Source organism: Adiantum capillus-veneris, chromosome 17 (assembly GCF_014529385.1).
Source record: "Adiantum capillus-veneris isolate H3 chromosome 17, ASM1452938v2, whole genome shotgun sequence".
Classification (NCBI taxonomy): domain Eukaryota; kingdom Viridiplantae; phylum Streptophyta; class Polypodiopsida; order Polypodiales; family Pteridaceae; genus Adiantum; species Adiantum capillus-veneris.
Window position 1 is genome coordinate 118,094,350 of NC_140947.1, and position 72,089 is coordinate 118,166,438.

Sequence of the window (72,089 nt, forward strand, 5' to 3'; positions counted from 1 at the left end):
AAGTTGTCGACGAAGCATTCTCCATGGTCGAGGGCAAGCATAGAGTCATGCTTCAAGATTGTTGCATTTGGATAAATGCAACGAATAGATAGACAATAACGCTCAATTTTAGAGAATCCTCCTTCTTCAAACACAATGCAAGGATGTTGTTGACCCTCCCAATTGTTGGCAGTTCCAATAACGGAAGGTACTTCTAAAGGTCTAGAGATTTGAGCATTTGTAGAACAGTTTTCAATATGCATAGCCATTGCATCTATTTGTTGACCGCCATGGCTTAAATGCATCTATTTTTTGACCTCCATGGCTTAAATGCATGATATTAAAACAATCTCCTAGAATACCCAACGGGATCCGATGCAAAGATCATTGAGCCCTAGACCGTGTTGTTTCTCACCTAGCTTTTCGAGAAATGTTGCACAATCTAGCTCGACATGTGTGTCCTGGGACAAAACCCGTGTTCCAGACACCATCTGTGTTAAATACAAAATTTTAAAAGTAGTCACTTAGGGTGACCGGTTTAACACCAACCAAAAGGTTGTCAATAGATTTGTGTCTTTTGGATAGGATGATTTTCATCTATCCAATATGAGCTAGCAATCTACTTGTCCCAGACCATTTGTGTCACATAAGTTTGACATGAATTTTTTCATTCCATATCTCCTTTCCTCCCCCTCTGGCTACCTCTACCTTTGTCTTTCTTCCTTTCCCTATATCTTTTTATGTTTTCCTTCTTGTTTATTCCCTATATCTTTTACCCCTAAAACCTTCTTCCCTCCTCTCTCTCTCTCTCTCTCTCTCTCTCTCTCTCTCTCACACACACACACACACACACACACACACACACACACACACACACACACACACACACACACACACACACACACACACACACACACACACATGAACACATGCATGAAAAGTTGTGTGTGTGTGTGTGTGTGTGTGTGTGAGTGAGTGAGAGAGAGAGAGAGAGAGAGAGAGAGAGAGAGAGAGTTACTACAATGATAAATTGAAGTTTTGCTACATTACACATACACACACACATAGAGCTTTTCATGCATGTGTTCATGTGTGTGTGTGTGGGGGGGGTGGGGGGGGGGGAGGGAGAGAGAGAGAGAGAGAGAGAGAGTTTGTACAATTTTCAATGATAATTTGAATTTTTGTTACATCATTAGTTAAAGAAACATTACATTTTAGGATAGGATGCAGTATCACCCCCTGTGCGTTAGGCATGACAGCACGACTAAGTCTCCCATCAATGGCATTCAAGCCATTAATTGCAATTTTTAAGGTGTTCATCTCAGACCCTAAATCTGCTACATGCGCTTTCAGAGCTTCAACTTGCTCCTTATGTTCTTTAAAGTTCCTAATCTCAAACCCCAAACCTATTACATGTGCTTTCAAGGCTTCAACTTGGCCCTTCTGTTCTTTGAAGGACAAAGACAATTGTTGCACAACCTCATGCTGAAAATTTTCCATGAATGTGTAGAGTTCATGCTGATTGATTTATAAACGTGCAGTTTCATCCTTGATACCCTGCAATGCCAAAATCACCTCCTCTTGAAGGGTGATGTGGTCTTCTTCACCTTGAACTTGTTTGCAAACCTTTTGTAAGAAGTTTCTGCACTTTTGTTGGATAGCTTCGTTGCGTTCACAAAGTCCATGAATTATTTGTAAACGCTTTAAAGGACCCTCACAATTCAATTTCCCCCCTGATCTGGCCAATTGCTTTGCGGCTCGCACACTATTGCACTCTAGAGGTGTAGGCATGATGACTTCATTTACATCATGATCTCCATGAGAAACGTTCCCAGAGTCAGAAGAAGGGCTATCCATCACTGCAAGAGAATAGATGCATCAATTAATTGCAAGTGATCTTGAAAATGTATGTTAGTAACAACATCTATATTACCATATTATGGAAAGGACTTTTCAGGCTTTCCAGGTGGCAACAACTAGCAGCTGGGGAGCGAGGTGTTTTGAGACCCTAGGGAGGGACTATGAGACCCCTCCCTGCCACGTCTCTCAAGATACAACCTTTCGACAAGTGTTTCAAACTTCTGTGTGTTGTCTACATTGTAATTGTTTCCCCCGCTCCCAACTAATCGAGTAGTGTGCATTGTGTAGTGTTCACTGTACACGGAACCATTTTCAGCTTGAACTTCCCAAGTTTCCAAGGACTTGACGCAATCGCCAGTGTCCTATCTGTCCCTTTTTGCCTGCGGCAAGAGGGACGTGGAGTGAGGATCTTTGCTTGCAGCTTGCGAAGACATGCACCAGAGCATAGTAGGCTTGGAAGACTGCTCGTGACTATAAGTCCTTCCAAAGGAGGGGGCTTATCAACATAATTATAACGAGATGGAGATCCATCGGTGTGAGTCTCTCTCTCTCTCTCTCTCTCTCTCTCTCTCTCTCTCTCTCTCTCTCTCTACACTAGAGCCTTGCACACGCCTCCTGATTGAGGTGCACGTCTGTCTTTAATTGAGAGAGCTCTCTTCGTTGGAGTAGACGTCTGCACCTGTACTCTTGGGGTTGTCTCCTCAGATGTTTATAAAAGTCTCTCTCTCTCTCTCTCTCTCTCTCTCTCTCTCTCTCTCTCTCTCTCTGCTTGCGTGTGTGTCTTCCAATAGCTTGCCTTTAGTAGTCATATATCTTCTTTGTGTGTGTTGATGAGAGAGAGAGAGAGTGTGTGTGTGTGTGTGTGTGCGCGTGTTACGTACCTCTGTTTCGTTTAATCTAGCCCCCATGTGTGCAATGCGAGTAGGTGTATTGTGTGTGTGTTTGTGTGTGTGTGTGTGTGTGTGTGTGTGTGTGTGAGAGAGAGAGAGAGAGAGAGAGAGAGAGAGAGAGAGAGAGAGAGAGAGAAGATGCTCGACATTGTGTGTGTGTGTGTGTGAGAGAGAGAGACAAAATTTTTCAAGTGCATGTAGAGAGAGAGAGAGAGAGAGAGAGAGAGAGAGAACATTTTTCAAGTGCATGTAGAGAGAGAGAGAGAGAGAGAGAGATTAATTTACCTAGCTGGTGAGAGTCTAAAAGTTTGGCAAAGCATAGAACACGGTTACATATATATTAGTCAAGATAGCATAACAATCTAAAAGAAATATTATTCAAGGTGAATAGCAATGCTTCCATACGTATCATATTAAGAAAAGGATCACAAAGGGGATGTTATTGCCAGCCAAATAACCTACTTTGTAGAGTGTTTTTCTGTTTCAAGTTTTAGCCTGTCTTTGTTCATTCATCACTAAGATTTTATTTGAAGAAGACTCTTGGTGTGGTGAATTCCATTCATTTCCTTTGTCATGCTTCAACATGGATATTGAGCCGCAAGAGCTACTATACGTTGTTGCTAAATGTAGTGTATCTATTTGATCCAATAATGGGGAAGGCAATTCAGGCATGCCAAATGGCATAGAAAGAGAACTCGGGGGTGTTCGGAGGATGCCGCATGGCAGGTGAATAGCCTTATTCAAATGCCAATGGGAGACGAATAGACTGTGAGAGAGAGAGAGAGAGAGAGCGCAACATTAATTGTAGGCTCGACCGCAAGGAGACCTAGGACCACTCCGATTGCAAAACATTCAGAATCCTTGAGTGATCGACATGCAAATTCTATTCAAAGGACTGGAGGAGCTACATAAATTCTGGCACATTCAAAGCAACGGCATCATATTTGGTCCGAGTATATCATGGGGCAAGGTGGGGCGAGAGGGCATGGTACAACCTTTGAAATTGGGGATGGTAGGTGAATCAAATTTTCTTAAGAAGTTTTACATAATCAGATCGAGTCCTGAATGGTGGATTTGGATTTTACGTATGATGTCTTGGCTCGGTTTGAGAACGACTCTCTTTGTAAATTTTTTGAATCATTAATTTATATCACACACATGTCAAAAAAAAAAAGTTTTACATAAGCCTAAGTGCACATAACTCCCAATAGAATGGAACATCATGCTCATGAAAAGCATGTCTACATAACAAATGAATGGCACTCACCTCATTCTTGAGAGTGGTAAGGATAATTCAAAGCAAGTGCTTCGTGAGTAATTTTGCAAGTAATATTAGTAATCTTATATATTATATTATATCTATTCTACCCTATTAAGGAATTAAGGAGCACAAAATTCAGGTTGTCATGGGGCTTCACAAGGCTATTCAGGCATGCATAGGGTGGTGGTGGAAAAGAGAAGCTCAAGAGCCGTTGGTTGGGGCTATTGGTAACTAAACAAGATGCACAACGCACGTGCACACACAAGGAGAGAGAAAGAAGAAGAAAAAGAAGAAGAACACCTCAAAGATCTATCCGATGAGAGTTGAACCATATTCCTATAGGGTCCACTCAAGAGATATTGAAGCGTGGGGATGAGCAGGCTGACCAACTCTCTCTCTCTCTCTCTCTCTCTCTCTCTCTCTATGTGTTTGTGTGTTGCTTACTGCAATGCTGCTAGACAGAGGGCTTTGTTGGGAGAGGGGAGTGAGGTGTTGGGGGGTTTTTGAGTTATGAGCGAAGGAGCCATGACAAGGCGAAGGAGGATATGGGAAGGAGCTCATCAATGTCGGTGGGATAAGGGAGATGGGGTGCATAGAGGGAGGTACCACAGCAGAGGTGAACGAGAGGGAGCTGATGTAGAGAAAAGGGGCAGGAGAGGCGGGGGGGGGGGGGGGAGTGGTGCTAATGTGTTTGTTTTATATTACACAAAATACTACTCTTTCAAGAGCACACCTCAATAGAAATTTCTTTGACTGGAACAGTTGATTGACAACAGGTTGAGCAGCAAAATGGGATGCGCAGGCTAAGCAGGTGCAAAGGTTGAATTGATGCATCGATAGAGTAGATGCCAAGGATGCTAGCCCGACGCGAGCGAGAAAGCAGAGGGAAAGGGTTTGGGTTTTGTTGACAAGCTAGGCTTTCATGCAGAAAATTCTTCCTGCCCTCCCTCTCTCTCTATGGTGAGTTTGACTGGAGTAAACCATTTGATGAGACGAGTATCAGGAGGCTTCTAGCCTACATGGCCCCCACCTACTGCAAGAGCTGTGGCTACATTCTTTTGAAATTGTCGTGTCTGATTCCTTTCGTGTCACCCGGCTCCGGAGTCCACACTACCACTTTCTATGATGATTTCAATGGAAAAATTATTCCATTGCTTAAGCTCTTCCTGAGTAGGGGTGGAGCTCTGTGTGTTGGAGTTTCTATCTGCGCGTGCAAAGACATGTTGATCTAGCTGTTTAGATACATGTGAATATAAGGGATCTCTTTTTAAAACTACACTCCACACTTTAGCATATGATTGATCTTGTGCACACTTGCCACGTAATGACTCCAAAAATCCACTCTTTAGTTCCGTGAAAGCGAGTGAATTAATATGAGGCATCTAACTTAGTGCATCCGCTACTACATTATATCGTCCCTTGCGATATCATAGCTTACAATCATAATCTTGAAGGATTTTTGTCCATCTTGCTTTACGGCCCTTCAAATCTGTTTGAGTAGTAAACCATTTGATACTCTCATGATCAAAAATTACTTCAAACTCGGCACCATATAAATAGTGTCGCCACTTTCGTAAAGCGTGAATTATGGCATAGAGCTCTCTTTCATAGACATAATAATTCTGTTGAGCTCTATCTAACTCTTTACTTTCAAAGGCTATAGGCCTTCCCTCTTGGAGAAGTACCGCACCAATGGCTTTATCACTAGCATCAATCTCTACCACAAACAGCTTAAGTGGGTCGACGATTGCTAGGATGGGAGTAGTGGCTATAGCTACCTTGAGCTGTTCGAAACTGCGTTTTTGGGCTTCTTCCCAAGAAAAGGTCTTACCTTTTGCTTTAAGTTGATTCGTCATTGGAACAATGATTTTGGCATAGTCACGGATATACTATCGATAAAATCCAGCCATGCCTAAAAATATTTGAAGCTCCTCAACCGTGTTGGGATGTGACCATCGAAGAATGGTAGCGACCTTGTGAGTGTCCATCTTGATGCCAGAATAAGAGATCACATGACCGAGGTAATGTATCTCTATTTTAAAGAAATCCCACTTGCTTTGCTTAGCATACAGTCGTGAGCTCGTAGCTGTTCAAACACTAATCGTAAGTGTTCTATGCGTTCATCTTCAGTCTTACTGTAAATGAGAATTTCATCAAGGAAAACCACAAAAAAAATTCCAAGATAGGGACGTAAGACACTATCCATGAGTGTCATAAATGTAGCTAGAGCATTGGTTAGACCAAAAGGCATAACCAAAAATTCAAAATGCTCGAACCGTGTTCTAAAGACAGTTTTGGAGATATCTTGCAGTAGGATATGTACCTGGTGGTATCCTGAACGAAGATCTATCTTTGTATAGTATCTTGCCTCGTGGAGTTGATTAAACAACTCATCCACTCGAGGCAGAGGATACTTGTTCTTGATGGTTATCGCATTTAATCCGCGATAATCTACGCACATGCGCATAGTACCATCTTTCTTTTTTACCAATAGAATTGGTGATGCCCAAGGCAAAGTGCTAGGTGTAATGAAACCATGAGTGAGGTAGTCAGCCAACTAACTCTCAACCTCCTTGGCTTCTTTAGCATCATACGATAAGGTGGTTTAGTCACCGGTTTAGTGCTTGACAAGACATCTATGCCATGTTGCACATCACGTGTAGGGGGTAAACCCGGTGGTAAATCACTTGAGGACACATCACTATACTCCGTGCGTAAGTGAGTCAGCTTTTGCCCTGCAAAAGGACAAAGTAAACTAGAGTTATGTTGGGATGGAGAATCTTGTAATTCCTGTAATGTTTGTTTTACAACAGTTGCACGTTGCTCTATAGAATTAAAATTGAGAGCACTTTGCTCCCTAAATTTGTTAACACTTTTTTTATCAGTAGAATTCATTGCACTTTGCATATTATTAGAATTCATTGCACTTTGCATACCATTACTAGAATTCACCGTACTTTGCTCTTGAGAATTCACAAGACTTGGAGACAAGCAGTAACACAAAAAGACTTCCTCTATTAAATTTACTTTTTGCAAAATAGAAATCTTGACTGTACATATAAGAGGTACAGATGGTATATTTTTCTCACCAAGAAAAAGCACATGTTGATCATTGGCCATAAAGGATAAGGAGTTGTGTTCATAACTAGTGTGCAATGTGTTTCCTAAACCATGCAGCCACTCCCGTCCTAAAACTACGTCGGCACGGTCCATGTTCATAACTTGGAAGTCAAGGGTCATCGTATGATCTTGAACAATAAGCTCAACCCCTTGAACTATCATGTCCCATACTTTTTTATCATTCCCGTTGTCGTGCTGTGACACGTACATAGTGGGAACGCATGCTACAAGATCTATCTTGTAGTTTTTTAGATACATAATTATATTTCCTATAGTGTACATATGCATATTTAAGTATAATAATAAGCCTTCTATCTCATCCTATTATTTTTCTCAAGGGTAACATATCCTTACTTTACCATCAGAAAATACTATGGGAAAAGCATCAATAGCTCCGCCTCTTTAACTTGGGGCAAAAAGCATTGATTCTTTATTTCTACTATTTCATTATCATCTCACACCCTAGCTAGATCCTATATTTAGGGTAAACTCCAATATATATATATATATATTCTATGTATTTTTTATACTTTTCTTATATTTCTTTTTAAATAGCTACTAGGAGAGAATCAAATCCTAGTGGGACACTAGGTGGCATGATTTCAAAGATACACTTATTTTAATGCATTATTGCAAGCATGATTACAAAACATTGTCAAGGAGCAATGTCATGCTTTCATATGGCATGAGGTGTCCTTTGGAATTAAATGAAAGTCAAGGCTAAGGAGACCACATGAAGACTTTTGCTGCCATAAATGGACCCTATTTTGATGAATTTTTTACACAAGGTTCCAATCCGAATTGGAGACTGATTTTAAAATGAAAATCGTAGCTAATGAGCTGAAGTTTCTGTCCATATTTTTACTTTTTTATTTGGAGCCACGGTTGAGGAGATATGATCAAAACACTGGACCCCAGTCTGCCCACATCATGCAGGGATAGCTCATTTCCAACTTTTCCAATTCCTGTTCACACTGGCTCCTCTCTTCTTGTGTAAACCCTTGGGGGTTCCCTTCACCTATAAAAGGGGACCTCTTCTTCCTTGGAGGGAACTGAAGCATTCAAGCCATTGAGGAGAGGAATTCTTGAGGGAGTGAGTAGTAATGCCTAATTGTACTTAGCCATTAGCATAAGCCCAAGCCTACACTTTCTCCTAGAGGGAGACTAGCCATTCTTGCAACAAGCTAACCTTGGAAGATCAACTCTAATCAAAGAAGGTCTTGCACTTGATGTATCAATCAAAGTGGAATTATCCACTCTTCTTCTCTCTCCATCAATAATGGTGCCGAAAGGTTTGTCAAGTAAGATGTGTTCTACATTGATGTTTTCTTGATTTCTTGTTGTTTTTATTTTCATCTCTAATCCAATATATATATATATGTATCTAATCTCATCTCCTTAACCAAACCTATCTCTCTCACTCTTAGTAATTCATCCTCTCTACAAATTTTAGGTTCTCCTTGATACAGGTACATCTCTCCCCGCAGTATCCTTATTGCCTACGGGCAAGAATAGGGCTTGGGAGGGAAACTTCTCATCTCTTCACTTCTCTCATATCTACATTTTTCTCATATCTACATTTCTCACATATTATCCTAGATGAATAGCCCACATGATGATCATTTCTATCGCTTTCACTCTATACGATCTATTAGAATTAACGTATGGATTAGCCGTAAAATACACTTTCAACAACGTATAGTGTTTCTCTTCGGCCTTGAAAGGCTCAATGAAATACTTCTATCACCGGATCCCATCATACTACCTCTCATAGACTATAATTTTTCTTTTGATGTAAGCGTAGTTATCTTGCTATGAACCAAGAGGATTTGTACACACAATTAATCCCAATCACTAGACAAAATATATATATTATGGTAAGCACAAAACTACAATTCCAAAGAACAATTCGTAGCCTATTTGGTCAGCCAAGATTGAATGCCATTAACCCTTTCATATTACCCATGATACGATATGACCATAGCCTTGATGTTTTCATCTTCGTATTGTTTTGACATTCTCTTTTGCGTTCTTCCTTTGTGTGTGTGAATGCAAGAGAGAAAGAGTGAGTCTTCTTTGGTTGCACTTCTTTCCAAACCCTAGTCTTCATGGCGTCTATGGTTTAAATCCTTCATATAGTTTTTGTTGAGTTCTCTCACAAACTCTCACAGCCATAAGCCCGGTGCTTTCCTGGCAAGACTGCAAATTTCTCGACATATTTTTGGTGAACCCGACGCGAATCTGCTAGGTTGAGAGTTTGTGGGTAACCATGGGTGATCATGTTGAGCAACAGGGTATGCATTTTGACCCAGCAACAATGCAAATGTTTCAAGCATTTGCAATGTTCATGCAACAACAACATGCTATTGAAAGAAGGGAGATTTCAGCAACGAAGGCCATACAAGCGGTCGTCAACAGAATGGATCAGTTCAATGGCAAAGATGTAACCAAGTACTTACGCGAGTATGTGAAGGAGATGGAGCTGCATCGCGTGTCAGAAGGTGAGATGATTCAAAGCTTTGAGCTAGTTGTTGCTCTAGAAATTAGGGAGCATGTTAGGGCAATTAAAGATGGGCATGGTAGAAATTGGGAAGAACTCAAAGTAGCTTTAAAGGAGGAATATTTCATGGAGGACTCGGAGAGAGTGACCAAAAGGACATTCTTAGAATGGGTAGTCAAGCCAAAGCAAGGACTATCAATAACAGAGCTACTTAGGGAATTTGAGCGGCGCTATGCACAACTCACTAGGACAGAAAGGGCCACACTAGATGCAGAGAAGACAAATCTTTTCTTACAAGCTGCAGGTAAAGAGTTTCAAGAAAATTTGGAGCTTCTTCTTGAAGATAAAGATGTTGAGCAAGGACTAAAGACCGACTGGAATGAGGTTGAAGGTGCTGTCTCACTGCTTGCCAAACGACAAAGAAGAAGGGACAAGATGGTAGTAAACACTACAAGTCCTTCCACCTCAACTTCTGACAAAATGGTAAAACCTACTTTTATCGCTCCTAAGTTTGATGAGTCCATGCTAGATGAGCTTGTGAAGGGAATGCGTGACTTGAAGGTGAAGTTTGCAAAGCTTGAAGAAAAAGGCCAACCATCAGGGCCACTTCCTAGGCAAAGACAACAACCCAAAGAAGGGTTTGTTAATAGATGTATTTGGTGTGATAGTACAGACCATGTAAGAAGGGATTGTGATGATTTTAGTGATGCTTTGTCAAAAGATGTTGTCTTTTTTAAGGATGGTAAAATCCACTTAAGAGAGACAGTTCTACCCTTGAGAACTAACTTTGGGAAGGGGGGAATGCAAACCTTAGTTGAAGATATGGCAACCAAGCATGCCACCTCTTCAGTTGAGGCAGCTACTTATGGAGTAAAAATTGAACATTTTTGTGATGAAGAGGTGAGTGACCATCATGGTCAAATTTGGCCAAATGTCATGCAATTAGCTAAAAAGGGAAAGCTTACAAAAGAGATTCTACATGAAGCAGGTGATTGCATACGTCTAGAAACAAGATGGAATGATCCAGTGGACTCATTGTCAGTGCATGCCTACATTACAAAATGCCAACAAAATGAGGCAATTGTAGAAGAGAAGCGCAGACGTGAGAATGCTGATGAAGGACCATCAAAAAGAGCTTCTAGAAGTGGGGGAAGAAGCAACTCAATGCCTTCTCAAACACCCTCAACACAAGGAGCATCTCCACCTGAAGTACTCATGGAGGAGTCTACAACAGGAAAGAAGAAAGAGCCAATGAAAGGTAAGACAAAAAGCCCAACTTATAAACTACAATCTGATATTAAGGTTGCTACAGATTTAAAGAAAGTCCTGGAGGAAAGGATCTTGAATATCAAGATAGAGTTTACTCTGGGAGAAGTTCTTGGCATTGCAAAGCGTGAATTCCATGAGGAGATCATTGACATCATCAAGAGGAAGAGGCAAACCCTTGCTGAAGTTTCTCGTCCACAGGTTGAAGGGGAAACCTCAAAGACACAAGGGATGCAACTGCAAAATAAGGAGAATGATGGAGCTGTGGTAGGATGCTACCAATCTAGTGGGAGAGTGAAGCAAGTGTATTTCTCAAATGATGATGAAGAAGTTGAAGATATTCCTAGGAGTTACTATTCACGAAGTCATTGGGCAAGGGCTACTAAAGAAACTTTGGTCAAGGTAGGTGATCTTGAAGAGCCATTTGTTGCCTTGATTGACCATGGTTCAGAAATAAACATAATGTCAAAGAGTCTCTACAACAAGTGCAAATGGCCGATGGACACAGATCATGGCTGGATGGTAAAAGTGGCAAACAATTCATCCGGTGAATTGTATGCAGCATGTCCAGGTGTGAAGGTAATAATAGGTGATGTAAAGATTGACCAAAACTTCTTTGTACAGGATACATCTTCATATCATCTCATCCTTGGACAACCCTACATTATGGGAGTTCGAATGGAAACAAAGGTAATGGACGATGGTTCAGCATATGCTAGAATACGTAGCAAACATGGTAAACGAGCTGTCCAATTTCTCACAGTCTGTGTAAACCATGAAAGAAATCGTGACAACCTCAGAGAACATCCTCTACCAAAGGTAAGCAAAGAGTTTCATGATCATAGAGAAATGATGGGTTTTGGCCAAGTACCATTGTAAAGCGGGATTGCAATGGTACAGAAAGAAAAAGGGTCTTGCCTGATCCAAAAATAGGTGAGACTTTCTCGATGAGCTCCTTGGTAACAAGGAATGGATCAGTATGTTTTACAAAACTTGAAGATTTGAAGAGATATGAGAGGCAATATGTGCATAATGTACAAATAGGCATGAAAAAGAGTGGGTTGCTAAAGCCTACTGAAAATGTTTTGGGTTTGTGTGAACAAGTTTCTTTTGTAGATACTATGGGTGAGCTTGATGCTATAATGAGGTCTAGTGTGCATCTTGAAAATGAAGTTGTGGAAGTTTTCTCTATGGAAATGTATCAAGTAATAGAAGCCTTTAAAGAAAGCCAAACAGTTGGCCCATAAGTCCATGTTGAAACTAAATACAAGAGTGTAGCAAAGAAGGTGAAACCAGTAGCTTCACCCTTACCACCCAACAACAGGGAAAAGATTGAACAGGCTTCTTTACAACCAAGTTTGCGGAATCCTAAAAAGATCGGGCATACCTTCACAAAGGAGTCCTTTCAAGAGTTGCAGATTGGTTGCGAGGAGTTTCTAACACAGGAAGAGACAAAGTGCTTCAAAGAAATGCTTTCAAAGCATGGTAAGGCTTTTGCATTTGAGCCACATGAGATAGGATGTGTTGATCCTTATATTGTAGCTCCTATGGTAATTTTCACAATACCTCATGTGCCTTGGAATCTGCGGCCTATTCCGGTTCCAAAGGCTCATTTGCCAAAGTTAGTAGAGCTACTGAATGAGAAAATCAAAATGGGAATCTTGGAGCCTTCTTGTGCTCCATACTCAAACAGGTGGTTCACAGTTCCAAAGAAGAATGGTTCTCTACGCTTCATCCAAGATATGCAACCAGTGAACAAGGTGACAATTAGAAATGTAGGAACAGGTCCAATTGTGGATGAATTTGCAGAGGCGTTTGCAAGGAGGGCAATCTACTCAATGGGGGATCTCTACTCAGGGTATGATCAATTTCAGCTTGCAATCGAAAGCACAGACTTGACAACCATGAGGACACCTTTGGGTTTGGTAAGGATGTGTACCTTGCCACAGGGAGCAACCAACTCGGTTGCACATATGATGAATGGGATAAATAAGGTCTTACGTGACTTTATTCCTCAAATCACAATGCCTTTCATTGATGATTTGCCTATCAAAGGATGTGAAGAAAGTGACAAAGATGAAGCTTTGGATCTCAAGGGATGCCGCAGGTTTGTGGTAAATCACATAAATGATTGTGATAAAAAAATTTCTAGGTTGGAAGAAGTGAATCTTACATTGTCAGGGAAAAAGTCTATGTTTGGTGTCAAAGAAGTGCTCATTGTGGGGCACATGTGGGGGCCATATGGTAGGAAACCTTGTCCATCAAAGGTAGATGCTATCCAAAGAATGAAAGAAACATGCACTAGCATCACTGAGGTTAGAAGGTTTCTGGGAGCATGTGTCTTCTATGTTATTTGGATTCCACATTATGCACATGTAGCTGATCCTCTTTATCAGCTGCTTAGAAAGAATCAAAAGTTTAAATGGACAGAAGCACATGTAAAATCCATGAAAAAGCTAAAGGAGTTACTCCAGTCAGCAACGACTTTGAGAAAGGTAGACTATGAGTGTCAAAGGCCAGTGATTGTGACAATAGATACCACTCCTACAGGGATTGGATGGGCAATAGGGCAAGATGACAAAGAAGGACACAGGTATGTGGTAAGATTTGGAGCAAAGGTACTAAGTGCTCGCCAAAGAAACTATCCACAGATAAAGAGAGAGTTATGGGGTATGGTTACAGCCTTGAAAAGTGGGAAAGAGTACCTAATTGGTGCATGCGTGGTTGTAGAAACAGATTGTCTACCACTTCTTGGGATGATTACAAGCTGCTCAACACCAGACATTGCTATGTTGCGGTGGATTTCCTACATTAAGTCCTTAAATCCCGAGTTTAAGCACATTGCAGGTAAAGACAATACAGTGGCAGATATGCTATCAAGGGCAAGGTATGAAGATGAGTCACAAATGATTGATGAGGGAGATGATGTAGGCACAAAATTCTATTCTATCTCTCATGTCAAAGGTAACAATGTCTGCATGACTAATTCACTTGAATTGTTCTTGAAAGATCTTTATGAAGATGATTGGCTTTCTATTGGAAGGTACTTGAGTACTCTAACAAAACAGGATGATTGGTCTGAACAAGAATTCAAGAGGATATGCAGGAAAGCATATGGGTACTTTTTAAGGGATGGTTACTTGTGAAAGCATCCTAAACAAAAGGGTGCTACAACACAACGGGTTATATGTAAAAAAAGAGATTCAAGTAAAGCTCATGCAAGAGTTTCATGAGAGTCTATGGGCTGGACACAGGGGTGTGTGGGCAACCTTCTCCAAGTTGAAAGAAAAATACTGGTGGAAGGGTATGTATAAAGATGTATCTCAGTTTGTAGAGTCATGTGTAACTTGTCAAATGTATTCAAATGTTCGACATCGTTGTGGATCTAGTCACGATGCCTTTAGGACTCTGGCAGATGAGATACTTGGTTCTTGCACGAGAGGACCTAACTAACCAGGTTGAAGGAAGAGCATTAAGAGCTAAGACCACAGAAGCTGTGTGCAAATTCCTTCTTGATGAGGTGATTTGCCGTTATGGTTGTGTGGGAAAAATCACTGCAGATCGAGGTGAACTGGATGCCAAAGAAGCAAGGGAGTTCTTTTCTAGATTAGGGATCAAGCTTTCTCTTACTACAGCTTACAACCCTGAAGGCAATGGAAAGAGTGAAAGAGGGAATCCTCCTATCATCAAAGCTTTGGCCAAGGCTTGCGAAGGAAGAGTTGGTGAGTGGCCAAAACTGTTACCATATGCTTTATGGGCTGATCGTACAACACATAGCTCAGTAACTGGCTACATGCCTATGGAGCTAATGTATGGTCAAAAGCCAGTGATGCCGATTGAAGATACAATTCCTACATGGAATGTACTACCTTGGCAAGAGGGGCTTAGTAGGGAAGATCTCCTTGCACTGCGTATAAGGCAGCTAGAGCGAAGACCTGGAGACATTGAAGCTGCAAAAGAACGACTCAAAAATACAAGGTTGAAAAACAAGGACTATTTTGATAAGCGACATCGACTCAGGAGCAAAGCAATTGACAAAGGTGACTGGGTTTTAGTGTATGATAGTAGCCTTGATAACCAGCATACAGTCATGCGTAAGTTCTCAAAAAGATGGTTTGGACCGTATGTTGTAAAGCATGTGCATGAAAATGCTACTTACAGCTTGTCTGAACTAGATGGTACAGAAGTAAAGATTCCCATTGCAGGAAAAAGGATTAAAATGTTTAAGAGAAGAGGAGACAATGATCTAGAAGATATGGATGAGGAAGAAGAGAAAAACACAGGTGAAGATCAAAGTGAACATGAAGCTCTGGAATCATCCAGTGAAGAAGAAGACAAGGAAGATATACAAGAGGTCTAATCTTACAAAGAGACAATGTGGCACATACTGGAGGATGTGCAGGTTTAGAGGGGGTGGATGTCATACTGTGACACGTACATAGTGGGAACGCATGCTACAAGATCTATCTTGTATTTTTTTAGATACATAATTATATTTCCTATAGTGTACATATGCATATTTAAGTATAATAATAAGCCTTCTATCTCATCCTATTATTTTTCTCAAGGGTAACATATCCTTACTTTACCATCAGAAAATACTATGGGAAAAGCATCAATAGCTCCGCCTCTTTAACTTGGGGCAAAAAGCATTGATTCTTTATTTCTACTATTTCATTATCATCTCACACCCTAGCTAGATCCTATATCTAGGGTAAACTCCAATATATATATATATTCTATGTATTTTTTATACTTTTCTTATATTTCTTTTTAAATAGCTACTAGGAGAGAATCAAATCCTAGTGGGACACTAGGTGGCATGATTTCAAAGATACACTTATTTTAATGCATTATTGCAAGCATGATTACAAAACTTTGTCAAGGAGCAATGTCATGCTTTTATATGGCATGAGGTGTCCTTTGGAATTAAATGAAAGTCAAGGCTAAGGAGACCACATGAAGACTTTTGTTGCCATAAATGGACCCTATTTTGATGAATTTTTTACACAAGGTTCCAATCCGAATTGGAGAATGATTTTAAAATGAAAATCGTAGCTAATGAGCTGAAGTTTCTGTCCATATTTTTACTTTTTTATTTGGAGCCACGGTTGAGGAGATATGATCAAAATACTGGACCCCAGTCTGCCCACATCATGCAGGGACAGCTCATTTCCAACTTTTCCAATTCCTGTTCACATTGGCTCCTCTCTTCTTGTGTAAACCCTTGGGGGTTCCCTTCACCTATAAAAGGGGACCTCTTCTTCCTTGGAGGGAACTGAAGCATTCAAGCCATTGAGGAGAGGAATTCTTGAGGGAGTGAGTAGTAATGCCTAATTGTACTTAGCCATTAACATAAGCCCAAGCCTACACTTTCTCCTAGAGGGAGACTAGCCATTCTTGCAACAAGCTAACCTTGGAAGATCAACTCTAATCAAAGAAGGTCTTGCACTTGATGTATCAATCAAAGTGGAATTATCCACTCTTCTTCTCTCTCCATCAATAATGGTGCCGAAGGGTTTGTCAAGTAAGATGTGTTCTACATTGATGTTTTCTTGATTTCTTGTTGTTTTTATTTTCATCTCTAATCCAAAAAAAAAATATCTATGTATCTAATCTCATCTCCTTAACCAAACCTATCTCTCTCACTCTTAGTAATTCATCCTCTCTACAAATTTTAGGTTCTCCTTGCTACAGGTACATCTCTCCCCGCAGTATCCTTATTGCCTACGGGCAAGAATAGGGCTTGGGAGGGAAACTTCTCATCTCTTCACTTCTCTCATATCTACATTTCTCACATATTATCCTAGATGAATAACCCACATGATGATCATTTCTATCGCTTTCACTCTGTACGATCTATTAGAATTAACGTATGGATTAGCCATAAAATACACTTTCAACAACGTATAGTGTTTCTCTTCGGCCCTGAAAGGCTCAATGAAATACTTCTATCACCGGATCCCATCATACTACCTCTCATAGACTATAATTTTTCTTTTTATGTAAGCGTAGTTATCTTGCTATGAACCAAGAGGATTTGTACACACAATTAATCCCAATCACTAGACAAAATATATATATTATGGTAAGCACAAAACTACAATTCCAAAGAACAATTCGTAGCCTATTTGGTCAGCCAAGATTGAATGCCATTAACTCATCCATTAACCCTTTCATATTACCCATGATACGATATGACCATAGCCTTGATGTTTTCATCTTCGTATTGTTTTGACATTCTCTTTTGCGTTCTTCCTTTGTGTGTGTGAATGCAAGAGAGAAAGAGTGAGTCTTCTTTGGTTGCACTTCTTTCCAAACCCTAGTCTTCATGGCATCTATGGTTTAACTCCTTCATATAGTTTTTGTTGAGTTCTCTCACAAACTCTCACAGCCATAAGCCCGGTGCTTTCCTGGCAAGACCGCAAATTTCTCGACACCGTACATCTGCTCCACCACATGCTTGTGAGAGCAGGGAGTCTCTGTAAGCTTAAATTTCTTGATTAGCTTATAATTCAAGAATTTATGAGCTGCACCATCATCCACTAAAATACGAACACGTTGTAGTGCCAATGCATGCGAATCAAATCATGGGGGCCAAAGGTGGGCTGCCACATTGAAGCAGGCACACAACACTTGTGCTTTTTTTCCATATGAAGAACCTCTATAGCACAATATTTAGGAGATGAATCTTATGTGAGGTGCTGCACCGTGTGTATGGCCTTTTCTTTGCCTTGCAAAAGAGACAATCTTTCTTGTTATGTTGGTCCGAAAGACATCTAAAACACAAATTGTGTTTCTTTGCATGCTTAAAATCAGCAGTGCAGAGAGACCCACGTGGAGTGTCTCGTGATTGCTTAGGCTTCTTAGCCTCTTGTGGGCGTGGAGAGGTAGATTGTCTCCTATTGCTCTTGGAACGTGTGAAAGATCTACCTCGCCATTGGCTCTTAGCCACATTGCTCTTAGCAAAATTATTCTTAGAGTAGGAAACATTTCCTTTCCTCTCTTGGTCATCATCTCATATCTTTGCGCATGACTGATGGCTTCTTCCAAAGTTTTTGGATGTTGGGTCTTGACATGAAGACGATAGTTTTTGTCAAGACCCCTATTAAAATCCCGTATCTTTTGGAATTCATCTAGACCTTCTAGTTTTAATATGATTTCCCGATACTTCGAAAGGTATTGTGTGAGAGAGAGGCTAGACATGAGGCGTGCATCCCATGCTAACCAATTCTTATCTTCTTCATTGGAGTCCAAAAACTCTTTGGAGAAAGAAGCTTAAAACGTAGCCCAAGACGGAGGACGAGCATCTATTGGAAATGTCATCCACCACTTATAGGACTTGCCTTTAAGAGATAGAATTGTTTCCACAGTTGTCTTTATATCCGGGGTGTGTTTCAATCTATGAATATCACTCCATGTGTGTAAGAACGTATTGACCGCATCCTTGTTGCAATCACACTGTTCCTCGTGAAACTCAGGAATGGTGATATTCTTAAGTAATGCATTGTTACCTTCTGCATCTTCTAAAGCACTTGTCTCTTGGACTCCTTGAGGCGTGCGAGCTTGGTTCCCTTGAACCGTGCCAATTGCAGCTCCTTGAGTCATCTGTGAATTCATAAATTTCACAAGTAACTCCGTAAGATTGGTAACATTTGCATTGAGTGCAGAGAGGTTTCTTTCAAGTACGCTTTGGTGATGTTCCAAAGTCTTGAAAGAAGCCATATCTACAAGCCCCATTATCTCCTAGATCATCATCATCATGCATATTAGTGTTAGTCGCACCCATGGTGCCCTGATTTTGATCTACGTGCTCAAAATCAAACGTGTATATAGGTGGGATATCCTCACTGGCCATGGTAAACACACACTAATACAAAGAGAGAGAAAAAAATGACAACTTGTACCTTGAGAAATTGAAGTCTTTGTGTTTTGTATGCTCCACGATTTGCGTTGCATGCGAACCTTGCCTTGTGGGAATTTGAGCACTTCACTTGTCGTTCGTTGTAAGAAAACCTTTGATGATTCTTCACAAAAACTCGTCATTTTTGTGAAGGCTTTTCTTCACTTTGAAGCTACCTCCTTGAGAAAAAAAAGAATTTTTGGAGGAAAACTTGCCTTCCTCCAAGAAGTGAAAAGGAAGGGTGAAGCTACTTCCTTGAAATATGAAGCTTTTCCTTTCCTTCTAGTTTTCCTTTCAACACAAGTAGACTGTCTTTCCTTGTTATACACAACAAGGGCCAATAGCTTGATGGTAAAGTGTTGGTCTCTTACCCTCATGGGGTGGTTTCAACCCTCCTTCATGCAAGGGTTAAACGGGCCTGCCTACGTTCGTGGCCAGCCAACGAAAGCCTTTGAAGCCTTGATGTTGTCAAGTTGCCGGTCGAGTTTGCCTTGGTTGTCTGCTGCGGAGGATGTAGATGAGGCGAAGTAGATGAGGCGAACACGGTCGGCTGTCGCTGTCTGCCCACGCGTTGCTCATACAGAAAATTGTGTCTGCCTTCTTTTAGCTGCACAATGGAGACGTCGCTGTCTGCAAAACATGGGAGAGAAACAGAGTGTCGCACGCACATGTAAGCTTCTTTTAGCCTCCTCCCAAAAATAGCTTGAATACGAGTGAAAGGACAGTGGTAATGCGTGTGCTAGTCTCCACCCAACCGTGCTATCTTATAGCCTCCTTCTAGCGTACACGCTGTTCGGCCGTGCCGGTGGCCTTGCTCATAGGACCCATGTCCTTATACGTATACATTTACTTATTATTATAATTTAGTCATGCAAAGTATCAAAGAGGCTTACCATCTACCTTATACCTTATTGGGGTTTAGGACAAGAGGCAAACATACCTGCTCAAAGACACTTTGAATCTAAAGTTCTATCTATCAGAGGAGAAAGTACAGTTCAATATATATACCATATGATTTGGATAATTATGTCATTAATCCTTTACTGCTTACTTGATAAAGTAAATGTGTTTATACTAAAAAACATATCTATCAGGTCGACCAACCCAAGTTCGCAGGACTAGGTGAGCGATGCTCTTTCAGATCATATTAGGCCTATAGGACTGCGGCCCAAAATTCTATTTTTATTCACTAACTGCTGTGTTATTTACAGGTTCAAAAAAGGCTTCATGAATCCTTAACACCGCATGCTATGCAGATCTGTTCTATGCAGACCAGTATGATACAAAGGCATCAATATGTATTCAAATATGTGTGCGTATCCGTGTGGTTACGAAAGCACAATTTCAACATTATAAGTGTGAAAAGCTTGTAGACAATGCTTGAAATTGACAAAGTGGAGTGTATTTTCAACACAATGCACATAGCATGTAATTTCAAGAGCAAACCATACCAAGATTTGCCGTGGTTCTTGGAGTATGATGAGGGGTACTTCCCTCCCAACGAAGAAAGGGCACACAATGACGTCTTAAATGATAGGGAAGAAAGAGCGCGTGGAGGTAACAAATGTCCACAACAGTAGAGTCTAGTGTGAAAATGCCTCGGGGAGAGGGGTTTGCTACAACATCCCAGGTAGCAAAGTTGTTAGTTTCACTATGACCTTTTTCTTGTACCTTCAAGCGAGTTAATTTTTTATAACCATTTTGATATTGTTGTGTAGATGGAACATTCCGGGGAAGCTTCAGGCTCACTTTTTTATTGCTATCTTTGTGGTGTTCAGGAAAAAAAAAGTGGAATGCCTGCAAAGGAAGTAATTGACTTCGCAACAAGTCTAGAAACAAAAATATTGCATGTCTTGGACATGCCATTAGTTACATGCCCGTCAATCGATATGTGGCCTTCTTAAATGGAAGTTGTCGTGTGGATCAAGATCTAGCTTGATCCATTTGAGCGTTTTTGCAAATATTGATGGCAACCATATTCAGATTGTGCATTTCAGGTCGGACAAGACAAAGGAGCATTGTGAAGCCACACATCGTGGAGAAATGTCTACAATGAACGCTTCTATTTTATTTTTTCCATCCAATACTTTTGTGTATGGGCTATCTAATTCTGATGTGCCAGATTGAACAACTCGCTCAACTCGTGCTTGCAATTGTCGATGACAAAGGTGTGTTTGTAGTTGTTTGTTAGTCAGATAATTATGGCACGGTTTGTGATATCACTCCTGCAGCAAGATGGCATGAAGACCACCTAAACGTAGTTGTATGTAAGACACTAATCTATAAGAAAGAAAGTAGGAATGTACGCACATTGTTGGTGTTTGCAATGAGGAAAGAGCACACTTAGACATCATAGACCATTGACATACCGTCGGATGACGCCTAGTTCGATTTGCTAGAGGAGGATGATTGGACAAAAGAGGAGGATGGGTGTTGAGGCGAAGGAGCCCAATCATACCTATCTAGATGGGCCAACAAAACCGCTTTTCCCTCACTTATTTATTTTCCACCTATGCCAGCATTGTAAATCTTGAACTCAAAAGAGTCTGATTAGTTTCGAACCAATTTTGTACTTAACGAAGAGGCTAGATGCTAGAGCCCATCACATTTTGGAGATACTTATCCCTTTCTAGCCAAAAAGACCCAATCTTATGTATATAAGCCAAAATTTGTAATTATTAAGGAGCTGTTTTTTACTTTGAAGCTTATGTAATGAAGAGTACGTCTACGCTTGCAAGCTCACTATTCCTTGTATGGGTAAGCTTTGCTAGTGAAACTTCATGTGTTGCTTCCTCATGCTCTTGGCATCATGTATATGAATGTGCTATGATTGAGTGTGTGTGCGCAATGCAATGAGCGGTTTTAGCTCTAGGTTGCCTAGGGTCTTAAAGTGCTCATTTTGTGTTTTTTATTGGTGTTTTAAGTGAAACTAAGCATGGATAGAGGTAAGTAGGCCTTAGGAGGAGCCAAACGACCCCTTATTCGTCATTTTTGGTGAAGCTGAGAGGTGGCACCAATTGTAGTTGCTCACTTACCCGACTATGAGGAAGTGACCAGAAGGTGCAAATTAAACCTTAGTAGTAGCTATTGTGGTTGCTTCCACCTTTCATATTTTTCCATCCAAGTCATACCATCAGGATCTTGAGACTCTATACTTGCCAATTTCACCTTCCACTAGTCAAAAAGGTTCAAAAGTTGGATAAAAACCAATCAAAATTGCCTAAGTGACCAAGTGTGGAAAGTTAACTTGCCTTTTGACAAGACAAAACCTGAAATTGCAGATGGCACATAGGTGCAAAAGACTACACAGGTGATACGGAAACTGTGTCAGAAGTCCAAAATTCCACAAAAGCCATCTACTGTGGTAGTTGCCATATGTGCCAGACTCGGACTAGCTTGATGTCATTTGATTCCTAGCAGTGCAAGGATCTCAAATATACATTCCTTGACTTAGTGGTCTGCATGATCATCCTCCGAGCTGTCAGAAGCTACATCTTGTGGCCCCACGTATGCTGCTTAACCAAAGCGCCTGTGAACATGTCTATTGGGTTGCAAGATTGCTTCTTGTTGGCTAGTGTCAAAGTCCAACAAGTTATAATTAACAACAACTCGATCTATAATAGATGGATCGAACTCGCCAATTGCGAACGTGCTGCAAAGAAACGCATCTTGTCCGTCATACATCATGCTTGTGTTGATTACAAGGACATAAGATCCTTGTTGAGAGATAGGTGTTTCGGTTGGACGGCCCCACATCCTTGTCACTACTCATAATGAGGGTAAAAACCTTATAGCCTGGACATAAATTTAATCTTCTATTGGCATCCTCCGTCTTTTATCTCTCTCTCTCTCTTTGTTCACGTTGTAAACTACCTCACATTCTCTAGTCATGTCCAATCCCCGCACACCTCGGTCTAGAGGTGCACGGAGATCAGAAGTACCGGGTTATAATCTCATCTTTATTGGTCAATGCCTATATTTGTGGGTACGAGAAATCTACATAGCCACGTCTACATAATAGTGTATGTAGTGGACAAAATACCTTTGCCTCTTCTCTAGTTGTAGCATTTCACAGCATCTTAACATCTCTTCACAGTAGATCTTTGTTCGAGGGATTACTTAGCACATGTGACATGTTGGCCTCCAATCTGAGTATCATGCCGTTGAAAGATTTCCAACTTAAGGTCGCATCCGTAGAGAGGAAGAGAGGGATCACCGTTTGTCTAACTCTAATTTTTTTGATGTAATCCCGAAGGTAGACTCTAATATAAAAACTCAATCCAAAATCTAATCTTAAATCTAACCTAAATGAACATGTGGTGATTCGCGGCTAATTGAATATGGTTAGTGTGTGAGTTAATAGGTGTCAGATTCTAATGGGAATATACATATTGTTGTGTAACTAGTGTTTGCTCTTTGGGCAAAGCGCGCCTTCATTGACATGCACTAAAATCTAACCTAAATCTAATCAAATCTTAAATCGAACATAAATCTAGATCTAATCTAATCTTAAACTCAAAATAAACATAAATCTAATCTAATCATAAATTTAATCTAAACCTAAATGTGATCTAAATTAAATTTAGATTTAATCTAGTTAATTTTAAATCTTGTTTTAGATATAATCTTGTTTTAGATATAATCTTGTTTTAATCTTAGATCTAAATCTAATTTAATATTAAACTCAACATAAACCTAAATCTAATCCAATCTTAAATCCTAAACCTAAATGTAATCTAACTTAAATCTAACATAGCTAGCTAATCTTTAATACTTTCCTAATTTTAAATCTAACTTAATCTTAATCTAACGTAAATCTAAATCTAACCTAAACTTAAACTCAACATAAACATAAATCTAATTGTAATCTAACCTAATCTAATTTAAATCTTAACCTAATCTTTTGCTCTCTTTATTTTCTCCCCTTACCTGTCCCTTTCGTCTTCTCCCCCTCTCTCTCTCTTTGGTTTTTTGTTTTCTCTCTCTTTCTCTTTGTTTTCTCCTCTCTCTCTCTCTCTCTCTCTCTCTCTCTCTTTGTTTTATACATTTCTCTCTCTCATTCTCTGTCTTTAATCTCTCTCTCTCTCTCTCTCTCTCTCTCAATGTGTGTGCGTATGTATGCATTCTTTGTTTATGCATGTGTGTGTGTATGTTTTTTGTTTATGCATATGCTCTCTCTCTCTCTCTCTCTCTCTCTCTCTCTCTCTCTCTCTTTCAAAGACACAACGTGTGTGTGTGTGTGTGTGTGTGTGTGTGTGTGTGAGAGAGAGAGAGAGAGAGAGAGAGAGGGAGAGAGAGAAAGAGGGGAAGGGAACATGAGAGAGAGGAGAAAGAAGGAGCATACCTGGCTCTCCTCCCTCTCCTCGTGTATGGGTGTGTGTGTGTGTGTGTGTGTGTGTGTGTGGAAGAAACAGAGAGAGAGGGAGAGCGCGGGTTACCTCTTTGCTTGAGCGTTGAAAACTCAGATATGAGATCTGAGTTTTTGGGCGCTTTCGGTTTATTTTTTACCCCTGTCGGCGTCGCTATGGGCGTCACTGTGTAACAAATAAAATAGCAACGCTCCTGGCGACGCCGTAGATTTTCACTTTTGAGCGTCGCATTGCGAGCATCGCTAATGTGAAGTACCTCTTGTAGTGCTCGCGATTATAAGTCCTTCCAAAGGAGCGGGCTTATCAACATAATTATAATGAGATGGCGATCCATGGGTGTGAGCGTCTCTCTCTCTCTCTCTCTCTCTCTCTCTCTCTCTCTCTGCTTGTATGTGTGTCTTCCAATAGCTTGCCTTTAGTAGTCATATATCTTCTTTGTGTGTGTTGATGAGAGAGAGAGTGTGTGTGTGTGTCTGTTACGTACCTCTATTGCGTTTAATCTAGCCCCATGTGTGCAATGGGAGTAGGTGCATTTTGTGTGTGTGTGTGTGTGTGTGTGTGTGTGTGTGTGTAAGAGAGAGAGAGAGAGAGAGAGAGAGAGAGAGAGAGTTGGGTCTCACTGTATTGTGTCGATAAGAGAATAGAGAGAGACAGAGATGCTCGACATTGTGCACATGTATTTGTCCATTGGAGCGACATAATAGAGAGAAACACACACACATACACACACACATATATATAGAGAGAGAGTGAACATTTTTCAAGTGCATGTAGAGAGAGAGAGAGAGAGAGATTAATTTACCTAGCTGGTGAGAGTCTAAAAGGTTAGCTTCATTAACGACTTCCAAAAGTTAGTGTTAACAAGTCCTTTAACGTTATGCAAGCTAGGGTGATCCTCGAGGTGAGAATCGTACCCAAGCATGAGGTGTTAAGACGCTTAAAGTGGTTGTGGGAACCTTGCCCAAAGCTTGAGGTGATTTTTATGCTTAAATGACTAAGGTTTTTGAAATGCTAAATTCAAAGATAAATTCTCAAGAGGCATGAACGTCCATGCTTGATTGAATAAGGCTTGAAGTATTCAATTAAAAACAAATGACTTAAGAAGCATAAAAGACACATCGTTGCTTGATTGACTAAGTCCTTGAAGTATTCAATTCGACCAAATGACTTAAAAGACACATATTCAAATGATCCTCCACATGTGGCCCTCATGATGTGCTTGAATGCTATTGGTTAGGTTTTAAAGGGGTCTAATGAGAATATAGGGTCTAATGTTGACAGGTTCGGCTTCCCGATGGTAAGTCTTACTGGACTCTGCTACTCACTTAAATTTTGTGTGGCTTGAATTTATACTATTATATCCTTGGGTGATTCATATTTCCTATTGCACGCCTTGGATACTTGCCCCCATCATACCGCTAGCATTGTATGATCGCTTGCTTATATAGTTGTATTAGCTCAGGCTTATTGTAGCCCTATGAAATTTTGAACAGACACCATTTGGCATGGATTTTTGTAAGACACAACACAATGGACCTTATAGCTCAATGCATCTTGAATGCTGTGGTGATATGCTCAAAGCATTACAGTAAGGGGCAATAGTGACCTTCTACTCCCTACTTTGAAATGCACTGAAGGTAAGGAATATTTGTCCCTCACTTACCCTTTGGCTATTTTTATCTTTCTTGAAAAATAAATAATGAGAGAGGATGCGTGATCGCAAAATATGGTGATGATATAGTGGTTGGTGTCGTAATCATCTAGAAGGGATCTGTCGATTTACTAAGGGTTTCTATGGGCTTTTACTTCTCTTCAAAAGCCCGTGCCAACAACTCTAGCATTATCACTCTCCCTACATCTTCTGGGTGAATTGGCTCGTATTCTCATATGTACTTATCGACAAAAATGATATGGATTCCAATTGCAGAATCATATGAAAACAAGTACATGAATTTGTCTTTGCTTAATTCGTTCACATGGGTTCCATGCAACGGTAGTAAGAGATGACTCTCCCATCCTCATGCTTGTAAATCCCAATATTTTTGTGAATTGTAGCCACTCTCACTACTCTCTTGTCATGAATGTAGAAGGCTCTAGGAAGATTAAGCTTAAGAGGTAGTTCTTGGATCTCCATAACCATCTTCCCTTTTGCTATGTTGTCTCCGTACCGAATGTAATTTTTTGGGTCTTTGACAATGAAGTAGTGGTTTCCCTCTTCATCATGGAACCTATCACCATCATTGTTTACTAGGTTTACTGCTAGTCCTCTAGCTACACGTTCTTCAATATAGATGGATTGACGTCCTCGAACATCCACATACACTAGGACTCCATGGGTGTTTGTTTCATTTAGGAAAATTTTTGTGTATATTGGTGTGTTTTAAGGGTTTTGGGGAGGTGCTAAGCCCCATAGTCCCTTGCTGTTGAAAGCCTTCTAGTTGTTGATTAGACATCCACTGATATGATTTGTCAAAAGAGGTGTCAGTATCATTGCCCTCTTCTATGATTGAAGCTAAGGAATCTATCTTGTCTTGGTTTACACTCTCTTCCATTGACACTAGACTCCTTTGGTCCATCGTCGTTACTCTATCGTCCTGTTGAATGATTAGTCCAAATTCCCTCAAAAATCTTTAATGAAATTCAAAATTTGTAGAAATTCTGAAATCTAGGTTGAGAATTTGACAATTCAAAGCCTAATAATTAAGGAGCTCTTTGAGGGTGATTCTGGAGTCTGTTTGACTCAACCAAGGTAGTTCTAGAATCTTGGTAGGATGGACTACAAGCTACTGGGGTTAAATTTTCCAGCTGAATTAGATGGCAGCAACCATGGTAGCTGTCACTGGTGAGCTTTTTGAGTCTCATCACTTTTTGCTGGTTGGTCTTTGCCTGGTAGGTCTTTTGACACCTTGATTGAAGTGTTTTAATTCTTTTTGATGCCTGTTATGTCAATTATCAAAAGTTGTCCTTGGAAGTTTAGTTTTTATGTGATTTGAGGGGCTTTTACTGGTCCAAATTCCCAACGAGGCAATGTTTGAGCCCGAGATCGATGAAATGATCGAGACGATCATGGATTCAGAAAGTCTTATCTATGATGATATAAAAAGTGAAGCAGATACACCATTGTATGATGGAGCACGTGTGTCTAGATTGAAGGCGCTCCTGGTTCTTCTCAACATGCAGGCAAAGTTTGGATGGAGTGACACTAGCATCACAACACTTTTCAGGTGATCTATTACAATGTGTCTACTCTAATAAAAAACTCTAGATGTATAATGATCTGATAGATTGCTTACACAATTGTACCGCATTTTTTTCGATGTGTAGATTGCTTAAAGAGCACATACTACCAGCTGATAATGTGATGCCAGATTCCAGAGAGGAAGTAAGAAAGATCTTCCAAAACTTGGGGATGGATTACAATTTGATTCACGCTTGTCCTAACGACTGCATTCTTTTCAGAGGGGAATACATAAACATGGAAAAGTGTCTGAAATGTGATCCCGAGAGATATCGAGTAGATCTCCAAGGAACAAAAATTCCACAAAAGGTTTTGCAACATTTTCCTCTGCTTCCTCACATCAAGCATTTCTTGAAATGTAAGTCCATGGCCACCCTAGCATCATGGCATGAGGAGAATAAATCTTCAGATGGTGTGCTACGGATTGTGTAGCCTGGAAACATATAGATGAAACATGGTCGGATTTTGCTAGGGAAGCTTGAAATTTGCACCTAGGCCAAGCTATGGATGGCGTAAATCCATTTGGTCAAAGATCAACATCTTATAGCGTATGGCCCGTTGTCGTCGTCAACTACAACATTCCCCCATGGTTGACTACCAAGAAGGGGCACCTATGGCTAAGCTTGATTGTGTCGGGCGGTATAAAGTGAAGAATATGGATGTGTATCTTTGTCCACTATTGGAAGAGCTACAACAATTGTGGATTGGCATAGAAGTGGTGGATATGAGCCGACACACAGGTCGATGGAATGCTTTGATCAGAGGCATTCTAATGTGGACCATGCATGACTATCCCGGACTAGCAGAATGCTCACAATCAAACTCAAACACTGTAAATCTTGGTTTTTATCAAGCTATCTATTGTCATGTGTATACATGCAGGGCTTCAAACAAGCGGATACAGAGCATGTGTCACATGTGGACCTAGACCGAATGCACGTCGGGCGCCCTCATTGAAGAAGAAAATCTGCGAAGGTCATCAAGCGTATCTTCTAGATAATCATTTGTTACGCGACGGATTTTTGGGAAGAGAACCACCGAGGATGTCTGCACAAGCATGGTTAGAGCAGAAGGAGATGTGTGATGACGGTTTGCCCCTAGGGATGAAGAGACTCTCTCTATGGTACGACTTACCATATTGGCCCTGACTCATGATCAATCACTTGATCGATCCAATGCACATATTCAAGAATGTGGGTAATCTGCTATGGGACCATCTGACCTGTAACATTTAATGGCCTAAAAACTTATGTGTAGCGGAAATTAGCATGAACATAGTGGGCATTTCATTAATAGATTCCTAATGAGAATTACAAGAGTGCTTGGGTGGAGAGAGCAACAAAAAGCATAACACCTAGTTAGTTAGCATCAACAATACTTTGAAAAGAGAGAGAAATTAAGCTATTGACAACAGTTGAGGACCGGATTTGCATGGAGCCGGTCCCCCCTCCAAAAGGCTTTGTATTATGGTTTCTCCCATCAAGGGAGACATTGTACAATACAATTCTTTGTGTTCCTTCAAGACTAGCTAGTGCAATGAAGATGAAAGCTTCATGCACTAATTAGAAAAACACTTAGCAAACACAACTTTAATTATCCCCGTTCTCATACCCAAGACCTCACACACCTTCGAAGATGGTGAGAGCTAGCAGGGTATGAGAGTAGATTGAGAGGAAGAAGGAGTATCTTACGAGAAAGATGTACATCTCCTCACATAATCACTCATATTAGCATAGATTAACTTAGTAATTAGCTTGTTAGAGGAGATGAGCATGCATTGAAGCTTGGCTCTTGGTTGGATTTGCATCCACATGCCAAGAGTTTGTCGATGTAGGCTTCTATCTCACAAGCTTGGAGTAGGTGATGAGCTCTCCATTAAAGCTTGGGAAGAGATAGTCTTCTCTTTCTTCACACATGAGATTGTGTGAGTGTGTGTGTGATAATGACTTGCAAAAATCAGCCCCCTCTCTCTCTTGGGCAAGCCCCCTTGCTATTTGCTCTTGCAGGCTCCCTATTGGACAATGCCAAGCTCAGCCAATGGCTATTAAGCAGCATAAGTGATAGCCTTCTGACATGTGTCTCCCTTTTCCCTTTTGTGAGATCTTAATCAATTAAACTTAATTGATTTAAATGAATTAAATCCCCATTGAACCTTTTCCCATTCTGACCAATAGGAATTAAGTAGCCCATTGGGCTGCTCAAATCGTATTGGACCCCTTCACAGGCTGTCCAATAATCATCCAGGAGACTTAATTTTCATTGGTTCTTTTTATTAAGTGTTTTAAAATTAATTAGGCTAAATTTACTCTAGCCTAATTCTCAATGGTCCACTTCAAGGGTCATCCAATAGGAATTGAGCACATTTTGGGAGCAACTAGCTTAGGCATCTGACATGTGTCCTTCATTCCCTTTGTGTAAAGGGGGCTTGCGTGTGTGTGTGTGTGGCTTTCTCTCTCATCCCCTACCTTTAGGGCTCGCCCCCTCATGTGTAGGGATGTGTGTTGACTTTGGAGAGTACACAAAACCACCCAATTCATTTTAAGCTTTAACCCTTTGGACACAACCTTTGAATTTTGGAACCTTAGCATTTTGGAAGTCTTAATGGATTGAACCTTAGGGTCTTTTTAGCCCATTGTTGAACATGGCTCTTTTGCAGATGGCCCCCCCTTTGGATCCCTATTTTCCCTCCTTTGGATCCCTACTATGGCCGGTCTGCTAGCTTAACCAATATTCTAGCTTTTTCTCCCCTGGCACTTCCCCATATTAAATGATCAGTTTAACATGAGAAAATCATTTAGGAGAATTAGATATTGATTATTATGACATGACCGGTAAGAAAGATACTTTGGGAGCCAGGGTTGACCTTAGAAATGTGGATTGTATGGAGCAATATTGGCCGCAGACTGCATCCAATGGATCGATAAAACTCTCTAAAGCGCCATGGATTTCATAGGAGCCCAAGAACGCAAAGTAAAAGAGACCATTCAATCTGTGCGGACCCCCACTGGCGTAATGCACTCGCTCCAAACGTGTTTTACTAAAGAAGGATAGCTTACCAGTTTGAAGTCACACGACTGGCATAAAATGTGTCAGGTATGTTTGAAGTGGAATTTATCATAGTGGGAATTGTGTAACAAATTTGTGTGTGGACTTTAATATCATTGCCACACGTGTTTTGCAGTGTATTTTACCGATGGCCGTTGAGGGATGTTTGTTTCTTGACGTTTGTAACACAATCTACAAACTTACGAAGTTGGTGCAATGGATCTTACAAAAGGAGATCAATGTAGACTCCATACCATTTGCCAAACTAAATACTACGGAGGTCGTGTGCATGTTTGAGAAACACTTTCCTACTACCATTCTAACCATTTATGTACATCTTCTTGTTCATATAGTTGATGAGGTGGAAATAGCTGGCACAGTACATTCCAGATGGATGTTCTTTTTAGAACATTTCATGAAAACGCTCAAGAGATATGTGCGTCAGAAGGCACGTCCGGAGGGTAGCATGGCAGAAGGTTGGCTGGTATCAGAGTCCCTAGTTTACATTGGAGAGTGGCTAGACGGATTTGATAAAGCCCGGGACACGCTATGGCGAACCATAGATGACGAGCGCATATCTAGGATTGTCCTGTGCAATCTCGGTGTTGAGAAGAAGATGATGGAAGATCTAGAGGCTAAAATCAACCGATTTTGCATGCTTAACAATCCAGTGATGCAAAAGTGGATTTCACAGTATGAGGATGAAAAGCAAGAGCGATAAAGGGCACGAATCAAGTGGAGATGGGGAAGACGACCACCGATGCATTATCCGGCGGGTCTAGAGAGCCTACCAACATTCATGAGCGTAAGATGGTTGCACAACCAATTGAAAAGCACACAATAGTGCGGTGAAGAAGTGGCTGAGGAGGAGTGGGAGTACTCTTGGGGTTGAGCGACCAAGGTAAGTTTGCAATGTACGACTAGTGACTTTCTAGATGTTTGAACGGCCACTCATAATCTTTGTTGGTTGTAGTATAAGTCATACACAGCAGCATGGTGTAAAGGTCGACATTTTAGGGTGGAACAGATCGACAAAAAGCATTTTATTCAAGATTGTGGAATCATGGCATAATTTGAATAGTCTAGTCGATGACGGTCCTCTGATGCAGATCCTGTGGTGGTAGAACTTACTTACTTCGGCACGCTACAAGAGATTTTGAGGATCGATTATAGAGGATTTTTTGTCCGACTTGTTCAACGTGCAATGGTTCAAGATAATCATGAAGGGTCACAACACTACTATGCGTAGAGAAGAGTATAGTTTCCTTGAGGTGGATTCAACTAAGAAATGGACTGACTTAAGAGACACTTTCGTACGACCCGAGCATTGTGAACAAGTAAGTATGTAAATAGTTAGCATCCAATTTTAGAAGTCATGTGCTTGGAAGCTCTCATGTAAGTTATGTGGCTCTGGGAGGTGATATTTCATCCTACAAAGTCTGCATCAAACTGGTGGTACGTCATAGAGGTAGCCCCTCGTAGTGCACGGATGTATGAGGGCTACCGTGTGCCAATCACAGCGGCATCAATGGAGGAGATCGGAGAAGATGCTCAGTCAGAAGCCTTTCCATACAATTAAAACTTGGGAGTTAGTCAATGAACCAAGCAAAAGTGTTTCAAGATTGAAATCTTGAAATGGCGCCAAATGTATGGGGGCCAAGCATGCTAAGCCTGACTCAATCTTATTATAGACATATCGAGAATCTTGTACATAAATGTCAATCCGTGGAACGTAGCTGACACGAGTAGTGCATGGAGGCTAGAAGAGGTAGCGGAATCTCTGGAAAAACACACTCAATCCAACCCCGCTCAATGCGGCACTCAATTGTATGTCAAACAACAAAAGCTATTCATCACGTCCATGACACATCGACGACAAGTAAATCTTCACAATTCACTAAGCGAATGAGCTCCAAACTGAACTAGATTGGTAGGTTGAGTTGACAAAACCTAAACACAAGTCTGTAAGATCTCAAATCTACATTTCAACCACTCACATGGCTCGGCTGGCTGATGTACATGTATGCATCACGAGTAGCGAGAGCGAGAAGCGCTATTTTTGACTACAAACTTGCATGCACTCTGGGAGATCTGGACACATACCTACTGGCTGCTACAATGATATGATAGTTGAGGCTTTTTGGGTTGTACTGCAGTGTCTTTTCTATATCAGGGCTGGACAATGAACAGTGCTTGGCACATATATAATCTGCCGGGGACTTGTGCAAGGCTTCCAACAACAATGCACCAAAAGTGATCGAGGTTGTTCTTTCTCATCTCATGGCTTTGCACCTGTCTCCGTTGTTTACTACAAGATTGTGTGTGTAAAAAGTGCTGAGCGGCATGTTTTATGATTAGGCAAGTGGAGATAATCCCATCTCGAATCTTTAACCTGTATGGTACGCTTGTCATGGTAGCTTCAGGAAGGTGAATGAGATGTAGCTCTTAAATGTTGGCATTTGATTAGTTAAGGGAGTTTTAGTAACGGTTGATTGATGGATGCAAGCCCTAGCGAAGAAACTTGGTGGAAGCCAACTTCATTAGTGCAGTGTTATGGATATATCAATGCTTCTTTCTTTTGCAGAATAACCTCTGGGTCTTCAAGAATCGATAATCAAGTAATGCTTTACTTGGTATGCCCGTTGTTTTCAATTGTAAACTTTGCAGTTGGGCTTTGAAGATTTCATGGCATACGCTAGGCATTGTACCTTTTTTTCAAGGACTCTTCGGTGTGCGTACTTAGGGTGTGGACAGCTTTTAGAGGTGCTAGGCAAGTGATAACAACCGAACGTTTGGAGGTGAAGATGTATTCAAAGAGTTAAGGGCAAGCAGCTTTTGGGGAGAGTTGCTGCGGCTCTTCATTTGCCGATCGAGGAGCCAATGCATTTCTAGAGACGGCTGTAAGTGAGGAGATGCAGCAGCACACGCTCCGGGAAGGCGGAGATGGCCCTAGTTGGTAAAGGCTATAGATCAAGAGCAGCAAATCCGATGACTCCACGCTTCTTACCTGCATGGCAGCTGTATAGCTATATCCTGACCCTTGGACTGCAATTCGTGCTAATGTTCCATTGAGTTGGCAAATTCGGTAAGGGAGTGCCTTAGATGAAGCATACTACATGAAGCACGGAGTAAGCTGGCTTGCAATACTGTTTATATATTACCGGGCGGAGCATTGCTGGCTAGATTCATAGGTGCTGCCCATACATGAGTGTATTGATGGGGTATTCGAGATGAGCTTTGCCACACAATAAGATTGTGTTACACAAAATGAGATCGGGTGGTCGCTTCCGTTTGTGTGACTCCCATTCCGAATTAGGGGAGGGGGTGGATCTCTGTGTCAACACTGTTATTGCCAAAGCTGTGCAAAACAACGGCCGGCCCATCATTTGGGAGAGCTCCATGCGCAGGCGTAAGCCAGTTGTCTCTCCAAATGATTCCATTGAGGGACAAATTATTGGGGCCCTGCAGACACGGGGCAACTCCCTCCAGTCATACAAAGGAAAAAGATAAAAGATGGTGGAGGCAAGGGATGGGCTAGTAATGGGGTAGAGGCAGGGGAAGATGATGACAGAGGCGTTGCGTTCATAGAGTGGACTCGCGGGTACAAGGGGAAGGCGAGGGAATTGGCCTGGGGTAGAAGAAAGGCAGGGGAGCATAGAAGCTCTAGTTAAGGTCCCAAGCAATGGGAGTGTCTTAGGAGTGCCCATTGATGAAATACTTCCCAAACCGCACTGCACGTTGCATACATACGTCTAGGTATGGCCCTTCTCTGTGTGTCTCAAGCCGCCAATGGCTTTGAGAATACAAGTGATAGTGACCAGACAGGTTTAATGCATCTCCATAGGAATCAAGGCATTCCATAAAGTGTTGTGATGACGAGCGTGTCAAATGTGTCTTCTGACATTGAGCCACACTAGGCGTACATTGAGCTACTGACAAAACTGTTATGTTTGTGACAACTTTGTATTGAATGAAGCCATTTGGCTTTGGAAATTTTGGTGATTGTCAAGTGAGATCTTTTGGGGGGTTGTATCGCCTGCAATTCCAATTCGTCTGTGTCTTATTATACGCTGCACTTAGTGAATTGACTTCATCGGGCTCATCCGGATCCCAACATCGATTTGATGCATGCCAGATTCCAGGCACTCAGATCGGTGTTAAAGGCACTCGCGAGCATGGAGTCTGCCTACAAGCTATCAGCTTTTATTAATAAAGATATAGCACCGGTAAACGGACGGCACTGGGACAGCGACACATGCGACAACCATGCTGGTTCTTTCTGTTGCATGGCAGTAGGAGGCAGGATGGGCCAGAGGGGTTAACCTCCTACATGCACGGTCAAGACTCAACACCAACATTCATCCCAACCTTCATGCGTCCAAATCCCTCTCTCCTCTCATCGGATAGATCTTTTAAGGTCTCTCGGGATACTTTCCTACGACGTTAACATTCTCTTCTTCTCGGGTGTGTGTGTGTGTGGGGGGGGGGGGGGGTGTGCTAAGTATAACCTTTCTATCACCCAAGTGTGGTAGATTGGTTATGCCGTTTCCCTCTTGAATCACAGGTCTTGAGTTCAACTCTCCTCGTGGGATAGACCTTTAGGGTCTGTTGGGATAGTTTCCTATGGCGTTAAAATTCTCTTCTTCTTCTTATTTCACCAGAATGAGACTTATTTTCCAATTGTTTTAAGATAACATTTCTCTTATAGTCATGTTCCTTGAGCCAGATCGGGGCAAAATGCCTATGGCCCCACTGCCTTTGATTTCATAGGTTTTCTTAAGCAGGCCATCAGGATCCTTCACCTGGTTTTCGCCCCAGCAAGGCCAACCTTATGAACTTTGCATTTCTACGCGACGGCAGCATCAAGGTCCATGGACCAGTGTCTCTCTTCACGTAGTCGCACAGCCGCTCTGCACATCCACCAAGGGTTCCCTACAGCTACGAAACGCAAAAGCCCACGGCAGAACTAAAGATCCCTTGCAACCTTGAATGTGCATGCTCCATGCAACCTCTCTCGCTATTGGAGAATGCTCTTTTTCATGGAAAAAATATATAAATCCATGGCGCCACGCACTCGTTAGGAGGGGGTTTGGCTTTATCTAGCAAGCTTATGGTCTTAGTAGAACATCAAGCGGTGGGCTTATTAAAAGCATCATGCGCACACTCAGTTTGTCGTGCCACAAACTGATGCTGCACCCCCCTCACTATCTCACACGGGCATGCGCACAAGGGGATCAATGGCCCACGCCCATTTCGGGGATCGGGTGCTGTCTGAGCCGTCTGATGCGCTTTGTGTAAATTAGGAAAAAATAGATAAACTCGAGTGCATCAAAACTTGTAAATTTGCCCCCCCCCCCCCACCAAGAAAGGAAAACCATCGAGCTCATGGACGTAGTCCTTTCTTTATAGCCTCATTTAGATGTATTGTCTTCGCAACGGTTCCATTGCTTTGTGGCCTCATGTGAGTGTCCTTGGATTGGGAGCTTAGATGCAGGGTAGGATAGCCTTAGTTGGTTACAAAATTTGTTATACATGGATTGCCCATGCCCATGCTAGATATTTTTTGTTACTATGACATACAAAAATATTGTAAAAAACCTCTCCAGTGTGATTTTTTTATTCCCCACAATATGTTGGATCATAGGCTGGCAGTGTGATAGTTCAATACTGTAGAATTCCAAGCTTTCTCTCATACTATTTTTATGTTTGGAAAACGTTTATTTGCTAATGTTGAAGTTTTAATTGTCACAAAGGCAATCCATGAATCGGTCTAATTGATGATCTTTAAGGTGTGCATGGACTAGCACGCTCAAAAGTATGGGGGTTATGAGAAGAATTTACTTGCACATCATGTAGAGATATTGTATGTTATAGAACTTTTGCAAGTAGCTGCATGTAAGAAAATTAACACATTGAAGCAACTATTTGGAGACCAAGACTTTGGTTGGTGGTGCCTTGTCTGGGTTGTCACTATAGGAAAACCAGCTCACAAAATAGATTTCTAGAGGCCAACTCTTCAATAAGGATTGGGAATAAAAAGTGGAATGTGGTGTCGGGGAAAGGGAGTATATACGTAAGGACACCCAAGGCTATGCTCCTTGACAAGGATTATGAATGATATGAATGGGGTTGGCTACTAGTGAGGAGAGTCAAATGGCATGGGACAGTGTGATTCGATAAAACGGGGTTGTATGATAGCAAGCTCCAAAACCAGTCATCTAGGCTGTAATCTTTGTTGCAGATATTTGAATTGGGAAAGAGCAGATTCTCTTCAAAAACATGGGAGTGGGTACATAGCATAATAAATGGTAGCTCATGGCCAAGGTTTCCCAATGGTTCTTTTGTTTTTTATTGTAACTATCCTTGAAGTTGCACAACAAAAAGAAGGGGTACTCACAGAGACATTTGAATTTTCAAAACCCCATAAGAGTTGAATACATACAGCCCAATACAACATTGAGAGGGAGCTCTTGGTGATAGAAATACCTTTGCACAAAAATGGCCAAAATGGGCAAAGTTTTGGTACAAACCTTAAAGTGTGCCTCTTCATCATGCATATAGGTGGCAACCCATAGTCAAAGGTTGGCTACTGCACATGTGATTGAAAGCCTAAAAGTAGGGCAAAGAAGCATATGACAGTTGTAACCCTCTAACAAATGTTGAAGAGTTGCTACGGACAAGGCAATATGATTGACAATACCAGAAAAGAGAAATTTTTAAAAAGCTAATGCCAAATGATAACATGGTAATGATAGTCGATGCATAGGTAGTCTAATCAAGAGTTACTAAGACAAATAGACAAAAGTGATCATCAAAGAGAAAATCATCAATATCCAATATAAGCACCAAGGAGTTATATGCGAGGTAGATCTTGAAGAGTGTACCCCTTGATGAGTATTGAAATGAGAGGAAGTGGGCAACATGCTTGTCTACATAAGTAAAGAGGAAATGGGTGGTGACAACAAATAAAAGGGGACTAGCAACGGGACAAGAGCAAGAGGCTCCATGGACAAAACATTATTTACCTCAATAGAGAAGATGGCAGGAGTAGTAATCTAGGAAGAAGTCTCTTAATTGAGAATGTAAGTTGTGTAATAGTAAAAATTTTCCATGATTCACACACATTGGTTAACAATAGTTGGAGGAGATCTTGGCATAGTCCACCTCTGGTAACTATAGTAGAAGATCCAAAACCGGTGGAAGTCTAGGTAAGGAACGATGAGAAAATGCATTGCAAAGAATGACTAAGGGTGTAGAGAACCATAGCCTTGGAATTAGACCCTCTTGTTATAAGTTTTGAGTGGACATGATGAAAGTCCATGGAGACCATGGTAAGACCTCACTACACAATCAGGGTCATGACAGACTTGCCAAGAGAGATGCAAGAAGTGCGTATGCCCCTCCTCCCAAAAAGAAATCCCATGTGAAAGGGGTACCAAATTTAAGGACCGTGGAGACAAAGGCAAAGTAGAGCTTGACGATGATATCTCTAAAGAGTGCACCTTGATAAAGAGGAAGGAAGCTTCCAAGGTAGCGATAACAGAAGTAGATGGCATATCTTTGTCATAACACATACAAAGAGCAAGAGGGACCTTCCACCACAACATACAAATTAAAGCTAGGCATGGGTTTAGGGGAGTATTTTTAATCTTCTCAAAGAACCACCATCTCATGGAAATATAAGTTGCAAGATAATCTACCTTTCTATGATAGACACAATGTTGCGGAGAATAATCAGATGAGATTTGGAAGACAAGGAGGTAAGGAATGGATGACATGATGTATCACCATGATTGACTAAGGTCATAGAAATGATAGCCTTGGAATAAACCCTCTTGCCACAAGCTGCATGAGTGAGTAGACATGGTGCATGTACATGGGGAGACCACCAAAATACATCAGTAGATAATTGACGTTAGGAAAAAAATTTCAAGACTTGATTTTGCAAGTGTGAGTTATAGGAGTAGTACTTGAAGGCTATAATCCCTTGAAGAATGCACTCTGATTAAAGGAGAGGAATCTTCCCAATGTAGGTAAGTGACAACACAAAGAGGTCACAGAGTCTCTGTCAATAGGAGCGAGGAAGAGCAAGACTAAAGTAAAGAGTAAATTTATAAAGCGTCTTCCACCAAATTAGATAATATGGAGGTTGTTCCTTCATGTTTTTTTCCATGCCTTCTATTGACCAATTGAGAGGGAAGGTAGAAAGTCCAACAAGAATCATAGTATCCTCAAGCCAAAGGAAACTTATGGTCAAGAGAAACATGTCAAAAGAAGTGCCAAAGACAAGGATAGGACCATCATCCAAATAGCCAATTGAAGAGGGAGCCTATAAGGATCTAGATATTGCCTTCCAATGTGAAGAATTTCCAATCAAGGGAGTAGATAGGATCAAGGAGATAGGATTATTGTGAAAGATCATCAAGATGCAAAATGCAACTAGCCATATTCATATGTAAAGTGCTAGTACGAGCACAATCTCCTACGTCTTGAGTGCAAAGTAGCCTTATGAAGAAAAACTTTGTAATGCCGAGGGGAAAAAACAAATTTTATAAGAATCTTCAATAGAATGATATTTAAATACAACCCCAAGAAAGCACATGTACAACCAAATGTATATTATTTAAGCTCCATTGCACAAGCTTTGGAGTTTGAAAAGGAATTCATCCAAGATTCGAAAACAACAAGGGTGTGCTAAAGCAAAAACACAATTTTCAAAGATTGATCTTGGATGGTCAAGATAGTAGTAGACGTTATTTAAAGTGCATTGGATGCTCGAATATTTCAAAATATGCCCTATGTATAAAACATAATGTACATCATTTCTTAAATAAAGACTTGAGTTGCTACTAGTTATCTTCCACCAACTACATTTCACATCACTTTGGCTGTAGATTGGCCCTAAATACCCATAAACAAAAGAATAATTATTTATGGCCTCATTTACAATACAAAAGCTCAAAAAACAAGCCATACTTGAGCCATTTACACTAGTTGAAAAGCCTCAAGGACAAGTTGGGTATGATAAAAAAGCCATGTCAAAAATCCGCTTTTCATATTTTTAAAAATAAAGTTTAGCTCCATTCAAAACACTTGAATATAAAGTTCAAAAAAAGATTCATCTTATAAAAGTTGTAAAGGCTCTATAATATAAAGGTTCTAAGAGAAAGATTGGATCTATGAAGGCAAACTAGTTGAAGAACCCAAACTAAGCAATGCCAACTATGTTATAGACTTGAATCCTTTCTGAGAGTGTTTAAGTTTTCAAAATAAACATCCTTTGTTCTGGTTTACACCATCACATTTATTAAGTTTTCCTTAATAGCTTACCTTTCTAGAACAAGAGGAACTTCCCTTCTTGGTGATTTTGGGGTGCAACAACAAGAACAAGAGGAACACTTGGCCTTGCCATTGGATTTCACTTTAAATGCATTCTTTACATAATTGCAAGATAGTCATGTGTAATTAGGTTTTTAAACATTCAAATGAACCCTAAACAATGTGCATTCCTCCCTTCCCTCGTCATTGTCGACCTCCGCCTTGCCTTGCCCCAAATCCCCTCTTCAAGAATTACCCACGAACTGGGTCGGTAGCCCCGCCACTACGTAGCCTCCTACCTTGCTCGACATTTTTTGATGCTCAACCTATTCTTTGCTCGATTGCTCGACTGCCCTTGACGACTTTTGATCAGCTATTCAACTGCTCAACTGCTCAATTGCTCGCCTCTCCCCATTCTCTAAGGGTGGTTCACCCCATTCTATGCAAGAAGCCTAATTTTCATTCCATTGAAGCCGTGCCCTCAAACACAAGGGTTTTTTCCCATGTAAGAGAGGGTCTCACCAACCTACAAGATGCAGTAGGGAGGATCTTTCACCCCGATCAAATGAACACGGCTATTTGTGCCCACACCACGGGTGGACCCAACGGACCGTCTCCAAGCACAATTTTAGAGTTACAAGATGAAAATGCACACTTCAAGGTGCATCTTGCTGCCTTTGAGATGCGTCTCTATTCTTTGGAATCACAAAAGCTGGCCGACAACAACCACCTTCTTGCCAAGTAAAGGAAGTTGAGCAAACCCTCAACATAAGCATGGCTAAACTCACCATACAAGTCGATGAAATAACAATTTCCGTCTCCTCAAAGGTAGAGGAATGCATGCAAGAAGGCCGCCGACGAGAAGGGTTGACGATATCTCTTCACATCGGCGGCTTGCCCTCTATTTGGTGGGGGAGGACAATGACTACATCTCAACATTAACGAAGCTCAACCAAGAAATTCACCCAACGTCGACCTGGACCCAATCACAAAGGTTCACCGCAACAACCGTACCAACCAAGGCATCCTTGTTTTCAAGAACAAAGAGGCACACATATCACTTCTACAACAAGATGACTCTACAAGTGCACCAAAGTATGGATAAGAAAATCCTTGACTACCGCTTAACTGAAAGTCAAGAAGCAAGAACTTAAAAAGGCACGAGAAGCACAGGCAATAGGTAAATGGGCTATGGGCCGAGGAGGTAAGGCCATCATCGGGGAGTTTCAGGTCCCAAGAACTCCCAAGGCACCCTCCACTATCCTTTTCCCCACTCCCTAGGTACATGTGTCACAATAATTTTGTCATGTAGGTTATATTTGACCTCCGAGGAGGATAATGAAATCTCTCTCTCTCTCTCTCTCTCTCTCTTTCTGAGAGAGAGAGAGAGAGAGAGAGAGAGAGAGAGAGAGAGAGATGATGAGGATGAGAACACCAATCATGAAGCAAAAGAAAAAACAGGTTATGTGAGTCATAAAACAAAAACAAAAAGACACTAGGGGAGAAAGAAAGACATAAGAAAACCAACAAGGAGGAGGAAGAAGAAGAATATTTAAGGCCATAGAAACATCCCAATAGACCATATTGATGTGTTTTGAACTGGAGGGAGGGGGCTAAAGTGAAATAATATCGTGTGCACATGCGCATGGGCGTGTGTGTGTGTGTGTGTGTGTTGCTATTTCAAGATAATAGATATACACAAAAGAACACTATCAGATAGCATAATATTTTTAAGAGTTAAGTGTCCTAAAAGAATTCTTCCAATGACTTAGAAGCCTAAGAAATATATAGTACAAGCATTATCATGTTAAGGAAAGTTGGTAAATCCCTTCAAAACTTAATCTAAGTACTTACTCTCATTTGGACAACCAAACTAGAGACTTTGAGTGAGTAAGCTGACAATGACCACTCATTAATATTGTACTTAATCCTTGTTAGGATATGAATTTTGTAGCACCTAATGTGCGTAATCCCTCTTACATGTGGAGGACTAGTCAACATATGACATGCGACAAACCATGTGACAAATCCTAATGTGCAGCCTACTCAACAATCTGTGTGACATCATAACATGTGTGTGCAAAGATGCGAAGCTTGAATCTATAAATTGGCTCAATAACACAATCTAATGCAAGCAATCTACTCTCTATTTTGCATTGAGACTCTCTCTCTCTCTCTCTCTCTCTCTCTCTCTCTCTCTCTCTCTCTCTCTCGCTCGCTTGTTGAGATAGGCATGTCCTTCTTGAGTGACTATGGGAAACACCTCTACATGTGCATACCTTGCTATTGACATTCAGCGTATGAATTGTAAGCTTTTAAGAAGGGCTACATGGAGAGTCATCAGCCGGATAGCCACTACAGCTTTGTACATAAATAAAGCCCAAGCCTATGTTGTACATACACTATGCAAAAGTTATTAGCAACTTTTTGTGTATTGAGTCTATCTTTTCAAAGTGTGTATATTGTGTAAGCTATGTTTGCACACACACAAAAACCTCCTTGAGCGCACGCGCACACACACACACACACACTATCAGTCCCAACATCTCTCTCTCTCTCTCTCTCTCTCTCTCTCTCTCTCTCTCGTGTATTAATCTCGTGCTACTCCTCTTAGTCTTGCTAATCCATGTTTCAAACATAAATGACTCATTGGCTAACCCACCTTAGCCCTTTCAATTGGTATCAATGCTTTAAGCACGATTAGCACTTTATAATCACACAAGATTCTAATAATTATCTATCTACTAGTCTATACACAGATTACTTGTCCAATCACTCAATTTGTGAGAGATATTTTGTTGTGTGCTTATTCGCATGTCTACATTTTTTTTAAATTTTTTGCATTCAATAACTAGTGAATTCATGTCATTGCAAGTTTCTATTAGCATGTGTGCATTCTCAAATAAGCCCCATTTTGAATGTTTGATTGCATGTGTATTTAATTGCCCAATTTTGTGCATGTTTGTGCTCTAAATTTCTTCTCGGCACCTTATTTTTAGAAGAAGTAATTTGTGTGTGAGCACAATACTCCGTGATAGCTTTACAATCCTTCAACCTGTAATCAATTTTGATGCCATTTTCCTGCTTTGTGTGCATGTTAAAATCATTACTTCATGCATGTGTTTGAGGCGCCCAAAATCCTTGGATTTAGTGGAGTTTCATTGCCCCAAAATACATTTCAATTAAGTATGTGTGTGTGATAGTGTGTGTATGTTTACTATGACCCCTGTTTGGCTGATCTATGCACCCTTGTGGCCAACCCTCTTTTTTGCATTTTTTGGACTTGTGTGGACCCCATGACACTAGGAAAGCACACATTTTGCTTAATTTCAAGTGTTCATGCATCCATTCAGCCCCTCCCCCATGACACCGACACGAGTTACAATGAATTGGTTTTGTGAAGCAAAAATGGCACAACTTCATAAATGACAACACAAAGATAAGGGTTCTTAGAAAACTTAGAAACATTATTGAAAAGAATGCACAACTTAGAAAAAGGGTACATCTTAATAAAAGACAACACCAATGTTTAGGTTTCTTAGAAAACTTAGAAACATAATTGAATAAAACGTACAAGATAGAGACGCAAATGCATATATTATTAATACTTCAAAGGAGGGATATTACATCATTCATTTGGACTGCCCATGATTTTCTTGGGATTTCTCTTGCGCATAAGGCAACTTCCCAACAAAGAGAGAGTGTGTTATCACCTTAGGGCCAGTCAAGCCAATGGAGGCATGTATTCATATCTAGGCAAGCACCTTGCAATGGAAGCTAGTCCCAAATGTATTGCATGCAAGGGATCTATGCATAGGAACAGAAGATGAACAGCTTGGACACTGGTGCTTAAGCAACAAGACTTTGCTCAAGGATTCAAAGACCATGTCATGAAATGACCTTGGGGTGTTAATTCATTGTCTACAATAGAAACATCACCAGAGGAGAGTTTTCATGTGTAATATGCAAGGGAGGATTGTGGTTCCAAGACCGTTTGCTTGCCGACCGTCCGAGCGAAAAACTCATCAAGCTCTAGGAAATCCTGTAAAAAATCAATCAAGGATAAGAAAATAAAAGTTAAGGTGTGAACAACAACCTTGAAAGTAGGTGAATTTACTATCTTCTCCTTATCCTCCTTCTCTCTATTGCCCTTGACATCCAAGTCAATCTTTGACTTCATTGCATCCATAATCTCGGGCTCATCAAAGGGGGGGAGGAATTTGCATTGGAAAAATCCTTACAACCACAAGCTTGGCTTATGTGGCTTGAAAATATTCCTCAGCCATGTTCAATTGCTATGTCACCAAAACCTCCTCGCCACACAAGTGCAATAGTGTCTGTGACAGAGCCGTTGAGTGGCAGGAGCTTGATCCCAAGGACATCTGGAGTGGATTCTAGGAAAAATTGGGCACTGGCCCATAGCACACTCAGGCACTCATCCATGCACAAGTCAAAGGCTTTCTCCAAGTCATGCAAAAAAAGAAACTCCTTCTTATCCACTAACGTTGACGATAAGCGATCGGTCTCTACTTTGAGGATGGCCTCATCCATCCGTGGAGCATCTTCTGGAGTGGCACTAGTGCTAGCCACAACAATGGATTTTTTCACCACTTCCTTGATCCCCTAGGGTACTCTAAGAAAAAATGCCTGGCCTTTGGCCAAAGGGTCATGGTGGGGACACGTGTTCCTTGTCATCCTTGATGGTGGTGTCAACCTACAGGTGTGGTAGTGGAACCTCCTCCAAATTAGGTTCCTTGTGACAAGGAAGATAGGTAGTCATGCAATAAAGGTACTCCACCCCCAATTTGCGCTTCTTTAACGATAGCATCCCTAGGGCTAGCTCGCCCAAGAAAATGTCCTGCATCGACGGCAATCTCCTGGAACCATCTCAATCGCTTAGAGAAGGGGCGATCTCCTTTGTGGATGTAGCATAGGAGGTCATAAGGCACCAAAATCCTTGCAGGTTGGGGGATAGCTATGACATATTTGATGATGTTCTCCTCCATGAATGCCAAAATCTCCGTAAATGCGTCCATATAGAGGGAAACTGTGGTGGCAAGGTGGGGGAGACGAGTGAAAAATGTGTGAAGTTCCAACTTTCCTTTGTAGTTGGTGTCCTCAAGGAAGAAGGTGAAGCATGAAAAAGGGGTGGATGTGGGTATAGAGGCAAAGTTTAAGGATGCATCCATGTTTGGTTTGGAGTGTGAGCAGACAGTGGAAGAGCTCAAGGGCTGCAAAAGTGAAAAGTGAGAATGAGTTATTAAGCCCCCTTTTATAATGGTGGCCTTTAAAAAAAAGGTACTTTTTTAAAGAGAAGCTCAATAAAATGCCTTTTTTAATGATCAACCAAATCACACTATTACAATGGACTTTTGCTTGATGCCAAGTTTTTGAAAAATACAAAAAATGGTACCCGAACAAATTGTACACAAGACCACTATTGCTGAATGAATTAAATTCAAATTTCAAAATGTGCCAAGGGTAAGAAAATTGATTATAGGGGGATATTTTTAAAAAAATTAAGAGGAACATATCTATAACAATGATAACATAGTTTTAATCATGCCTCAATCATCCTAGAACTTCATTTTGTCTTCCGTTCTCTTTCCAATCTACGAACATTCAATATAAAGTGAATAAATGAATTTCAAACTTTGATGGACCAAACCTTTGATGAAAAAATTCTCACCTTGTGACCTTGGAAACAAAATTGAGCTGTCTGAAGGTCCTCAAAACCCATGATGGCTAAATGTTCTTGCATGTTGTTGAGACTCCAATGCTTGTTCACTTAGACGACTTCCAAAGCACCATTAGGCATCCTCACTATAATGTCAAAGCTTGCAATAGCTCCCTCTATACACTCTAAGGGATCCACGCTTCAAGATTGCACATCCAACAATCATAGTGAAATTATATGTACAAGGAGGTGCGGGATTTTAAATAGCGCATCCCAATACCTTATGCTCCAACCCTACAATGGTACCTATCTCCATTTTCCTTGCCCTCCACAAAATACCAACTCTCTTCTAAAAGCCTCCCCAAATCCTCATAGTGTACATCTTTGCATACAAACATCGTGGTTGTCCCCACAAATTCACACTCCTTAAAGATATACATAAAATATTGAACACGCAAACACCAAACTCAAACCCATAGACCTAGAAGCTTCGGAATATTTTTTAGAATTTTGGACATTTGATACCATTTTTTGCTTGAGAGATGCTATTGACCATAAATCTGGCTGTTGCCACTCAACACCATATTAGTGAATTTGCAAATTTCCCAATTCTCACTTTCAAAACAAGCTTTAGATTTGAACACAAGACCAAATCTTACCCAAAGTTTTGAGAGCATGGCTTGGAGGAAATTTCAAGTACTACCTTGTGGAAGTTTTTGATCTTAAAAACAGTTTGAGATTTGTCCATATGGCCAAAATCTTCAAGACATTGGTGATTCCAAAATTGGCTCTAAAATCTCTAATATGGTGTTACTCCATACTTAATAAAGAAGATACCTTGATGGGTTCAAGCTTCCCATAACTTTGCATAGTAGTAGGTACAATATAGGAGTGTGAATCAAAGAAAATTCTTTTTTGAACCAATTTGGTTGGACAAAGGTACACAAAAATCATTGCTCCAATGTCTGCGTATATAGCTTTGAATATGCCAGAGAGACTATGAAGTGGTTGCTCCTCCACCAGTGTAGATGGAAATATGACTACAAAAGTTGGCCAAAACATAATTATGTAGCCACAAAGAAATTCCAATTAACTTCATACCTAGCTCTGTATTCGTGGTGGGAATTGAGCATGTTGTTGCAACTGCATGCTTGAAATTGAGAAAACATGTTTCACAATGGTTGCAATCCCTATGTTCTTGATATTCTTGAAGCCAATAAGCTTTCCTTTCCAATTATGATCAAGTTTCTAGGGTTTCAAACACAATGATGGTTGTATGTATACCTAAAAGCACCTTTGGTGAACTCTGGTGGCACACACTCACCATCTACATCTCTTGTGTTGTGGCATGCAAGTCCAATGACCTCATCCTTTGGCCGTCTTTACAGAGGAGAGCTTGCCATGTGTGAGTAAGGAAATTAGGAGGAGGAGGAGGAGGAGGACCTTGCTTGTTTCTATAATCTATATTGCTTGGTGTCCCAATGGGAGGTGGGAGTGGCAGAGAAGGGGGAGGAGCTTGGCTGGTGCCGCAATGGAGATAGGAGAAGGTGGATGACCATTGCTTGGTGTGGAAATGGGAGGTGGTAAGGGAAGAGAGAGGGGTGATGGTGACCTGCTACTGCCTACTTTTAAACATTATAAAGGTAAGGGATATTTGTCCCTCACTTAGCCTTTGGTTATATTTTTTTTTTTGTCTTTCTTAAAAAAGAAATAATGAGAGAGGATGACTGATCACAAAATACGGTGATAATATACTAATAAGTTCTTAACACATTTAACCTTACCATAATGTATTCAACATGGATATTTTGGAGACTGCCTTCTCTTCATAGGTTTGAATAGTTTTTGGTTCTTTGGGTCTTTACTATGGCATGCTTTGAAACAATTGATGCTTATGCTTGTTTTGGGAGGCATTTTTTTTACATGATTGGTTTTACATTAAAATTTTGGATTGAAAGGGCTAAGGTGCCATTAGTGGAAGTTTGAAATCTCTTTTTTGCCTTTTAACTTTGAGAGAGAGAGAGAGAGAGAGAGAGAGAGAGAGAGAGAGAGAGAGATATTGAAAGGGATAAGGTGCCATTAGGGGAAGTTTGAGATCTCTTTTTTGCCTTTTTACATTTATATATAGAGAGAGAGAGTTCTCTTGACCAATGAGAGAAGGGTTTCCATTATAGAATCTTCTTTTTATAAATTGCTTTTAATTTTTGAAATAAATTTTCTTTGATCGACAATCTAATGTAACTTTCAAGTACACGGTCTTCTTATTTCATGAAGGTCTCTTTCACCGACCCAATTTGTTTTTTAATCTTCCCGCGACCTTCTTTTCCCTCCTATTCCCACCCCACTCTTTGTCTCACCACCTCCTTCCACCTTCATTTTCTTTGCATCATATTTTCATCAAGCTATGGAGTCCACCTAGTCAACCCTTCTTAGCACATCCATTGAAATCATCACCACTTATGCCACATTAAATGAGCACAACCAATGGATCCCATTATCCATAACCAAAGGGTAGTTGGATTATCATGTGCAACAGAGCAGGAGAAGAAAAATATCATCAAAAAACCCATTCTTGTCATGTTGGAAAGAAAGAGTGAAAGACTTCCAACTTGTTGGATCCAAGAAGACAGTGAAGGAGGTTTAAGTAGAGAGTTTTTATATGCACAAAGAGCTTCATCTTTGTCCTAAAAGCTCAAATATTCCTTTTCAAAAAGCTAATGACAAGTGGTTCATATGTACACACTAGATTATTTTCACTTTGCTCTGGCTTGTTTGTGGTTCTCTACTTGTTTATTTTTTGTGCATGTTTTGTACTTTGTTCATTATAGACATGTATGCTTCAAGCATAGACGAATGGAAACTAGTGGAGTGTTCATAGATATTTTGGATGTTTGGCATAGATCCATCGGTAAAAAGCTGTACAAATGGAGAACTCATGTGTCTCTTGCAAAAAAAGAATATTTTTTAATGATCAATTTTATATTCACCAAATTTTTTATGTTCCACCAAAATCCATGAAGGATTGGGGCACTATCTCCAAGCTTGCCTTGCCTAATTTTAGAAGTCGAAAGTGGCTACTATCAAGCTGAACAAGAGAAAGCTATAGGTGCAATATATTTTTACGAGATAAAAAAATGTAAAGGCCAACATTCCAAGCAAGCAATGCAAAGTTTCAATTTTCATGCACATCATGGTATTTGTGGTTTTGTTTACAAAGGTAGATGTAAAAGTGTCTAGAACAATGATTTTGGTTAAGTGCTTAGATAGTAAAGCTGTATTAGAATTTGTGGATGATCCATACCCAAAAATTCATTATATCATTTTTTAAAATAGTCGATGACCCATTCAAGAGATTGATGTATGGATGAACAATGAACACATAATGGCAATGTTGAAGCTAAGAACCTAGTACACATTGTACCAAGTGATCCAGGAGTCAAATAATGAGGAGCTATATTTGCCTATAGCTTTTGATTTTTAGAAGCTGGAAAGAAGGTGTGAGAATAAATTTCTATGCCAAGAAGTTCGAGAAGGAATAGTGTACCTTCTTCCAAGCTATAAAGATTTCTCCCTATTTGAAGCCCTACTAACCCACAAGTACTATTGGTAGATTGTATCAATTGTAGAAAACTGACATTTTGTACAAAATATTTTCCTGTCAATGACAAATACTTGTTTGGTATAAATGTCTCATCTTGTTGGTTTCCTTTTCCATCTGCTTGTTTGGTGAAAATGTCTCATCTTGTTGGTTTTCTTTTCCATTAGTTTGGTGCAAATGTCTCATCTTCTTGGTAAAAACATGCAGAGATAGATGAAAGGGATGCCACAATTACAATAAAAACTAAAAGACTATATTGGGAGCTACACAAGAGATGGAGCCAATGAAAGTTGTAGAATTTACAAGGGATGTAATTTTTTCTCTCTATAAAAAATGTGTAATGTCCTCAAGGAAAGAATATGTAGTGTTTACAAAATTCTCTAAAGAAGAGAATATGTATTGTTTACCAATTGTTTGATATTTACAAAGTGTTGGTTTACAAATTTTTTTGGGATTTCTTGGAGTCCTAGGAATCTTTATTGTGCTAGTCTCCTCTATTCTTCTTGGCCTCTTTCTTGGTGTGTTTGGCTCTACTTATTTGGTTTTTTCCTCTTTGGGCTATGGAGCTTTTGGTGTCTTCCTCTGCTTCTCTTCCTCCTTGGGCTCTAGGACTCTTTCTCGTGCTAGTCTCCTCTATTTACAAAATGTTTTCTATTTACAAAGTGTTGGTTCACAAAATGTTTTGGGAGTTCTTGGAGTCCTAGGACTCTTTCTTGTGTAGTCTCCTCTATTCTTCTTGGCCTCTTTCTTGGTGTGTTTGTCTCTACTTATTTCTTATTTTTCTCTTTGAGTTATGGCTCTTTTGGTGTCTACCTCTGCTTCTCTTCCTCCTTGGGCTCTAGTTCTTTTGGTTTTTTCTTCTACTTATCTTCCTCCTTCTTGGGCTTTGATTATTTTGATGTCTTTCTCTGCTTCTTATGTATCTCCTTCTTCTGCTCCTCTTTCGCATGTTTTTGTGTTTTTCTAGGGCTCTTTCTGGGGGCACTAGGCTCTTTTGCCTTCTTGTCTTCCTTTGAAATCTTATTTGGCTTGGGCTTCTCTTCATCCCCCTTTTCTCTTTTGTGAGGTGCGTGGCCTCTTCCTTTGGATTCTTTGGCCTTTGGGGGATTTGTTGTTGTTGTGGGCAGTGGCATCTAGACACCAACCATATACCTAATCAAATGTTTCCCTTACCCACCAAACATGGTTCTGGCTGTAACGATTCCTATTTATCTAGCCAAGGATGATGAGTGTGTTAGCGCTCAAAAAGAACATAGCTATATTTATAAGGTCACATGCTTACGCTAATATATATTTATAAGATATGCTTACCCACCAAACATGGTTCTGGGTGTAACAATTCCTATTTATCTAGCCCTGGATGATGAGTGTGTTAGCTCTCAAAAAGAACATTACAAGTAATAAATATATTTATAAGGTCACATGCTTACGCTAATATATATTTTTAGGTTGCAATAGGTGTATTCAACTATTAGCTTTGCATTTGTTATCCACATAAGAAAGACTCATTTTGCAAGGAGGGCTACAAAAACACAAGATGAAGCATTAAAAATGTATTTATTACAATATACTAGCACCATGATGAGTGTGTTATCTCTCAACAAAAACATTTCAAGTAACAACTATATTTATATGGTCACATGATTACCCTAATATTCTTTTTGGGTTGCAATAGGTGTATTCAACCATTAGCTTTGCATTTGTTATCACTCTCCATCCACATAAGAAAGAATCCTCTTGCAAGGGGGGCTACACAAACACAAGATGAAACATTAATTCATTGTTTAAAATGTATTTACTTACAATCTACCAGCACCATACCTTCACAATTAAGAATTGCATGTCATCCATGAGCTTTGTGATGGGAGGACAATTCTCTATCGCCTCTATTAGCCTTGGGATAGCCCTATTAACAAAGACCCAAAGCACTGGTTAACCAAAGACAAAGAAATTAAAAGTGGGAGCACTCACTAAACTATTGGACAATTACACTTACAGCCTAGACATTCCATGGTGGCCCTCAAGAGAGTTCAATATGAAACATGTACTATCACTGATATAAATTGCAATAAGACTTTAGTGTGAGCTATGGCAAGACCATTGGACATTGTCAAAAGCCTCAAAGATTAAACCCTCATATTGAACTAGGTTTGTAGAAACACATACCTCTCACAGAGAAGGAGCTCATAAGTCTCAAGATTAATATTGGCTAGGGAATTCCTTGTGTCAAATTTAATTTTCAAAATTTGAAATATGGTTGGATCAACCACCTTCACTTTATGTTGGGCATCTAACTTATAATAATGCATCAATAATCTACAAAAAAACAAAGAATAGTTGTTAACTATCAACAATCTACAAAAAAATACAAAGAATAATTATTAACTATCAACAACCTACCAAAATAACACAAAGAACAGTTTGATGGGAAGGTAAATCTCAAGGATGCTAGGACAATAGAGTCATTGATTTCTTTTTTCCAATCTTTAAGAATGTCAATAGACTTAGCGTCTAGGGAAATATAATATTTCCTTTGAAGAAGGTCATCCTCTAAGAAGGAAGCCACCCTAAATCCATTGGGATTGACATTTCTCAACAATGAAAGGAGTTGAGATTCAATATCCTAAGCTCCTTTGTTTCTAGCTCCTCCTTGTCAACTTTCATCTCCTCCTCTTCTTCCACAACATCCTCCTCCTCTATGATTTCCTCAATCACCACTTAAGTCTCTTTTGCCTTTCTTGATGGGGGTATATTGAAGATGTTGAAGTTCTTCTCATCCTAATGAGGTATTGGTTCAAGAATTTTGATGGATCGATATCTTAACTCCTCAAGATAATCTTATAGGGTGACCCTGTGAGAGTGGGCTGCACATATGTGCTCAACTAAGCACCTCTTGTCCACCTCATATAAATCTTAAATTGCTTTACTATTTTCCTACAAGCCTTTGAAAGGGTAGCCTGGGAATTACAATTGTAAGGTACTTCTATGCCCTCCTTATATCCCTTAGACATCTCACCTTCTAAGAAAATATCCTTTTCTTTGTAGGTGGGGGCTTCATATCAACCGCGTTTTTGGTTGGTTTCCTTGAGAATGCAGCATCTTTCTCTCCCTTTGAGATCTCACCTTTATCTCCCTTTGAGTTCTCACCTTTATCTTTGATATCCTCTGGTGTTCCTTTTATATCTTTTGGTTTGATATCTTCTCTATGGACCTTACTAGAGCTCACACCTAAAAAATAAAAGAAAATATGACACAACACTATATTAGTGTAAGGTTTCCAGTTTCTGAAACCTTAAAGATTGTATAAAGCTTAATCAGCCTGACATGATTATTGAAAAAGCAATGTAGAATTGTCCGATCGTGGCAAATATTGGTATTTTTGGAATCTTAAGCACAACAAACCCCGGGCTAGAAATTTTCAGAACAAAATTCCGATAAAATCTAGAAAAGTTACAGGCTCTGAAAGGTTACACTATGAATTTAATTAGTTAAGTAAAAATGGATAGGTTCAGTAATTATTATTAATCAATACTATCTTATCCTAAGGTTCTGGAAATTACTGATATTTCCAATTTTCATCATTGAAAATCAATGAAATTAGTAAAAATCGATTGTGGAAGCTAGGGGGACTGTGTGGAGCTGTGGGGAACCTGCATGGGACTAGATTTAGCAGCAAGGGACGTTTTTTTGACCTGTAGGGCTGCTTGAGATGCAAGTTATTGCCATTTTCCAGCCTGTGAGTGCCCAGAAACCTATAAATATGACCCTTGCTTCACAATTTCAGACAGACTGGGAACCTTGACACACTCTCTCTCATCTAGAGAGACCTCTACATAGAAATCACTAGAGAGTGAAGATTAATCCTATGTATACTTAAAAATACTCTCTTAATTAAATATTATCTGTTGATTATTGTGATTAAGCTTAGGGATATTAAGCAAATTAATTATTATATCATATTAGGACTGAAATTATCCATTTTAATCATAAATTAATGGGAATTATACTAATTAAGTTTAAATTAAGTTTGAATAACTATCATAGATGTGTTAGATGGTCATTACTCTAGGAAAATTATCTTATAATTTTTTGAGTAATTTTCATAATTATCTAGACAGAATTACACTATTTTTGAGAGAAAAATAAAGGGGAAAATAATCAAAATGATTCAAAATTCTTTGAGTTATTTATTAGAGGTTAATTACATCTTAAGGGAACCCATGATAATTATGTTAACCTCAAATAATTAGTTTACCTAATTATCTTAGCAGAATTACACTATTTCAAGAATAAATTGAAAGGGAAAAAGTAGCAAATTGATTCAAAATGCTTTAAGATAATTATTAGAGGTTAATTACATCTTATAAAACCTGTGATAATTATGTTAGTCTCAGAAAATTATTTTATCTAATTATCCTAGCAGAATTACACGGTTTTTAGAACAAAGTAAAAGAGGGAAAATAGAAAATTGATTCAAAATGCTTTGAGATAATTATCAGAGGTTAATTACATCTTAGGAAACCCATGATATTTATGTTAACCTCAAATAATTAGTTTATCTAATTATCTTAGCAAAATTACATAGTTTTTATGAAAATTAAAAGGGGAAAAATAGCAAATTGATTCAAAATACTTAAAGATAATTATGAAAGGTTAAATACATCTTACAAAACCCATGATAATTATGTTAACCTCAAAGAATTAGTTTACCTAATTATCTTAGCAAAATTACACTGCTTTTAGAACACATAAAAAGAGAGAAAATAGAAAATTGATTTGAAATGATTTAAAATAATTATCAAAGGTTAATTACATCTTAGGGAAGCCGTAATAATTATTTTAACCTTAGATAATTAGTTTACCTAATTATCTTAACAAAATTACATTATTTTTAAGACAAATTAAAAGGGGGAAAATAGAAATTAATTCAAAATGCTTTAAGATAGTTATTAGAGGTTAATTACATATTAAGAAATATGTGATAATTATCTTAGTCACATATAATTATTTTAGATAGTTATCCTAGTAGAGAACCACTATTATTGAGGGTAAATGAGTAAATCATGTGCTATGATTACATGCTATTTATCAGAGCTAGATTATAGGATAAAGAGGCCGTGATAATTATTTCAAGGTTAGAAAAGTAGTATAGATATTTGTTTAAGTCAAATTATACTAATTCTAGCTAAAAACTAAAGTGAAAAATGAGTAAATCATGCTATATGATTACATGCTATTTATTAGAGCTATATTACATGATGAAAAGACCGTGATAATTATGTCAAGGTTAGAAAAGTAGTATAAGTACTTATTTAAGTCAAATTATCATAACTTTAGCTGAAAATTGAAGATGGAAATTATATAATTAAATTGAAATATAATAAGATAATTACCAGAGATCAAAAATATCCTTATCTACTTGTGGTAATTATACCATAATTAATTAGTGAGGTTACAATATTATAATTGACCAAAAGTCCTATTTTTAGTAAAAGATTAATTAAAATAAATAAACTTTGTGGTCAAAAGTTTTTAGAAAAATTATAGAAAGTGTAAACCTATGATATTAAGTTGAGGAAATGAAATCTTTAAGAGAATTTAAATATAATAAATATTAAGCCCAAAATAAGTAGATTCCAAGCTTAAAAGTCAATGGGAAAATGAGAAAAAAGATATAGAAAATTATAAGAAAATTAGGAGAGCTTAGAAAACCCTTAGGGAAGCGGTGGAAAAAGTTATCATGCCTATATAAACAAATAAGAAATTAGTAGGTCAAGAATTTACCAACTAAAACTATAAATTATACCTTGGATGAGTTACGGTTGAATACAAAGGATAAGGCTAGATTTTGAATTATTTACCTAATGTTTAGACGTCCTTTTTATAAGGATAAGAAGTTATGGCACCTAAAAGGACCGATCCCAATCGTACATCTGATGATGAGGGAAGAACTCTAAAAAGAACTAGAGCATCACACGACGATGAAGCTGGGCCTAGTAGTAGGCCTACGGAGGAGAGTCTCAGGCGCCAGCACAACAGCAGATGGCCGATCAGTTTCAGGTGGGTTTTTCATTATTCAATTAAGTTTTTAAATAGTTTAAGTTCTTTTATAAGTTAACATTGTATACGTAAGGTGTGAGTAAGATTGGCTTTTGATGCAAATCCAACCAAGAGCCAAGTTCCAATGCATGCTCATCTACTCTACCATGCTAATTACTAAGCTATGTAAGCTATTATGAGTGATTAGGGTGGAGATGTACTTATTTCTTGTAAGACTACTCCTTTTCCTCTCAATCTACTCTCATACCTTGCTAGCTCTACCATGTTCGAAGGTGTGTGAGGTCTTGGGTCTGAGACCCTGAGGGAATTGATGTTGTGTTTTATAAGTGTGTGCATGGTGCTTGAAGCTTCCATCTTCATTGCACCAGGAAGATTGAAGGAAACACAAAGTATTGTTTTTTAAAATGTCTCCCTTGAAGGGGAAACTTTTTTTCAAAGAAATATGTACAAAGGAGTTGTGAGAAAAATGAAGATGTGTCTCCCTTGCACGGAATATGACTAGTCGTAGGCTAGTCCAAGTTTTCAGTTTTTGCACAAGGGAGACACAACTTGATCTTACAAGTCCAAAAACTTATGGAGTGATGTAGATATTGAATAGAAGCTACTTTCAATAATGTAGCATCCAAAGATTTGAAGAAGATATTGAATAGTACTCCCAATGTAAAGAATCATCTTCAATTCAAGCTTCTGTAGCATATAGAAAACAAATATGTTGTTGAAAATTGTATACTATCCAAAAAAGTAGGAGAAATGGTATGGAGAGATAGAAGGAGTATCCCCCCAAAAAACAAGTAGGAGTTGTTGTTTGTGTGCGATGTTTTCTATACATAGTAGTACACAATTATCTAGGCAAAACTAGATTTGGCATACGATGCATTAATTTGATCATTGTCTACAAAAATATTGAGGTTCATAATTGACATACAATATATAACTCAAAATTCCTATAAATCTCATTTTTGCTCAATCTTTTCTATTTTGCCAAATTTTTTGAATGAGACTCACAACCCAAAATGATTTTTAGAAAGCATACACGTACGTTTTTCCTTTGTTTTTTCTAAACTTAATTTTTCAATGAATTTTTCTTCAAAGATGTGTCCTCCCTACATGACTTCCTAAGGGTAGAATGAGCCTCGGAACACACAAAAAAAAAAATCGCACTAGGAGGACACATATCAAAGTACAAAATTTCAAGTGAGTTTTTTGACCATGTTGTTCTTGCGGGAATTCTTTGTTTTCGATTGCTCCTCGAGACCTTCTAAATTTTTTGAGTTTTTGACCTGTGTCATCCTTGCAAAATTTCTTTGTTGTCGTACACTCCTCTACGCCTTCTAAAATTGCGTAAGGAGGACACATGTCAGGGTATATAATTTTGATCAAGTTTTTTGACATGTGTCCTCCATGCGCAAATTCTTTGTTGCCCAATTCTTATTTGGGCCTTCTAAAATTGCATTAGAAGGATACATGTTGGAGTATACAATTTCAATCGAGTTTTTTGAACATATCCTCCTTGGATTACATTTTTGCGTAGGAACGGCACATGTGTGATGTACAAACATGTTAACATACAATTAATATACAGTTGTTTATGGTTTAAATATGGTTACTATCTTCCTCTTTTTACAAGGAAGGTGCCTAGCAGGAAAAGTTTGGAAGGTGTGGACATTGAAGAGGTTGAAGACACAAGTGATGTTAGGTTGATGGACCTACTCTACCAAGTCAAGTAGATACTCTACAAAGTTTGCCTATGTCAGGGAAATATTCAATGTTCCCTTTGAATTGAAGGGCTTTCTTTACGGCTTCAACAATGAAATTCTTGACTATCAGAAATTTTTATTGACCTTACAAAGAAGCACAAATTTGGTAACTTTGTACACTTTAATGAAATTTTTAAAGCAGGTAATTTAACAAAGAGCACATGTTCCAAAAAATTAACATTACTCCATAGATTGGGAGAAGGTTCATAACCCTTGTTAGTGGCATGGAAAGTATGTTTGTAATATTGTGATTGAAGACGTTCCGTTTTTTCTCCTTTTAAGTCTTATTCCAATAGAGGAAGGATATTCCAAGCCCCTACAAATCACAACAACTATGAATGACAAAGATGTTGAAGAAACAATTGAAGATTTTAGAGAAAAAATGAAAAATCTCCAAAACAAAGAGATTTTGGATGTGGCATATTTTCATGCAAGAAACATCACCAGGGTAGAGGAGTCCATTCATATTCCAGAGGAAGAGCTTGATCCCTTGCTATGCATAGCAACCATGTCCACCTACATTATAAACACTAATGAGTATTTGTTGCTACATTATATACAAAGTCTCTTTGATATAAGAGAGGACTCCTGTCTTGCTATTTTGGCAGAGTGGTTAAAGCATGATAAAGTCTTTGTGGACTATAAAACACTCTATTTTCAATGCTTGATACAAAATCTTAAAAGCTAATTGATCAGTCTCATGCTAAATTTTGTTCAAAGCTATGATGAGCAAGGGATTCCCATAGAGGAGGAGTTTGAGAAAATTCAAAAAAGATTGAAGATTGAGAACATAAGCAAAGAAGTTTTGAGAGAGAGAAAAGAGAATAAACCAAGACTTTCCATTGACCTCTGGAAAGAGAACCTTTTTGAAGATGATGAAAAACCTAAGCAAAAATAGTATTTTTGCAAGCACATAGTTTAGGCCAATGAAACTTTTTTTCCTTTAGCTATTTTGAAGTTTTTTCTACACAAGTGGATATTGTGGACCCTGATAAGTTTCTAGGGAGAGGGAAGGGATCCGGGCCTTTGGATTTAAAGAGGGATTAGAGTTTGGGCCATTACATTGGGAATCTCAATAAGGAGACAATACCTATCTACCATAGGAAGCTTTCTTAATCACCCACTCTTCCCATACATACAGTACTGGCTCAATCAAGTGTGGTAGTTCATAGCCAATACGACCTAGAGTGGACAAAATCATACTTCTTGAAAAGTAAGACGCCATAAGATTTTTTGGACTTGCTCCATGATTTATGGGCTCAAGAAGTGCATACTTTGGCACTATGGCTAGTTATATCCTTGCCTCTTTTGGGCAACATAGCTAAGCATTTGTAGTGTGACAAGAAGCAAAAGTACTTGAAGTTGGGGAGGGAAAATAAAAAGCTTGATGTTGTCTCAAGCATCCACAAATGATCCTTGTATTATTCCCCATTTGCTGCCTTGCCTTTCTCTAGTGAAAAACCATTGTAAAAATCTTTCACTTGTAGATGACCTACTAGCTATAGAAATATCAAAATTTTCTAATAATTTTCAAACTTATTGTGCTCTAGATCTATGCCACACTTTTATGTAAAACCACTAGAATACTTCAAGAAAGTTATTAGCTTTTTGAGCTTCTCCACCATGTCTAGTGTGTTTAAAAAACTTGGTTCTTGCCTAATAATGAGATCTCTCCACATCTTGAGTAGACCAGATTGACAATATTCCATATTTCTTTACAAACCAAGCAGTGTGATTTTAGATAATATGATGCACAAAAAAGATAATTTCTTTAGCAACTTATGCAAGTATTGAAGCAAATTAGTAGAATCAAAATTTAAAATTATTACCATGTAGTATATGAAGTTCTTTGAGCTCCAAGAATTTGTCATACATTTCTTTCATATGTTCAACTCTTCTTAAAGTTGGAGAGGTCATTCTTTCCCTAATGATTTTTATCACAATAAGAGAAGACTGCATCTAAGGCTTCCCACAGTTCTATGTTCTTGTTTCTTTCTTTGCCATCAACTCCATGGTCCTTCACAACATTATATATAGCCCTCCATTGGTTGTACTAGACTGTAGATGAACCCCTACCCAGTTTTCCATGGAATCCTAAGAATGTATTGGCCTTCACCCCACCAATAGAAGCTTTCTTAGAAACATTATTTCCAGCAGATGACCTCTTGAATTTTAACTCAACCACTACATTCTCCCCATGAAGTCCAATATTAGAAAAAACCCTTTTATACTTTTTATGGAAGTTTCTATGGCTGATAAAGGTTGTAGTTTCCATGAAAACCCTATTGAAAGGTGCACAATCTTCTCGATGATTCTACACAATGCATGTAGTGTGCACATGTGGAAATTTGAATGGGGAATATCTACAACAACCTGAAAGTTTTTTACAATATCTATTTGGGGCCTTGCTCCAATTAGTAGGATTCAACTCCTTTGCTGCACCCATGCAGTGGATATAGGGACTTTTAGCTTCGGCACACTTTGACACATTATACATACACCTTAGTGTCTTTAGGTCTCCCCCCATGTAAAATTCCACCTTACATACCAAAATCCTCAACATCTAGCTCCTCCCTATCTTGTTGACCTTTGATTATTGCAGGGATACCAATGAGGTGGAGCACCCAATTTAACACATTAAAATCCTCGCTATCAACCTCAAAAGCACCCAACCACCAAATGTTCTTCTTTGATTGCATAGTAAAATTTTTAGGATTTTTTTATAAAACTTTGTGGTATCAAGAGATTTATTCATGAGGGTTATTGATACTCTCTCAATATTTCTACCCTTCACCGATCACAAAAATTGCCCGTTCAACTCAGTATGTTGAAGATCATAGAATTTTATCATTGCCATGTGCAAAGTTCTCAAGTCAAAGAACAAATTGTTGAAAGAGTTAATTTTGAGGTTTTCTTCTTACTAGAATATATGTCATTGATGTGGGAAGACTGTCAGGATTTTATTGGTGGTCTTAAACAACTTTCAATAACCTACCCTATTGATTCCAACTTTTTCCATAGTGCATTGAACTTCATCCTTGTCCATGGTAAAACTTTGCAAAATTTCACTAATGTATTTCTTCCTAGCAACCCTAAATTTTCTTTCATCCAATAGGTTTCCAGCAACAACACATAGAATCACTTCACAAGATGATTGTGATGCGCCTCTCATGTTTCCTTGTGAATAGTCTGGCTAAACTAAGGACCTAAGGTAACACAAAGAAAGACTATAGCACCCAGAGATGCCAACTTACAAGACAAAGATATCAATTTGAAGAATAAATCATTTTTACCTCACTGATTTGATTCTTCTATTGTAGCCTCTACCTCCTCGCTTGAAACTCTCAATATATGCCAACTTCCTTTGTATTTGTTTAAGCCCAAGCCCTGTCCTTTTTCTTCTAGCTATATTTAGCAATGATTAGAGGTTCTTTACCTTCTTCTTGCTTTCTTTGAAGCTGACGATTAAGAGAATCCTTGAACTATAGTAGCAAATGGTTTTCCAGATTAAGAATGCCCCTCTCTGCTACAAGGTTTTGTGTAAAGCCCAATGATGGGGTCTATGGGATACAATCTACCAACCATCCATAGGTCAATGTTGGACGGATACGCCACGATGGACGTCAGCATAGTGAGAACTCACCTAACAAGATTTGTCAGCTAAGGACGAAGCTCGAACCACAGGCATGTGGAAGCAAGCATAGGGTGTCAACCTACACTCGACTGACTCCTAGATAATTCCTACAGAGGTCTCTACCGAATGTATAAGCTACAGCCTTCAAGAGTGCATAAGAGGAAACTTCCTACAATGCTTTCTAGAGCCGAATACCCATCAAACAATCTAGAAACGCCACAGAACTTGAAGGAGACCGTACTAACACCAATAGGTCGCTCTCCCTAAGGTCCATGAACCAAAATCCCAACCCAAAACACCTGGTGAAAAATCACGTAGGATGTCTCGCCGAAATCTGTAGGTTGTCGTTTCTGAAAACTAAGGTGCCTAATGTGTAGCTCTACTCAATGCGAACGCGTGGATATGTTGCAATGCAAAATCGGACAACGTATGCTCACCGAATCACCAGATGAAGCTTGTAGATGGAGCTCGCCAAACCGGACTGTACGCGCAATGTAGGTATTGGCGTGTAGCTCTTGTCTGGGGCAACACGATGCACTTCTCCGCACTCGATTCTGACCACCGATGCTCGCGTAGCGACAAGATGAAACTCTCACTCTCTCTCGTACACAGTACGCTCACTCACAAACTTCAAACTTTTAAAAAAATGACAAAAGGTCTTTTCTTAAGGTCAAAAAGTGGTATAAATATCTTACAATTTTCAAACCCTAATGTTCCAATTTAACCATCTACTCAATCTAAGTGTCAAAACTGGGATACAATTTGGAAACTTCTGTAAGCCCCAATATTTACAAAGGTGAAATGTCGGGTTTTCTCAATAAATGAATAATTACAAAAAAATAATAATCTGCTGAGCAGTCATTTTCTGTAGGGTGTGTCCAGCTTCTAACACTCCCCCCTCCTTGCTCATGTTGTCCCCAAAATGGCTGTTGAGCTGCTTCTTTATCTTAGGCTTTCTCTCATCTTGAGCGGTGACTCATATCTTGCATGTTGAGCCAGTAGTGCCGGGCTGAATATGTCAGTGTTGATTGTGAAGAAGCCGGTGTAGAAAGCTTCTTCAAAGGCTTGGAGGTGATAGGATGGCAAAAACATGATCCTTTGATACAATGCATGTATCACCTCCTTGGAAGGCTGACCAGATTATCTGCACATCTGTATGTATCTTGAAAGAAGAAGATACTGTCTATCGCCTGGCCTGGTTTGAACGTCTTGAAGACTGCCAAAAGTGTTTTGTAGATCTTTCTTATCATAATGCAAGATAGGTCAGGCGAGCCGGTGAGAAATTTGATGGCGCCCGTTAGGGTTTTCACCATGTATTGAACACTTATTCTCTCGCCTGCCTTCAAGCCTGGCAGCTTTGGGTAATTTATCCACGTAGGTTGGCTTCTTTGCAATAGCTCCTAGGTCTTCCACGTCCGCATCCTTGGTAGAGGGCAGAAACTTAAGTTATCTCTGATGACTTTTGGTGCCTCTACCAGATGGATTAGATACTGTGGATACTTTGTTAGCCATGCCTTTCTCCACCTGGGCTGAGAGTCGACTATCAAATTTACCCCTTCAGGCTTGGAGATGTCTGTTGTGTACAGTGGCACTGTTGGCTCTTCTCTGACTCGCTTGTTGATTGTAGCAGCTTTGTACTTTAGCAGAGGATATGGGAGGGAGGGCTGTAGCCATTCACGCCGAAGGTTTCTGGAGTCTATCTCCTGAATAGTCATTGATTTAAGACCCTCTACTCCCATTCTAAGGCTTCTTTGGCCGTGTCTCTGATTTCTGCTTCTATGGTCTTTCGCAGCTTCTCTTCTTCTTCTTGTGTCAGATCTTGTGGCTCTTGAGAGGGTCCTACAAGGATTTCCTCTTGCATGGGTGTGTCCACAGGATCTGCCACATTCTCTAAATCTATTCCTTCCATGGCTGCTGGCCCGATGCTAAACTGTTCTTCTGTCTGCTGGCCTCTCAGCTCTTCTATTTGCTTTTGGAATGTCTTCTTTTCTGCTTCAGATTGTTCTCCCATATTCACAAGTAGGTCATTCAATTTGTCATTTATCTTCTCCGCCTCCTTGAGCTTTCTCTTGATGGTTTCTAGCTCATTCTGCATTTCCTTGTTCTCTTCTTCCATGCGAGTTTGCATGACTACTGACCCCTCGGCCATCATTAGCCTCTACTTTTTCTCTAAGGTTAACTCCTTTTGGAGCTCTTTCATTTGTTCTTCATAAAGCTGACTCTCTGAAGTGGTGTGAGTCAAGCTAGTAGCTCTGACTCTGGCAGGAGATGCCTATAGCCGTTGGATGGTTTGATCTTTAACTTTAATCTCTTTAACTTGAATCTAGTCCTTGAGCTCAATGATCTCATCCTGGCTAGCCTCTTGCTCTATTTCTGCCTTCTCTTTGGCATTCCGCATGGCTTCCACTTCCTTTGACTCTTCAGCAAGTTGTAGGGTTAGGTTGTCCCTTTCCCTCTCTGCATCTGTCAATGACTTGCTGAGTTTTCTGTACTTGTCTTCAGCTCCTGGCAGTCTTTGAGCTGCTGCCTGATTTTCTCTTTCCATCTCTTGGCATCTTTGCAATGCCTTTGCCAGACTGGCTTGCAGCTCTGCTTCTTTCTGTATATGCCCTTGGCTTTGTTTTTGGAGAGAGTCAACTTCAGCCTTGATTTGAATTTCATTGGCTTTGAGATTATCAACTTCACTTTCCGTGGCCATTGATTGCGCCATGAGCCCTGTTAGCTTGGTCATGACCACATCCTAATCATCGGTGGGTGGCTGCAGGTCCATTGTATCTGTGGCCATCTCTTTTAGCTCCACTAACCGCAGGCTCTGCATCTGTTCTTTGGACCCTGTGCTTGCCAAGTCAAATGCGACTATGGCTACCTCTTCTTTTGAATATCCAGCAGCTAGTAGATGAAGAAATGTATTAAACCTTGCTTCATTTGGCTTTGGCTGCTCACTTTTGGGCTTAGATTCTTCTTTTTGCTCTTGCTCTTGGATCTGTTCTTGCCTTGAATTTTCTTGATATTCAGATTTGTCCAGCTCCTCCTTTTGTTGAGTTTGTGGAGGGCTACATGGAGATGGTGATAGCGATGGGCTGGACTCCCGGCTGGACGGTGGAGTTTTCGGCTTTTTCTTGAAGTCCCTATCTGTCTTTGTCTTTCTCTCTCTCTCTCTTGGCCTTCCTGCTCTTCTAGCAGTTGCCGTCGAATTTCATCCACTTCTGCTTCTGTAAATGGTACATTTGGGATATTTTCTGTCGTAGCATCCAGGATCTCAAAATTTTGATATAATCTTCAAAACTGTCTCTGTGCACCCTTCGGGATGATCTCGACATGGTTTCTAGTGATGGCTTCCATAGCTCGCTCAAATCCCCCTTGAGGGCTCTTTCGGCTCTGAAGATTTTCCATTAGCCATTCTAGCCATGCCTCTTTCTGTGATTTTGTCTCTTTGACCGGAACTTGGACACTCTCTTTCGTTCCTTTCTTCAACTCTGGTTGCTCCTCTTGCACGGTCTCTAACCGGTGTTTCAACCTTGTGGCAACTCTTAGTGCTTTGGGCTGTTCCTCTTCCTTATCTTCCTTGAGCCTTAGCCATTCATTCTGTGATGGAGGGTCAGGCCATCTTCCCTTGGCGTGCAATGCTCCATAAACCACTTTAGTGATTAGCTCACCCGGCACAATGTAGGTGGGGTTCTTGTTGCCCATCTTCAAGATTATCATGGATATAGGCTGCATAGTTGATTACCTTCGGCTTGCTCTTCTGCATTGCCCAGGTGAAGGTTGTGGCAATTGCTCTAGGCGGCATTCTGTACTTCTGTGGCCGCTTTGTACACATGTGGAAGTACTGGTTGTAAAGCTGGCTCATGATTGCCACTTTAGGGTTTGCAATGTCTTCAAAGGTGTAGTTGCTTTTATTTTCAGAGTACACCTTTACTTCATCTCTTTTTTTGGCTACACTATCCCCTTTGTTGGAGAGGCCTAGTGCGGCTGCCACTACTTTCTCTGTGATTAAAATCACCGTGTCTGGCTTTCCCTGCAGATCCGTAACTCTAGCCACTCCATCTTCTTTGATTGTAGTCACAAATTCCCATACTCTTTTATGTCAATTCCAGCTAGCACAACTTCAAAATAATTATGGAGATCTATCTTCTCCAGGTACTCTGCCATTTTGATTCTGACAAACCCATTGAGCTCCCGCGGTAGCATGGGTAGCTCTATTACATTTTCTTTAGTGTCTTTGAACACGCCTTGGTAGATTTTCAGATCATTAGACTCTAGCAAGTCCTCCTGAATCCACGTGCTGGTTGGCTTTAGAGTTCCTTCTGGATGACAAACAGCTCTACTTCTTCCAAGTAATCTTTTATGGTCATCCTCTTCTTCTTTGCCGGTGATTTTGCGGCTGCTATAGATCCTGTTGCACTCAGTAGTCCGAAGTTAGCGTTTTTTCCATATCAGCTGAGAAACTGAGTTTTAAATATCCAAATGACTTGAAAATTGAGAATAAAACTTAAAAGGAACTTAGGAAACTGTGCATGTGCTCATAGTGTCATTCTGGTAAAAATTTATCATTTAGACATCCTACGCATAGGATGTCTTTTTCCTCAGTTTTTGGTGAAACTTGGCATGCTGGTGGTCCTTGGCCTGTGCAACATGGCTATATGATTGGAATTGGGTTTGGGCATCAAAAAGTGCATTTTTGGGCAAATTCAGGCTTTAGGCTCACAAATTGGGTAGGATATCCACAACAGGTGGCAAAGGATATTCAAATGGGTTGAAACTTGATATATGGGTTCCTTGCACCATGGTAATGGCTCCCATGATGTCATTTCTTGCACAGAAGGTCAAACTCATGCTGGAGACATCCTACACATAGGATGTCTATTTCTTCAAAATTGCTTGGGATTTGTTCTATGGGTAGCCCTTGGCATGTGGAACATGGCCCTGCTCTTGGATTTTGATTTGGACAAGAATTGATGTTGGTAAGAGCATGTGTAGTGTTTTTGGGCTCAAAAAGTGTATCTTGGAGGTGTTGGGGGTCAAAAATGATTAGAATGGCTTGAAACTTGATATATGTGCTCTTGAAGATGATATGAATAGATCTGGAATTGAAAAACACACTCTGCAGGCCAAAAATGTCATTTAGACATCCTACGTGTAGGATGTCTACTTCATCATTTTCTGCAGGTGACCACACAGATTGCTTGGCAATGTGCTCATGACTGTATTGTGCAAGTTTCATGTGATTTAGACAAGTTTTGGTAGGTCTATGGCCCATTATTGCCTCTATGCCCTGACTTTGCGTTTTTTCATACATATGAGGTCAATTTTTGTCCAAATGTGATGAAACTTAGTGGTTAGCATGTAAAGGCTATTTAGAAACTTTGTGCAATGAGAAATGTTCGGTTTTGTGCCCAAAAATGGCCTTGAGACATCCTACGCGTAGGATGTCTCTTGATGAAATTTTTATTGAGGGTGCTATTGGTGCCTATCCTTAGTCCCCCTGAGTCCCTTTTAAGCCTTATTTCAACAAAAAAGTCAAATAGATAGAAAGTAACTCCCTGTGTGGATTTCAGAGCCTCCGAGTCGTTTTTTGACTTTTGGAGTGCTGATGAAATTTCTTGATGTTGGTCTCCATAGCTTCCCGATCCCTTGGGGATCCTTGCCGTATGGGTTTTGTCGACTTTGGCTTCACCGGAGCTCCATTTGGAAATTTGTGCTCTAGAAGCACCCGTGTTTGAGTTTACATGTCTTTGATGACTTGTGGTGGTCTACCACCATAGGACTTGGTTGTTGGTGGTCAAGGAAAGTCGCTGTGAAGTTTGGTGGCAAACGGACATGCAGTTTGACCGTGAGAGCTATTTGACGCTTTGTTTGTCTGATGCTGTTTTTGAAGTTTATTGCCGCTTCGGGTCACCTTTTTCACATGTGGGCTACATAGAATTGTCGAGCATGTCGAGATGCTCCTACCCATGAATTTTGGTAGCATTTGGGTGCCTCTCCGCCGATTTCCCATTTGGTGGCCTCTTGCGGGGCTTTAGGAATTAGGGTCTTTCCCGATGGTTTTCTACTGCCTTTGGGCATCCAAGACTAGCCTCCTATGCTAGGGTAAGCTGTCGATGAAGTCTCATTGCTTTTGGGTTAGCCGTTAGGTGGCCACTTCTACTTGTAGGTCTCTACTGCCCGCTTTATGTGTGAACCCTACGCTAGTTTTCGCGACAAAACGACAAACATGCGCGAAAAGCTCAAGGTGGTGAGCCTTCCTCTCATGTCTGGAGCCTGTCGGGTAGTCGTGCGCGTCGTAGAAGCTGCTGGAAGTTTCGTTCGCTCTAGGTGGCAGGAGCTCTCTCTCAAAGGTCAATAGTGGAAATGAGCTTAAAATGAAGTGAAAATTTCTTATAATGGGGGTCCCCGAACCACTTTTCATGAAATTTGACATGTGCTCCCAACTTCTTGTGAGATGCGGTTTATGCTCAAAAATTTCTTGATTTGGACTCCATTTGCCCAGTTTACAAGAAATTTGACGTTTCGATCACAATCTGGCCCAAACACGCTTTCCACTCCAGTCTCATAATTGCACCCCCATTGTACCATAGGTTGTCCTATAGTCATTCATCATCCCCATAATTTCTTTTTTTCATTACGACCGTTTTTCACCTGCCTTTTGTATTTTTGAAGTTTTTCTTCTGAAAATTAGCAAAATTAAAAGGAAACTAGCAAATTAAACCCAAAAAATTCCCAAAAATCATAATAAATAAAAACATCACCGCAAAACATTATATACACTCACATGCAATTTTTATGACCGGATTTCTCTGTTTTACCAATATTTTGCCCGAAAAATGGCTACTTTTACTTATATACACACACCTAGGGGCTTGATTTGGCGTTTGGCCCCATATACCTGTAGATTCATGCTGTATAAGGGCATATGTACTTGAGTTAGTCCAGAAAATTTTACAATCAAACAACAACCCTTAAAAATAGTCAAAAAACATGCCCTTTTTTGCTCTTTCTGCCATTGGGTCCGCATTTGAGAATGCCTTTCCCCCTCCTAGACGGAGTCCTCCCAGACGACAAGGTATCGCCTCGGTGTATGTGCCGTGCATGGGTTGAAAAAATTGTGCTAATGCTTGGCCGTGTAATGTGGCCCTATTTTATGCATACTCGATCAATGCATGGAAAAAATTAATGTTGTGTAAGAGAAGGGTATAAGCAAGATGCTTATTGGCATTCGCCGTCAAGGTTTCTTGTTTGTTGTTGATTTGGTGGCGGAGTTTCTTTGCAAGTAAAAGTTGTAACTCTACTGCTCTTTGTTTGATTGTCTTTTTTGCAAAGGTCGTTTGCTTTGCCGCTACTGTTGATATGGCCATATTTGTCTCCTTGGAGAGAATTTTCATGGTCAAAATTGGCCGTAGACCTTGTCTCTTTTGCTTTCCATTTGTAGATTTTCCTTGCCAATTTTTGTAGGCTTATTGCTACTGCCTCGGTTGCCATTGTTTTGTTGTTGATTGGCACCCACATAAATCGGTTTTCCGGTTGCATATGCAGTTGTCTGCCTTCCGATGTTGCTTGTACTCAAGGGAGTTCCTGTTGCTTCAATTTCGGGATCTAGATGGGAGTCGTATTTGAGTTGTTGCTGAGCATTTTCTTTGGGATCCATATCTATTTTATTCCCTTGGTTGTTGGTTGACCTATCTGCTTTTGTTGAATTCTTCTGCTGTATTGTGGTTTGTCTGCCATGTCATTTCTATCCTTCCGCACCCATACTTGTTTTTCTTATGTTGGTAACCTTGATCTTTTCACTGCGATCGGTGACTTTTTATAGTTGTAGTGAACAATGTTGGCAGGTACTTGTTTGTTTACCATGGGTATCGTGTTGTTCTTTAGTGGCACCCTTCCTTGTGGCTCTTTATCGAGTGATTGCATTGCTGGCAGTTGATTCTTCTAGGGTTGCTGATCAAAGGCTACCACCTGTTGTTCTTGTGCATGCTGAATTTTAACTGCATTCGCATTCCAATATATTTGCACATTATACTCTTTTTGCCAAGGTTGTCCCAACAACATGGGGTGTTGTGTGCTTTCATCCTCGACCACATAAAATTTGTGTGCGTAAATATATTGATGTACTTGTACATGAAATATAGTCCAGCCCAATGTTTTTAGTGAATGTGACGTAATACTTTCTAGCACTTGTGGAGTAGGATGAAGTTGACTTGTGGGCTTGAGCTGTTTGTATAATCTGTAAGAGATCAAATTTGCTTGAGCTCCAGAATCAAGCAATGCCATTGTGTCCATCAAAATTTGTTAGTCGAATGGCATTGATTCGCAACGGTGTTCCAGATTGTTGTTGTTGTCTTAGAAGCCTTCTTTTTGCAATGCGTTCGTTTGCTTCTTCTTGAGCTTCCTCCCATACCCTCTGTTTCTCCTTCATCCGTTTTTTTTCTTGATGGATTTGTTGAAGCATGTCCTGTGTTAGTGGTAAATGATATTTCTTCAATCGACACCCACTAATTCAATTTGGCATTTCTTCACCTGCTAATGTAGCAAGCTTGACAGCTCCACTTTGTGTTCGGTCACTAATCACAAAGGGTCCCATCCCACGCTTTTTAAGTTTCTTGGCATGTTGTTTCAAGATATAAACAAGTACATAATCACCTGTTTTGAACTCTTTCGTGCGCACATGCTTGTCAAAAAACTCCTTTTGTCTTCTCTTTTTAGCATAGATCGAAGCTATGGCTCGTAAGTGAAGTTCATCTAGCTTTCTAAGATCATCTATTCTTGAAGAGAGCTCATGCCCTGTCCATTCTAAATTGGAATTAAAAACTCTATGGGTAATATAGCATTTAGGCCAAACACCATGTTGTACGGTGTCGTTCCTATCGATGTTTTGTAAGCTACCCTATATGCCCATAGTGTGGAGTGTAGCTGCTGGTCCCAGTCTGTTCTTGACTCTGATACAATTTTAGTGAGAACCGTGCATAGTGTTTTATTTGTGGCCTCATCTTGTCCATTTGCCTGTGGATGATATGGAGCAGATTTTCTATGTATGACCATGAATTTCTCTAGCAGATATTCAATGACTTCATTAAGAAAATGTGTTCCTCAATCACTGACAATTTCTATTGGTAAACCGTATCGTACAAAAACATTCTCATCCAAAAATTGTGCAGTGGTTCTTGCATCTTCTTTTTGTATTGCCTTGGCTTCCGCCCATTTCGTGAGATAGTCCATAGCCACTATGATATATTGGGTATGGGTGCGATATGCAGGGGGTGAAATAGGTCCCACAAAATCAATGCCCCATTTTACAAATGCCCTTGCTCCCATCATTGGTCGTAGTAGCATATCATCTCTCTTTATTGGCACCTTGGTGCATTGACAAGCATCACAACGCTTTACAAACTCGTCAGCATCCATATGTAATGTAGGCCACCATATTCCTGCGGTTAAGACAATCTTTGTCGTCTTATCGCCTGAAAAATGGCCTCCACTTATGCCTCCATGTACGTGTTCTAGAATCAGCAGGTATTTACTTTCACTTGCAAAAATTCTAAGTTGATTGTCCTTTCCTCGCTTATAGAGTTGGTTCCCAATTAAGCTAAAGTAACCAGCCTCCATCTCTATAGCCCTTTTCCGTGCTCTTGTTATGTTTTCAGGAAACGTCCTTGTGGTTAAGAAATCAATGATATATTGACTCCATGCAATTGCAATGTTTACCTGAAACAATGTCACGTGATCCCCTGGTCGTTTGGCACTACATATAGTATAATTGTTAACATAAGCATGTGTGTCCGCGTACATAGTTGTCCAATAAACCCCTAACTGTTTCAGTCTCTGGTGTGTTTTTATTGTTGAACAATGAAATGCACAATCCTAGACACGTGCTTCTTCAAGATAACACTCGAATTCCTCCGGATTTATACATAGTTGTAGAATTTGGTCCGAACCTAGATGATACAGCCGTTCTGCAATCAACTGGAAGTTTTTCGTTTGTCGAATTGTTTTTTGTTTGGATCTGTCTTCCGCGTGATCAAACCTACCTCCAATGGAAAGAATGCTAACAATTTCCTGAGACCATTTGGGGATCATTTCAATATTGAAAAGATAAGCATCTGGTATGTCATCATCTACTCCTTCAGGAGCTTCCCCGTTGTGTAGCCTTGAAAGATGATCCGCCTGTAGATGAGTTTTATCCTTTTTGACTACCACTGTGAAATCAAACTCTAGCAATATAATAAACCAGCGTACAATTCTCCTGGTATTGCATGGTTTATTTACCAGATACAAAAGAGCTTGATGATCTGTGAAGAACACAAATTTGTTTGCGAGCAAATAATGTTGAAATTTCTTTACAGCATAAATCATTCCTAACCCCTCTCTTTCAGGGGTTGTGTAGTTCTTTTCTGCACTATTTAACTGTCAGCTTGCATAACAAAGTGGAAAATCTATTGTTCCGTCTCCAGGTTGAGCCAGAATACTCCCGATTGCATATGCAGATGCATCAATGTGAACATGGAATATCTTTTTCCAATCCGGTGCTTTAAGTATAGGTGCTAATACAAGGCTTTCCTTCAGCTTTTGGAATGAAGTTTCACACTCCTCAGTCCAGTCAAAATTGACTAACAAATGATACAGAGGTTGTGCGATGACTGCATACATATATATGAGTCTTCGATAATATCCGCAGTGTCCCATAAAAGATTGAACGTGTTTTGCATTAGTAGGCCTGGGCAGGTCTACTATGACTTTAATTTTGTCTAGGTCAGTGGTTATGCCATTTCTTGAGACAATGTGTCCTAAGATGCAGCCTTGCCTAACCATAAAAATGCACTTTTCCGGGTTAAGAGAGATTCGATATGTTCTGCATTTTTCAAATACCTTTTGCAAATGGTCAATATGTTCCTCTCGTAGAAGAGAGTGTACACAAAGATCATCCATGTATATTTCTAAGAATATTCTCAGGCATTCTTTGAACGCATGCGTCATTAACCTTTGAAAGGTAGCTGGGGTATTAGTTAAGCCAAAAGGAATAACCCGATATGCACATATTCCCCATTCTGTGGCAAACACTGTTTTGTGTTGATCCTCTATTGCAATTGCCAGTTTGTTGTATCTTGAAAACCCATCTAGAAAGGAATAAGCCCGTTTCCCGACCACCCTCTCAAGTCCATGTTCTGTGATTGGCAAGGGATAATTATCCCTTATGGTGGATGCATTTACCTTTTTGAGGTTTACACACACTCGCAGGTTTCCATTCTTTTTGGGGAAAACCACAATGGGTGACACCCAATATGTATGTTTGATTTCATAGATGAATTCAACATCCATCAGCTTGTCAATCTCCTCTTTAATTTGTTTAGAAAATGTGTCATTATATGTATAAGGACGCTGTTTCTAGGTTTGGCATCTGATTTCAAAGGAATTGTATGTTGGCATATCGATGGATCAACTCCTTTGAGGTCTTTGTAGAACCATGCAAACACATATTTATACTTCTTGAGAAGTTGTGCTAGCAGTTCTTTTTCTTTAGGCTTTAAATCGGTTGCGATATAGACCGGTTGAGGCTTCTCACCTGGTTCAGCGAGGTCTATCCGTTTTGCATTTTCCGGCCCATCGTAAGATTCCTGGT

The 72,089-nt window shown here is 39.9% G+C and overlaps 1 protein-coding gene across 3 annotated transcripts; it reads right to left on the minus strand.

The window, feature by feature from the left end:
* Positions 1-43,390: 43,390 nt before the first annotated feature.
* LOC147437956 (uncharacterized) lies at positions 43,391-51,976 on the minus strand. 3 transcript variants are annotated; one of them, XM_086486036.1, is made up of 6 exons: positions 51,425-51,976; positions 51,191-51,340; positions 51,021-51,077; positions 50,846-50,930; positions 50,673-50,773; positions 43,391-43,791 (listed from the first exon to the last, which is right to left on the minus strand). In XM_086486036.1, the coding sequence occupies exons 2-6, from the start codon at positions 51,331-51,333 to the stop codon at positions 43,782-43,784; spliced, it is 396 nt and encodes a 131-aa protein (XP_086342162.1). In that variant the 5' UTR covers positions 51,334-51,340; positions 51,425-51,976; the 3' UTR covers positions 43,391-43,781. The 3 variants fall into 3 exon arrangements, with proteins under 3 accessions (XP_086342162.1, XP_086342164.1, XP_086342163.1); XM_086486038.1 differs by lacking the exon at positions 51,021-51,077; XM_086486037.1 differs by lacking the exon at positions 43,391-43,791 and having other exon boundaries at positions 50,205-50,773.
* Positions 51,977-72,089: the final 20,113 nt, after the last annotated feature.

Coding starts and splice junctions, on each gene's coding strand:
- LOC147437956 (XM_086486036.1), bottom strand. CDS start 51,333: ATGCATTATTATAAGTTAGATGCCCAACATAAAGTGAAGGTGGTTGAT. Junction 50,931..51,020: donor CACCATGGAATGTCTAGGCT/GTAAGTGTAATT, acceptor CTTTGTTAATAG/GGCTATCCCAAGGCTAATAG. Junction 50,774..50,845: donor TGCAATTCTTAATTGTGAAG/GTATGGTGCTGG, acceptor GTGTTTGTGTAG/CCCCCCTTGCAAGAGGATTC.